This window comes from Meles meles, chromosome 1, assembly GCF_922984935.1.
Source record: "Meles meles chromosome 1, mMelMel3.1 paternal haplotype, whole genome shotgun sequence".
Taxonomy (NCBI): domain Eukaryota; kingdom Metazoa; phylum Chordata; class Mammalia; order Carnivora; family Mustelidae; genus Meles; species Meles meles.
The window spans coordinates 1329001-1396881 of record NC_060066.1 but is presented as its reverse complement, the minus strand read 5'-3'; the positions used below and the strand labels follow the sequence as shown (position 1 = coordinate 1396881).

Sequence of the window (67881 nt, the reverse complement as noted above, 5' to 3'; positions counted from 1 at the left end):
TCGATCCCAGGACTCCGGGATCAAGACCTGAGCCAAAGGCAGACACTCAACTGACTGAGCCCCCCAGGCACCCCCCATACTAGCCTTTTATTCTAAGGACTCATCTTCCCAATTTCATGTCACACGCAGGCGTTGCAAGCTAATCGGAAAGTGGGGGCCTACCTGAGGCTGTGAGCTGCAGAGCTTCGGACTCTATCTGTCCCCCACACCCAGCATCAGGAATGCGAAGAAGGAAGGGACTTGGACTCGGAGAAATGCCATCTCCGTTCAGGATGCTCAGGGTTCTGCCAGCCACTCACCTCCCCCAAGGGCCAGCCCTTCACTTTGCATCAGGACAAATGTCACCTGGACCCAGATGGGTCAAGGTTCAAAGGAGATCAACGCTTTGTCTGTACTGTCATTTGCAAATATCTTCTCCCATTCCGTGGGTTGCCTCTTTGCTTTGTTGACTGTTTCCTTTGCTGTGCAGAAGCTTTTGATCTTGATGAAGTCCCAAAAGTTCATTCTCGCTTTTGTTTCCTTTGCCTTTGGAGACATATCTTGAAAGAAGTTGCTGTGGCTGATATCGAAGAGGTTACTGCCTATGTTCTCCTCTAGGGTTCTGATGGATTCCTGTCTCACGTTGAGGTCTTTTATCCATTTCGAGTTTATCTTTGTGTTACGGTGTAAGAGAATGGTCGTATTTCATTGTTATACATATCGCTGTCCAATTTTCCCAGCACCATTGATTGAAGAGACTGTCTTTTTTCCACTGTATCTTTTTTCCTGCTTTGTCAAAGATTATTTGACCATAGAGTTGAGGGTCCTTATCTGGGCTCTCTACCCTGTTCCACTGGTCTATGTGTCTGTTTTTATGCCAGTACCACGCTGTCTTGGTGATCACAGCTTTGTAGTAAAGCTTGAAATCGGGTAACGTGATGCTGCCAGTTTTGTTTTTGTTTTTCAACATTTCCTTAGCAATTCGGGGTCTCTTCTGATTCCATACAAATTTTAGGATTCTTTGCTCCAGCTCTTTGAAAAATACCGGTGGATTTTTGATCGGAATGGCATTAAAAGTATATCCAGGATCTATAAAGAAGTTCTCAAACTCAACACACACAAAACAGGTAACCATATCAAAAAATGGGCAGAAGACATGAACAGACACTTCTCCAATAAAGACATACAAATGGCTATCAGACACATGAAAAAGTGCTCATCATCACTAGCCATCAGGGAGATTCAAATTAAAACAACATTGAGATACCACCTGACACCAGTTAGAATGGCCAAAATTAGCAAGACAGGAAACAGCATGTGTTGGAGAGGATGTGGAGAAAGGGGAACCCTCTTACACTGTTGGTGGGAATGCAAGTTAGTGCAGCCACTTTGGAGAACAGTGTGGAGATTCCTCAAGAAATTAAGACTAGAGCTTCCCTATGACCCTGCAATTGCACTGCTGGGTATTTACCCCAAACATACAGATGTAGTGAAAAGATGGGCCATCTGTACCCCAATGTTTATTGCAGCAATGGCTACGGTCGCCAAACTGTGGAAAGAACCAAGATGCCCTTCAACGGAAGAATGGATAAGGAAGATGTGGTCCATATACACAATGGAGTATTATGCCTCCATCAGAAAGGATGAATACCCAACTTTTGTAGCAACATGGATGGGACTGGAGGAGACTATGCTGAGTGAAATAAGTCAAGCAGAGAGAGTCAATTACCATATGGTTTCACTTATTTGTGGAACATAAGAAATAACACGGAGAACATGGGGAGATGGAGAGGAGAGGGAGATGAGGGAAATTGGAAGGGGAGGTGAACCATGAGAGACTATGGACTCTGAAAAACAACCTGAGGGTTTTGAAGGGACGGGGGTGGGAGGGTGGGGGAGCCAGGTGGTGGGTATCATGGAGGGCACGTGTTGCATGGAGCACTGGGTATGGTGCAAAAACAAGGAATTCTGTTATGCTGAAGAGAAATTTTTAAAAAAAAGTAATACTGGATATTTACTCCCAAAGATACAGATGTAGGAAAAGAAGGGCCATCTGTACACCAACGTTCATAACAGCAATGGCCACAATTGCCCAACTGTGGAAATAGCCAAGATGTTCTTCAACAGATGAATGGATAAAGAAGATATGGTCCATATATACGATGGAATATTATGCCTCCATCAGAAAGGATGAATACCCAACTTTTGTATCAACATGGACAGGACTGGAGGAGATTATGCTGAGAGAAACAAGTCAAGCAGAGATGAACTATGAGAGACTCTGACTCTGAAAAACAATCTGAGGGTTTTGGAGGGGTGGGGGTGGGAGGTTGGGTGAGCCTGGTGGTGGGTAATAGGGAGGGCACGGATTTCATGGAGCACTGGGTGTGGTGCATAAACAATGAATTCTGGAACACTGAAAAGAAATTTTTAAAAAGTAAAAATTGTTTAAAAAAGGAAAAAAAAAAATCAAAGGAGAGCATGCAACTTCAGAGAGACTGCTCCTGCTGTGGAAGAGACTTCCTGGGTAGCAAAGTTTCCAGGATAGAAAAGCTCAATCTTGGGGCTTCCAGGGGCTCAGTCAGTGAAGCATCTGTCTTCGGCTCAGGTCATGTTCCCAGGGCCCTAGGATCGAGCCCTGTGTCAGGCTCCCTGCTCCATGGCGAGCCTTCTTCTCCCTCTCCCACTCTCCCTGCTTGTGTTCCCTCTTTCCCTATGTCTTTCTGTCAAATAAATAAATAAAATCATTAAAAAGAAAGAAAGGAAATATTGATATTACACACAAGAAAAATTAAAAGCATATAGAAAGCTGAGAAAAACGCACAACAGGAGATTTTTATCTTTAATACATGAGCAGTGTTAAAATTGTCATGCAGGCAAATCACAGGAAGGAGGGGCCAGTGATTCCCAAGCAAATGGACGGACGTGATCCCTCAGCCTCCCTGGCAATAAAAATTTCAAACAAGGAAGCCCTGTCTCACCCAGTCCATGCCTTCCACTGTTCTATTTGATTTTTGATCATAAAACCCAGTGTTATGCAGAGTTAGGAATGAGCACTGAGGAAAATGGCACACGGCTGGGGATTCTTCTAGAAGGCAGTAGGCTCATCTGTGCCCAAAGCTTTAGACCGTCCCCAGCCTCTGACCTAGTCATCCCAATTGAAGAAAAGTCTTGAAAATCAATAAACAAAAATGTAATGTGCTTTTATGACTATATTATTCATATCAGGAAAGGCACGAGCAAATCGATTCAAAGGAGAGGAACCAGGCGAAGAGAAGAGAGCGATTTTTCAGAGGGTTAAGAGACTGACAGGGACTGTAGGCCTGGGCCGGAAATGCTAGGGGAGGCCATGGGGGCCTCAGCCCAGGAGCCCCGGGAAGGGCAACAGTGGCCAGCTCCCCAGGCCATACCCTGGACAGCGGCAAGGACCCAGCACAGACACACACGAGTGTTTTGTAATGTCTCACATCTGTGTCCATTCTCAATTGGAATCTGAAGTATAGAGGTGCCAGGCCCAGTGATGGGGCAGGCCAGGAACTGGGGCGGGGAGGTGTGGCCCAGAGACGGGGAACACCATGCCTGAGGTTGCACAGCATGTCAGCCTCACAATGAGAACGGGCTCCAGACTCCTAACACTGTGTCTCCTGGGTATTCCTGAGGCTGGCCCCTCTGCTAGCTACCAAGGTGGGCTCCAGGACACGGGGACCAGCCGCCCCCCTGCTGCTGCAGCTCCGCCCCCCCTGCTTCTGCCCCTCGCCACACCGTCGCAGAGAGCTGTGCTACGACGGGAGGACTTGGAGAAAACCAGACTCCCTTGGAACACAGGGCAGCGGTTTTAATGGCTACCCTTTCCCGGCCTGGGGAACCCGGGACCCACGGGACAGAGGGTTGTTGATTGAAACCTGCAGAATGCCCTCATCACCCCTTTGAGCAAAGCTGCCAGCGGCCTGCCTGGACCCTTTCAGATTACTCTGCCATTCTGTGGGGACGCACAGGAAAAGGTAAGTGAAGTCATGTCTCCTCATGTCCCCAGGATCAGGGCTCAGTGTGTGACCAGGGTCAGGACTCAGGTGTGAGCAGGGTCAGGGCTCAGTGTGTGTCCAGGGGTCAGGGCCCAGCATGTGACCGGGATCAAGTCTTAAACCCATTGCTCCATACTCCTTCCTTTACATGCAGCCCACAGCCTCCAGTCAATAGTCGTTAACAACCTATCTTACAACGTGAGCGCGCCTGTGCCACACGCTGTAGTGTTGCGCGTAGACCATCTCCTTCACTCATCCGAAGGACCTTGAGATGGACGCAACCATCTCAGTCCCATTTTGGAAAGAGAAGACTGAGACCAGGGCAGTTATAGCATTTTCCTGGCAAATGTGTGTACTTGGATTAAAAACGAGGTCTTTAGACACCTGGGTGCCACCGTCGGTGAAGCGTCTGCCTTCGGCTCAGGTCATGATCCCGGAGTCCTGGGATCGAGTCCCGTGTCTGGCTCCCTGCTCCTCCCGGAGTCTGCTTCTCCCTCTGCCTCTCTCCCCACTTGTTTTCTCAAGCTCTCTTGCTTTCATGCTCTCTGTCAAATAAATAAATAAAATCTTTTTTTTAAAAAAGGGAAGGAAGAAAAGAAAGAAAGAAAGAAACGAACCACGTTTTCTTGGGGCACTTGGCTGACTCAATCAGTGAAGCATGTGGCTTGATCTCAGGTTTGTAAGTTTGAGCCCCAAGCTGGGTGTTGAGATTGCTTAAAAATAAAATCCAAAAGGAAGGAAGGAAAGATGGAAATGTAAGGGCCTGTGCAGCCAGAGCAGCCCCACCCCGGTTGAACTGCCATTTCGTTGTAAAACTTAAATTGACTTTGCCCCCCCCCACCAGGTGAACTTACTTAAAAACAAGTCCGGGAAACCAGTCCCAGGTAACAAAGTCCACATACAAGGGTGGGTCAGGCCAGGTGGAGGTATTCAATCAGTGGGGCACACTGTCTCCCAGCTACCAAGGTGATGGACTAGTTACCATGGCTACTGTGGGGTGAATTGTCAATTAGCCACCTCTGTGTGGCCAGGCCCAACCACATGGCCTTTGCTCTATAAAAGTTAGTCTGGAAAGCAGGGAGGGGTCCTCCTCTGTAAGGGGCGACCCCGACTGGTCTATTTGACGGTCGGTCTGATTCCTGATGCTTGGCGTGAAATAAAGCTTTGCTTGACCTTCGCTTTGTATCAGTCTCGCTCCTTTAATCACGGACCCATTATTGGGGTACCCAATTTTGGGGGGAACCAACATTGGGGGCTTGTCCAGGATTAAACGACGAGAGCTGAGCCAGCATCGGAATTTCTTGGTCTGAAGCTGTCTGGTTGCGGAGCTCCAGGTAGGGCCCACCGGGGTGAAGCTGGACGCAGCCATGCTCCCCAGGGCTGGAGTGGATGCGGGGACGCCCCATCACTCTTCTGGTAGATCGTCTGGGGGTCTGAGTCCCCGCTAGGCGGTCATCTGGGTCTGTAGGGGACCAGGTAATCCCCCCCAGCGGGTGAGAGCCGCTGGGACTGGTCCTGGTCTGTGGCTCGTTTAGGCGAGCATCTGTAGGGGGCCGGGATCCCCCACCAGCGGCAGGCTCTGGATGAGGGCCCCTGGGTTTGCGGTTGCCTTTGTCTTGTCTTTTTGTTGTCTGTTGGGGCGTTTGTTGTGTTTGAAGGAATGGGACAGGCAGAGAGTAAGGGGACTCTGACTTTTGTCTCTCCGTTCCTCCTAATAGATGCGGGGCTTCTCCCTCACTCATTTCGTGTGTTTAGGGCTATAACTGGAGCCAACTGGGGTTAGTCTAACTCGAGACAGAGATTTTGAGGAATATTCCTAAGCAGCTGCCAAAACAAACTTTGTTTCGGGGACATTCCTTGCCCTCTCTGGCGGGACGGAGACTGCCTAGCACCTCCCCCTGCTGGCGGGAAAGCGCTGCGTCTGCACCTCAGCTCGGGGAGACACAGTTGGCGGTCCGAGACCACGCCCACTTCCCCACCCTGCCTTCTGACGCCGCAGCTGCAGAGCCCGCGGCCTGGCATGGGCCCACGGCAGTCTCCCACACTCTCTGGGAAGTACCAGCTTGCCAGGCCCGTCTCCCCCCACCCATGCAGGGCAGCCCGTGAGAGTCCCTGGCCCGTAGGTGCGCACATGGGCTCAGACAAGGAAGCCACTGTGATGCAGAGCCCGTGGGCGCCTCCAGGGGAGGACAGCACAAAGCCCTGGGGTGGGGGCTCTGAGCTGTGGGGGTCCTGGTATCCGGTGAGCCCCGCGGCGCCTCGCAGCGTTTCCAGGGACATCTGCCAGCCTGGTGGAAGGCCCCTTTCCGGGGGCTGCAAAAGCAGGAGAAGGTCCAGCGACGCATCTGGGTGACGCAGGAAAAGGCGGAGGGGTGTGGGCATGTGGGACGAGAAGCGGAGCTGGGCTGCTGGCTGCACTCGATGTGGGACCTCTGGCAGACCCCTTTCTGTGCCCTGGCTTCCCCCTCTGGGCAGCAAGGGACCCCTCCAGCAGGTCAGCTCCCAGCCCTCGGGATGGCAGCCGGGCTCCAGGTGTGGGGGAGAGAATGAAGGGGACCCATTGGCTCACCCAGCCAAGCCAGCAGGAGCACAGGCAGTGGCTGGACAGAGCAGGTGCAGGGCAAGAGGGCAAGTGGTGTGGGGCCTGGATCAGGCCAGCCTGTCCTCAGAGGGCGTCTGTCCAGCTGTGACTGGGGTGGGGCCCTTACAGCCCTCACTGTCTCCTGACTCTCTCCAACCCAGCAGCCCTCACCACCTGGGCTGCGGTCAAAGCAGGAAACCCTTCCCCCTGCCCCCCGAATGGCCCAGCTGTGCAGGCTTCCTCTTCCCGGTGGCCCTCCCACACATGCCCCGTCCCCCCCTTCACCCAACAGACATGCAGGGCGAGGTGCAGACAAGTGGGACCCCACTCATCCCTGGAGCGGGTTGCCTGCCAGCATCCACGACAAACGCCACAGACAGGACAGCTCAAGTGACAGAAGGCTGTTGTCTCATAGTCCCAGAGGCTGGAAGTCTGAGCTCCAGGCACGAGTGGGGCTGGTCCTCCTGGCCTGGAGATGACCCTCCCCTCCCCATGTCCTCCCTGGGTGTCTCTGTGTGCGCGTCTATGTCCTGCTCTCCCCTTCTCATCAGGACACCAGTCAACGTGGATCAGGACCCCCAGTGACCTCCTTTCTCCTAATCACTTCCACAAAGATCCATCTCCAGGCATGGTCGCCCTCCCAGGGGCTCCGACACGTGAGTTTTGTGGCACAGTTTATCCTGTGTCACAGCAGGGAGTAGACCCGGATCGCAACTGTTTGACGGCAGCTTTGTTGGCAGCGCCCCAAAAGTGGAGGCCACCCAGATGCCCCTCTCTGGGTAACGGACCCACCTCGGGAAGGGCGACACGGAAGAGCTAACTTGGGGTCTCCAGGATGTGACGCTGTGCGGAAAATGCTGTGCGACTGCATTGACACGACATGGTCCTGCATCCGCGTTCACAGCGGTGTCCTTCACAGTCGCCAAGACACGGAAGCAACCTAGGTGCCCCCCCACAGCCCGTGGGCGAGGGACTGCTGGCGAGTACGCGGTGGAATGCGACTCCTTGGGTAAGAAGGCGATCCTGCCGCCCGGAAGCATGATGGCCCTGCTGAGGTCAGTCAGAGAAAGACAAATGCTGCCAGAACTGGACGATCTCGCCTACACCCGGAATCCCACCTACACCCGGAATCCCACCTACACCCGGAATCCCACTACACCCGGGATCTCACCTACACCCGGAATCTCACCTACACCCGGAATCTCACCTACACCTGGAAACTAAACAAATAGGAAGAAAGCAGGAAAACCAAACTTGTAGAAAAAGAGATCAGATCTGGAGGCCTGGGTGGCTGTCTGCCAAGCCTCTGCCTTCTGCTGAGGTCACCTCCCCCTGACCCCTCCTGCTCGTGCACGCTCTCTCACTCATCCATGCGCGCTTGCTCTCCTGCTCTCTCTCTCTCAAATGAAATCTTTTTTAAAAAAATGTTTAAGAGAACTCAGATCTGTAGGGTGCCTGGGTGGCTCAGTGTGTTAAGCCTCTGCCTTTGGCTGGGGTCATGATCTCAGGGTCCTGGGATCAAATCCCGCATCGGGCTCTCTGCTCAGCGGGGAGCCTGTTTCCCCCTCTCTCTCTCTGCCTCTCTGCCTGCTTGTGATCTCTGTCTGTCAAATAAATAAATAAAATCTTTAAATATATATATATGTATATATAGAAATCAGATCTGTGGTTTCCGCGGTGGGGTGCGGGAGAGGGGAGGTGCGAGGGGCGTCCAAAGGGCCGATTTCCCCGGCGGAGAAGCAGGAGCTGAACTGTCGGATGGGCGGCGAGTGCTGCTAGGCTCCGCGCGAGCAGACAAGGGAGAGGATCCCGAGTTCTTGTGATGAGGAGAGGACATCTGTGTACCCGTCCTATAGCCTGTGGCCACCATCGATTCCCTGCAAACGTGACTTAGGTCAGCAGTCTGCATGTCCCCTGCATCTCCGGAGAATGGGCAGGAAAGCAAAAGGCCAGAAAGTGCACCAAGCATCATTCTCAAGGTGACCGGTTTGCAGGGCAGAGAGCGGTGGCTGAGCAACTGTGGAACCCAGCGACGGGGGAGGAGGGGGCTTCGGGGCGCGGGGCGCGGTGGGAGCGCAGGCGCGCTGGAGGGGTGGAGGCCTCCGGACGCACAGCGAGGAAGCCCAAGTTGCACATGCAGCAGCGTCACCCCCCCAGGCTGGGCCACTGCTGGGGGCCGAGGGCCCTCCCGCGGGCCTCCCGTGAGTGCATAGTTCTGTCCAAGTAAAAGTTAACACCCCCCCCAAAATCAGAGCTTTTTGTGTTCTATTGTTTCTTGTAACAGTTCTATTAGATTTTGATGCATAATTTGCCTCATTAACGTAAATTTTAATTTTTTGATATTGAACGTGTCAGTAAAACCCTTGCGCCGCCGCCGTGTTTTAAACTAGGTGGTTTCTGCTTAGGCTGCAGGCCACCAACGCCAAGGCCAGGGTGGGGGCGGGGAGCCGGGCCCTGAGGTCAGTGCCGGCCACCTGTTGGCTCAGAGCTGCTTCCTCCGGTTGTCAGCCCCTCCCCAAGGGCTCAGGGGGCTCCAAGGAGCCGCTTTCGTAAGGACACTCTTCCCCTTCCAGGCAGGCGACCCTCGCAGGTGTCAGCCAGGGTGAGGCTGCGAGGCAGGTTCGAAGGAGCATGACTTTATGGGGGCTGAGACCGCTGGTTCCCCTTTTCATCCTGACTAGCGTCACCAGATTTCCACCTGTCATTATTGTTTCCAAACACATCCTGTTTGGGGGGGACCGGTCCCCTGCAGGTGTGGCTTCCCTGCGGTTCAGTTCCACTCTGACCCCTGTTCCCCTTTCTTGTTTCTTCTGTTTGTCGGGGATTTCTTTGGCAGTTCATTCCATGACTTTTTGACGGACACTTACTTGCTTCATTAATATTGACTCTTCTCTTCTCTTTTCAAGATTTTAATTTATTTATTTGACAGAGATCACAAGTAGGCAGAGAGGCAGGCAGAAGGAGAGGGGGGAGCAGGCTCCCCTCCGAGCAGAGAGCCAGGTATGGAGCTTGATGTGGAGCTCGATCCCAGGACCCTGAGATCATGACCTGAGCCGAAGGCAGAGGCTTTAACCCACTGAGCCAGCCAGGCGTCCCAATTTTGACTCTTTTCTTGTTTTAGATGTAGGAAGGTAAGACCACACAGTTCTCTCCAGGTGTGGTCAGTGGTTTGCCTGTGAGCGGACACATCCCATATCTGAGATCACTTACTTAGCAAGCTGAGTCTCATTTTGATTTCTTCTGTGACCCATGAGGTATTTAATTAAAATTTTCTTTAGGGGTGCCTGGGTGGCTCAGTGGGTTAAGCCTCTGCCTTCGGCTCAGGTCATGATCTCAGGGTGCTGGGATTGAGTCCCGCATCGGGCTCTCTGCTCAGCAGGGAGCCTGCTTCCTCCTCTCTCTCCCTGCCTGTCTCTCTGCCTACTTGTGATCTCTGTCTGCCAAATAAATAAATAAAATCTTAAAAAAAATAAAAATAAAATAAAAATTTCTTTATTTCCAAATAGAGGGGAATTTTCTGTATTTGTGTTAATAGTTTACAGTATAATTGCATGGTGATTGGAGAAACTATTTTGCATGATTTCTGTTTTGTTTGTTGATAATATAATCATATAAGATTTATTATTTTTCTTTAAATGTCATGGCTCGCCATGTTCCACGGTTTTGCTTCAACCTTTACCTAGTCTTACAGTTCAGGCAGATCTCTAGGAACAGCATGTATTGGGTATTTTAAAACTATGCAAACTTTAATCCTTAATTGGAGCATTAAATCCATTCATATTTAATAAATTACAGAGATATACTTGGGTTTTAATCATATTACTATGATTTTTTAGGATCTATCCCCAATAGAACAATGTTCCTTTTTTCTCTTTCTTTCTTTGTCTCCTTTCTTTGTGATTCTGTGTATTTTTTGTCATTCCCATTCCTAGTTTGGAGGTGGAGATTCCCTTTGGAGGTGTGTAGTGCAGCCCTGGAGAGGGGACAGTCACCGGCTGGAGGGGCCTGCCCAAGGTGGTATCCAGGACACCTGCACCACTCCACCCCCAGGCTATGTGGCTGTGCGCAGCTCAGCCTTAAGCTCTGCCTTGTAACTTTCCATTCGCACTCGGTAAAATTGTCTCCCACAAGACACACTTAATTAATCGTACAAAATCAGTGTCTGTTTAGTTACCACATGTTTACCAGGATTTCCCTCATTCCTGGATCCTTCAATTCCAGGTGGTATCCTTTCCCTTCTGGCTGATGAACACTTCCTACACTTTCTTTTAGCGCAAGTCTGCGGAAAGAACTCTGAGTTTTGTTTCTCTGACAATCGATGGTTTTCTTTCAACTTTTTCTTGGTACCTTTGCTGCCCAGAGAACGCTGGGTTCTCATCTACTTTCTTCTGCTTCGTAGTTGCTGTCAAGAATTCAGGACTTAGGGGCGCCTGGGTGGCTCAGTGGGTTAAAGCCTCTGCCTTGGGCTCAGGTCATCCTCCAGGGGCCTGGGATGGAGCCCCACATCGGGCTCTGCTCTGAGGGGAGCCTGCTTCCCCCTCTCTCTCTCTGCCTGCCTCTCTGCCTGCTTGTGATCTCTGTCAAATAAATAAACAAAATCTTTAAAAAAAAAAATTCAGGGGTTATTCTCAGTGTCACTCCTTAGTCAGTTATCTTGTTCTCTAGCTCATTAAAAGATGGCAAGGACGGGAGAGAGGAGGCGCAGGGCCTGCCTGGCCTGGCCGTGGGCACCCCCGGAGGAGCACAGCGGCAGGAGGCCAGAGCTGGGGCAGGATCCCTCCACCTCCCAGGCCGGAGGTGCAGGTGGCGGGCCCAGCAGCCTGGGAGGGGCAGGCGAGGGACAGGAGCCTGACATGCCCATTTCCTCCCCAGAGAGAGACCCCCTCCGTGGGGGGATGCGGGAACCGGACCAGAACAAAGAGCCGACTTTGGCTACTGAGATGGGGCGGGGCGTCCCCGGGGCTCCTGCCGCTGAGATCAGGGAGTCTGGGCTCCTGGCCACCCTGTGCCTGGCCCTCCCTGCAGCCTGGCCAGGTGCCAGGGCACCCCGAGAGTCTGGGGCACGAGGCCTCAGCAGGCCTCCCTCAGCGGCCTCGCCCCTCCCCGCCCTACCTGCCTTCCCCAGGCGGCAGGAAATGGAAACTTAGAGCTCGGGGCTCCTCCTCCCACCGCTCAGCCCCTTCTCACCCACCCCGCCCCCCTCCCTCTGCGCCCTAGGCGGCCTGCACCCTCCCGCCCTCCAGCCTCCCCCCTCCCCAGGGAGGGGCAGAGGGAAGCCAGGGGCCCAGCGGTCTCTGAGCGCCGCTCCGCAAGGGCTTGACCCCAGAGCAGAGGCCGTGGGGCCCCGGTCCCGGCCAGCACTGCAGGCGGCGTCCAGCCCCGGCCGCAGGGGGCTTCTGAGAACGGGATCAGCATCGCCACCTCCGAGCGTAGGCGTGGGAAGGGCAGTGGCAGAGGAATGCCACCTGGGAGACAGCGGTGCGGGACGAAGCCTGCGGGACTGTGGGCAGGGGCAGAGCGCGGGGGCCACGGGGTCCTGCCACTGCCCCTGCTTGGGGATTTGACTGAAGGAGCTCGCTAAGGCCCAGATATAAGAAAGTCACTCCAGGTCACCTTCCCACCCGCAGGACCTTGCAGAGACTTGTTTAAACCTAAAGCCTGGGGGTGCCTGGGGGCCTTGGTCCTTAAGCATCTGCCTTTGGCTCAGGTCATGATCCCGGAGTCCTGGGATCGACCCCCACATCAGGCTCCCTGCTTGGTTGGGAGGCCTGCTTCTCCCACTCTCTCTCTCCCTGCTTGTGTTCCCTCTCTCACTGTCTCTCAGTCAAATAAACAAATGAAATCTTTAAAAATAAACAAATAAGTAAATAAATAAACCCGAAGCCCGATCTAGGGCTCACCACACTTACAATAGACACCGGCTGTGTAACTGAGTCCTCTAACGAAAACCGTCTTGTCCTCAACATATGGACCAATTCTACTCTCCGCATTCCCAGCCATTAAACTTCTGGTTCCTGCCTGTATGCTGACCTATCATCTTTTGAGCTTTTACAAGATGTGGAAATGTATTAAAACCCTGTAAAATGGCTTATTCTCTGGGGCACTAGACATAGTTTTGGGATATTGGTGAAGTTCAGGGCCCACGGCCCAAAAAAGGATTCTTGAGACGTCTTTGGTGCCAAAAGGTGGTTGTATTAAAGCCCGGGGACGGGACCGGGGGCAGGAGGAGCTGCACTGGGGTCCTGGGGAGGGGCCCATTATACACTTCCCACTTGGGAGGGGTAGGGAGAGTGCAGGCCTCCCAGGTATTTTGGGAACAAGGTTTCCAGGCCCCTGGGGCAGCTCTAGCGAGGAGAGAGTCATGCATTACTGTTCCGTGAAAACTCAGTCCTGCGACCTTTCGGATGTATCTCGGTGCGTGTGTGCTTGGGGCGATGATGGCCACCACGTATCTTGGGCCTGGGTTGGCGGGGTCAGGTGCCGACCGTCCTCTCTGCTCCTCACAGCCAGCAGGGAGAAGCCGAGGTGCCAGGGGCATCGAGGAGGGCCTCCTGCTTACCTGAGGCCCCCGGGGTGGCGCAGACACGGGAGGAGGAGGGCTGGAGAGGAAGCCAGGTGCCCCCGGAAGGCAGAGAACACGGTTTCTTGGTTCTACAGCTCCTCGGCTCAGACAGACAAACAGACACCCTGTTTGTCCCCCAGTGCGGACACCTGTGGTCCAGGTCAGGCTGGAGAAGACAGGAAAGTTCCCTGGCACAGAGGGAGTTTCGGCAGCTCCTTGGGAAGCCTCCTTAAAGTCCCCATCCCCGGGTCCGCGCCCCACAGCTGGCTCTAATGACAGCCAGCAAGCCCGGGAGACGCAGGAGACGCCCCCACAGCTGTCAGGAGCAGGGACAGTGAGAGTCCCCGTCCGCCTCCTCGGGACCACGGCCTGTGTGTCCTCCAGCAACCTGGATCCTGTCGCGCCGAGGCCTGTTTAGATCATTATCCTCCTCCAGGCCGGGAGGGCATTTGCTGTCCTGGCTCCTGACCCAACCTGCGCGGCAAGAGGCCCCTTACGTCGGGGTCCTGATGCAGAGCCCGCAGGCTGGCCCGAGAGCACCTCCGTCCACGCGCCCTGCTTCCTGCGGAAGAGACCAGCAGACACACCCCACCGAGGCCACGCGGGGCTACAGGAGCTCAGTCCTTTCCTCAGCTTCGCAATCCACATTGTTTCCGGCGGTTAGAAGGCTCGGCGAGGGGGAGTCCTCGGGAACTGGAGGAGAGAGAGAGAGAAGGTCCATCGCGGAGAATCCCACCCCCCCCCGACTCCCAGGTGGCGTCCCACACGGGATACGTCCGAGGTTCCTGGCATCAAAGGGACGCCACGTGTCCCTCCAAGGAGGTCGCTCTGATCACCGCTCTGCCATAAAGTCCCCGGGGGAGCGATGCCAGCGTCCCCCCGTGTCCCCACTGCGTCCTAGGCTAGTAGGGCCTGAAATACCATGCCCTGGAGGTCGAGCCGTGAAGGTCGCCTCTTACCCCACCTTGCCTTGAAGACCCCACCGTTGTTAGCCCATGGAAAACTCTAGAAAAGTTTTACAAGGGGAAAGGACCCAGTATTGTAGTTTAAGTAGTTAGAGGACCTTGACGGAAAACAGTAAAGATAGAAACCCGTCACGCTCTGAGTGACATTCCCACACGTGTGGTCTTTACAGCCGGCGTCCCTAGGAAGCCATCCCCGGTTGGGTTTTAGTTCAGTCGGGTGCTGGGTTCCGCCGGCTCCCAGTGCAGGTCCCGCGGCCAGAAGTGGCCAGACCAGGGGCATAGGTAGGATCTTATTAGACCGATGAGGAGGGAACCACATGGGAGAGTTAAGACGGGCAGCCAGGCTGGTCTCTCGGGTGGCTGTCCCGTGCCCGCCACAGATGACTTTGTCGAAGGACAGGAACAAAGAGAGGGCATCAAGTTTCTGGGTCTTATTACCTTCAGGCCCGGGGACTGACGTCCGGTGAAACGGCCGGGTTTCTCCTTCCGTCCGGGTAGAGCAGCCGCGGGCTGGACGATCGTAGCCTGAGCGGTCGACATGAAAGTGTTCCAGTAAGATGGTACTCCTCAAAAAGCCCCTGAAATGATAGTATGGAGATGAGAGAAAGTACTCACCAGACCCACGCCGAGGCTGAGTCCAGGTGAAAAAAACCGAAGCCCCACACCGAGCGCCAAATGTAGTTTTGGAATGTCTGTAAGGAGCCCATGGCCCAAGATAGAATTTTTGAGACGTCTTTGGTCCAGAAAGGTGGCTTTATTAAAGCACAGAGACAGGAGCTGAGGGCAGATGGAGTCGCCCCGGGGTCATGAGTAGTGACCCATCATATACTTTCAAGTTGGGAGGGGGCAGGGACAGCCTCCCGGGTGTTCTGGAACAAGGTTTCCAGGACGCTGAGGGGCTCCGTTGTTAGCAGAAGCTCACTTGTTACTTATTACTGTTCCATAAAAACTCAGTCACAGACCCTTCAGATGCATATCGAGGGTCATATGCTTGGGGGGTGATGGCCAACATGGGTCTTGGGGTTTAGAGATAAAGGAGTTTTTCTAAAAGAATTTTTATATGTTAAAATAGACTTACGGGTCCCGGCAGTGGGGCCCGAATGGCTTCTTGCCCTTAGCAAAATGGCAACATTGAGGCCGCTGAGCTCCTAGAGGAAGGTCACCTTGCCTCATTCAAGGACTTGTCAGTGGGCTCTAGGAAATCAGGATATCTAACAAATTTTCTTTGCCTTTGTTTCCCCCATCACACTTTCTTCCCTGTGTACAGCACATCCCCCAGCCGCTGTCCTGACTCGGGCTCGGATACAACGCCCTCCTCAGAGATGCCTAGAGATGCCTCGGACAAGGACCTAAAGGTTTCTTTATTTGGTGTCGTGAGGCTCCCCGTGTTCTGCAGCTGAAGTATGAGTTCCTGACTCTGACCCTGGAGGCCTGTAGCCCTCCCTGCCTTTCAGGACAGCTTCCCCTCCACAGATGACCCCAGCCAGGGTGCGGGGGTTTCACCTCCCCTGAGGCTGTGCACAGCTGGGGGGCAGGACAGGACGGGCCCTCCCCCACCTGCCCGTGCTCATCCCTGGGGAGGGGGCTCAGTCCCTTGGATGGAGTGAAAGACCCCAAACCAGGCTGGAAACCAGGAGGACTCAGAACTGTGACCTTCACACACATCCCCACACTGCCTCCGTCCACAGAGCCAGTGACTCTGATCTCAGGGTTGTGAGTTCAAGCCCCACACTGGGCGTGGAGATTACATAAAAACAAAAATCTTTTTCTTAAAACAGTGTAAACTCCAGAGGGAAACAAGCCTGCACGGCCTCACCATCACAGACAAGTGTGTGTGTGTGCACACACTCTCCACACCGAGTAGGGCTCGGAGACAACCGCCCACCATCAGTGGGAACGACGCTCACACGGTTTAACAGGCACAAAATAGTCCATTGTCTGTGCAGCCGAGAATTCTCCCAGCGAGGAAGCCACTGTTAGAAACCACTAAGTTTCTCGGTGGTTCTCGGAGATACCCTGTCGGTTCTGCCCTCCGAGCTGCTGGGACAGACCTCTGCTCCGCACAGTCACCTCGGCGAGACCCAGGCCTGCAGCCCACTTCCCCCCACCTCACCCCCTCGGATGTTTCTAGAACACTCCAGGCACATTGCGCACTAACTGCTCTTTCCTTTTCTGTCTTTGCTCAAATAGCCCTTTCTCCAGCTTGAAATTCCAAAATAAGTTTAAAATTGCTACTCCCCCCCACTCCATGCCCTGGACCCTGGCTGCAGGGCCGCTGCTCCTCGCTGTCCCTCCTGTCCAGCCCCCCTGACATCGAGCAAGTTCCTTCTTACTGAGCTTCATAATCCAAGTTTCATTAAGGCAAAGAAATCCCTTTTCTCGCTGATGGACTGCAAGTCGCTGGCCCAGCCTGTTGGGCACAGGCGCTGACTGAACAAGGACCGCACGAGGGGTCGCGGCGCTGGCCTGCGGACGGTCACCTCCCCGGATTGCAGTGACTGGGGCCGCGGAGAGGGAGATGTTTCTAGCTTCCTTGATTTGTTGCCACATCCCTTACATTCTCCCTACTGAGCCCAGAAGAGACGCTCTCTCCTCCTCCCCGGGCATTTTAGTTAGAAGTCCCTGGAGGACAGAGAGCCCTGCCTCGGCTTCATCCCCCACCCCCACCCTGCACACGGGGGGTCTCGTGGAAGGCCTGCCGGCTGGCTCTTCCCTGATCTCTGGGGTGTCTTTCTGCCGCGCAGCCCCTCCTCTCTGCCCGCAGCAAGAGGCCTGCCAACAAGCTGGTGCCAGGTTTGGGGCTGAGGATGGAGAAGCCACCTGTTGGGTTTGGGGCAATGCCCCCCCCCCGCCACAGGACAGCGAGCAGCCCTTTGGGGCTTCTGCCTAGGCTCCCCTGCGAGTGCACACAGACACGGTCACGGGACCACATCCCGCGGCGCTCACCTGCGGGGGCCTGGAGCTCGTGGCCGCACAGTGGACAGTGCAGGCGTCCCCGGGGTCCGCAGCACCGGGGCCTCACAGTCTCCCACTCTCTGAGCCCGAGTTAACCCTGCCCTACAGGGCTTCCCGATGGCCATTGCCCTGGGCTGTTAGGCTCAGGAACAAGCAGAGGGAGGGACCCCAGTGAGTCAAGAGCCCAGACCTAATCATTCTTGCTCAGTTAGTGAAACCCCTGTCTTCTATCCGGGGGTCCTCAGGATACACACCTGTCTCGGATAGGGATCCCATTCTCTGCCTTGAGGGTCCCCAGATGGGGGGGAGCTGGTGTGAGGGTAGTGTTCAACCGGCGGAAATGCCCGCGGTGGGGTAGAAGGACGCCCGCAGGGCCTGGCGGGCCGGCGGAGGGGCAGCATCAGACAACCATACCGGGACTGGCTCCACTCGATAGGAACGTGCTCTGTCGCAGTTCCGGAGGCTGGAAATTCAAAACCAAGGTCGGCAGGGCCGAGCCCCCGGCGCCTGCAGGGAAGATGCGCACACCGCCTCCCCTGCTTCCAGTGCTGGCCCGCGGTCCCTGCCCCTGTGGGCACTTGGCCCTCCTCTCCCTGCACGCCTGACGTCTAAGAAGGACTCCCGTTGACACAGGAGTCTCCCTACTCCAGCCAATTACGTCTGCAATGACCCTGCTTCCAAAGAAGGTCAAATTCACTGGGGGTTAGGACTCGGACATATCTCTTGGGGGACACAGTTCAACCCAGATCGGGGGAGATGGGAGACTGGCGGCGGGCAGGGGGACTGAGCTGCTGTGGGCAATGGGGCCCACGGGAAAGGGGCAGCTGGGAGGCAGCCAGGCTGTCGGATCCCGTACAGATGCTGGTGTGACCCCGTGGTCCCCATGAGCACAGAAGTGCCACAGGTGTCCAAGCATGAGTGACAGCGTCAGCACGTGTCTCCTGGCTCTGGGCACTGAGAGAGTCTGGGGCAGTGACCCCCAGCAGCGGTAAGCACGTCCACGGCCGAGAAAGGCTCTCCACCAGGAAGAACTGGGGCTCCGGGGAGAAACAGCCGCTCCAGGGCTGGATCCCGGAGAGAACAGGATGAGCCTGGAATATTCCTTACGCCAGAAAGCCAAGATGTGCCTCTGCCCGCTGGGGACACAGCAGAGCACAGAGGTCAGTTCTGAGGGCTCCGAGTACCAAGTCTGGGATAGTGTGAGCCTGAAAGAGGGTCTCCACCTACCAAACCAAGTGGACACCTACTTGAATAAAGCAAGGCAGGCCGAGAGGAGGAAGCTTGCCTCGGGCTCCTTGAGTTCTGGAGCAGAGACAGCTCCGAGGGCGAGCGCCTGCCCTGGGCACTGTGGGCACATCACCACTGCCCACGCTGGTGGCCTCGGCTGGGAGATGACGGAGCAGAGTCGGCCGGGAAGGTCCTGAGGGTTCCTCCAGTTTGTGGAGCACAGGGTGGGTGTTTGAGCTCTCCTCCCACCCCCTTCCCCGTCCCCTCTGCCCACGGATGCGGCGACACTTTGCCATCTGAACATTTCAGAGCGGGTGCGTTTCCCGTGCACCCTCCCAAACCAGCCCCTCCTCCCGCGCCTCTCCCGCGCATGCCAAGGCCCCCCCAGCACCTCCCAGGACAGCTGCAGGGCGAGCTACCTGTATGGTCTCGGCTAAAAGGTGCCGGGTGCGCCAGGAGACTGACGAGTGAGCGGGGCCACTGGGACATGGCACAGCCGCCCCACAGGCCGCTCTAACCACCCGGTGCCACCAGAACCACTCCCTCCCCCAGACTAACAACCAGAAGTGTCTCCAGATGTGGCCAAATGCCCCCCTGGCGGGGAAAACTGCTCCTCGCTGGGACCTACTGGTCCCCCTGACGGACGGTGTCACTCTGCCCAGCTCCCATCACTTGCCGTGGGTGGAGGCCGGCAGGCGGTCAGTGTCCCTCCTGGCCCCACTTCCTCTGGTCACCCTGGCAGGTCATCCCCTCACGTCCTCACAAGAAGGCCCAGTGCGGCCGACAAGCCCGAGAGATAGGGCAGGTGCCTTACGACAGAGTTAGTGCCCTCCCCGTCCTTCCCTTTTATCATTAGTGATCGGCTTCGTTTCTTCCTGGGCCGCTTGGAAGTCAAACTTCCCCACAGGTCCCTACGTGCGGGAAAAACACCGTCTAGCCGGGCTCCATCCACACGCCGGGCGTCCCCTGGGGCTCTGGAGGGCATCCCTGTGGGTCAGGGGACTCCCGACCCAAAGGGCAGGAGGGACACCGTTCAGCCTGCGCCCGGGACCGACTCTTTAGAGCACAGGAACTTGGCGCCGGTCTAACCGGGTTGAAATGCGGTCCTTGCGGTTCAGGCTGCTCCCTCCCTGCAGGGTCCGGCTGGGACTCCCCCTTGCTGTCTCCTCCCTGTTCCTGGTTTCTGCAGACTCCCAGGGCCACGCGGCCCACCACCACGGTGCCAGCTCTGTCCCCTTCCTCCCGTTGGCAAGATTTTACCAAGGATAATTTGGACCTCTGGAGACCTCTTTAGGACACTGAAGACCTCCCCAGACTGGTTCTTCCCGGACCTCTCTGTCCCCAAACTTTACCACCGCCGGCTCCCCGCCTGTCCTTGAGTGTCCTTCAAACCCCAACCTCGTCTCTCCCTCCCTTCCACTCCTCCCTCAGCCCCTGCGGCCATTCAAACCCCAGGCTGCCTGCCACCTCTAGGGGCTCTCAGGGACGCAGGGACCCTACCAGCAAACCCCTTAAGCCGGGAGGCTCATTGGAAACCCTGTTTCATCCACTCAGAGGAGGTCGGCCCTCAGCACCCCAACCGAAACGTTGTCCGCAGCCCCCGTAAGACTGCACATCGGGCCGGAGAAAATCTTGAGGTCTCTTCCACCAGCCTGGTGGGAAGCATTCTCCCTCACGTGAGGCGGGGGATCTCCAGTTGTCTCATCTGCAGAAACACAATTCAGATACAAATAGAAAGCCCGGCAAAGAGGAGAGCCAACTCTTTCGTGTAAACCAGAGAATTGTGTCTCGCTGGGCTTCTGCCTGACTTGTGGCTAGAATTTCGGATAGAGCCGCACCGCGACCCTTTGCACCTTGTCGATAAAATGACATTCTCCTGCCTCCGGGTGAGGTCAGCAAATTCAGTTATAAAATCCCATGGACAAAACTCTTCTGTTCTAATTTGCTTCCACCGAAACAAACTATCCCCAACTCTCTTGTCAATAGAGAAATTAACCAAGTACCGTTCACGTTTACGTGATTTGGGCAAATCTTCGGTAAATAAGACTAGTTTAATATTGTGAGTCTCATCAAATCGGCTGGTCTCCTGATCTGTCAGCCTTCGTCTCACACGAGCCCACGTCTTCACTCGGCTTGAGTTCGGGCCTCACATAAGCTGCTGTTGCGCCCCCGGGATGGCTCAGATCCTAAAAACTATAAACTCAGCCAAAGAACAAGTGTGTAAGGGCAGAGATCTCGGGACAATGAGCCGCCCGGCACCCATTACTACACGAACACCAAATGCAGCAGAAAAACGAGAAAAAACCAACAATGATGTGTTTAAAAAATTTGTTTCTGCTTCTGTGGCTTGTGAGGCACACTTTTTGGGGAGAATGCACAGAGGACAGGGCGCACTTATGGGACTGGGGACCGGGGGCCAGGAGTGGAAGAGAGACAGAGAGGTCTCTGCTGTACAGCTGGGGAGGGCCCCACAGCCTCCGAGAGACCCCGAAGGTGAAGCCAGAAACAGAGAGCGCCCAGCTTCCTCCTGGAATTTCCCCGAAGCCACTGCTGGTCGGCTAGGTGAGACCCCGTCCTGGCCTGGGACGCAGGATCCCCCCTGGGATCTGATAGCTACTCGGGAAAGGGTGGAGACAAGAGTGTCCAGCCCCAACTTCCTCCTGACGGGCACAGGAGGTCGGGGGCCGACTTCTCGCCGACCGACGGGGCCTGACGCCGGCGGGTGAGTGAGGCAGGAGGGAACGGGGCTGGCGAGGGCTCAGCCATGGAGGGCCAGGGTCTGGGGAGGGGAGGCAGCAGCCTGAGCCCGAGCCTGCCCCCGTCCCCCAGCAGGAGCCCGCGCACATCTTGTCACCTCCAGGAGCCATGAGAGGCCTTCTCCTCGTCCTGCCGGCCGTCCTGCTGTGCTGGGAGCGCGGTGAGCAGCGGGGCACCGGGCCGGGGTCCGTGCTGCTGGGCATGGCTGGCCATCCCCGGTGCGAGGCCGTGTGTGCGCGTGGGAGGGGTCCGCCCGCCAGCCCCCAGAGGGTGGGAAGGGGCCGCGGTTCCGGCCGGAAGCGGTCTGACGGCTCCCTCCCTGCCCTTGCTGGCCAGCCGGGAGCCTGCAGTGCTACACCTGCGTTGATGTGGAGAAGAGCGGTCACTGCCCGCCCCTCCAGTGTCTGATGCAGGGCGTCTGCTACAGCACCAACATGACCTTGACCCTGGACAGTGGTGAGTCCCCAGGGCCCCGCGGGTGGGGCAGGTCAGGGAGCTCTGCTCTGATGCTTCAGCCCCTCGGAGGAGTGTGGGCTTGCCAGGGCCACTCTCCTGCCTGCCTCAACGTCCCCATCCGCATGGAGAGGGGCCAGCCTCCAGAGGCCTCCTCGGGGATGGGGCGGGATGGGACTCCAGCGGTGGGACGGAGGACCCAGTGCTCCCCGGGAGCGGGTGACCAGGGACGAGTCGAGGAGGCTGAGAGGGGCAGGGGGCATCTCACACCAGGCTCCTCCCTCCTTGCCCACAGGAAAGCAGGTGAAATACCAACAGAAGGGGTGCGCCCCCTCCTGCCACGAAGCTTCCAAGATAATGCAACAGCTCTCGGAGATGATCGGCCAGGGTGCCCTGGACGGCGCAGGCCTGCAGAGCCTATCTAGGTTTGAATCGCAGGGTCTGATGTGCTGTGAAAAGGACCTGTGCAATGGGGGGCCGGGACACCTCGGCCCTGGCGGGGTGCTCCTGCTCGGCCTTGGGCCCGTCTTGCTCTGGGCCCTGCTGTGACCAACCCTGACTCTCCGGCACAGAAAACGGGGCCTCGTTCTGAACAGAGTCTCACGCAGCGGCCACGCCCATGCACGCACAGGCGCACACACGCACAGACCCTGCAAACCTCCGCCACCCCTGCCCAGCCCCCCTGCCCAGCCCCCCTGGCCGGCCCTAGGCTCAGGCCCCAATGCCCTGCTATGCCCACAAGCCCGTCCAATTTTGCAAACACCATCAACCAACTAGTGGCTCCAGATGCAGAGACGGCCACGCCCTGCCCGGAGGGGCCTCTAGGAGAGCGAAGCCTGCAGCCCTGTCCAGAGTCCTGGACCCGCGCCAGGAGAAAATAAACCTTTCCGCATCCTCCTGTTCTCTGCTGGTCCTTCGGCCCCCCTAGGGGTGGGTGGGGGGTCTCGAGGCCTGCCTAGGAGGGAGACTGCTCTGCCGCATGGTTTTCCCTCAGCGGGGCTAGGGCCCGTGACCCCAGGAATGGGAGCGGTTCCGGAGCACAGCTGGGGGTGGTCCCCACTCACCCCATGAAGCATTTCCTCCAATGCACGTGACCCACCCAGTCCCGCCCTGGGGGGGCCTCCACGGGAGCATCTGCCCAGGGCCTTCTCTGGCGGCCCACGCGCTGGTGGGGCTTCAGCCGAGGCAGGTGGTGGTGGTGGGGGCAGGGGGCTCTCAGCGGGTCCCTTTCCTCTTTCACACATTCCTCCCCTCTGAGCACCTGCCCCCAAGGGTGACCCTGAAGCTCAGACCCCTCCCCCAGCCCACAGGACTCTGCTCCTGGGGGATGGAGAGCCCCAACCCTCATCTTCCCCCAGGTCCCCCGAGTTGCCTCTTCCAGGAAGAGAAGCCCCTCGCCCCCTGCCCGGTCCAGCAAACCCTGAGTGTCTCTGGGAAGTCCCGGGATTGCCAGGGTCAGGTCTGCGGGCCCTCCCTTCACGACCAGGGAAACTGAGGCACGGGGCGCTAACGCCAGACTCGGCCAAAGACAAGGAACCAGAAGTGTCGCCCTGCCCACATGCGCCCTCTGCGCCTCCACAGAGTGAACCAAGAGACAATGGCGTGCCCCCTCCCCCAGGCTGGGGGTGCTGGAGGAAATACAGGGACTGGGGAAGGGGACACCAGCCCCACAGGGACAGGTCCCGAGACCCTCTGAGGTCTGGAAATCCAAAGCCTCTTCCCCATCACCCCTCCTCCCAGCATCTCCCAACTCACCCTCCCTCCACGGCCACAACCCACACACCCTGACTCTACACCCCCCGAGCGACCAACCGACAGTGCCGTGCAGTGGGGGAGGGCTCCAGAGTGAGGGTGCATTGTGGGGGGACCGGGGTGTTTTGTGGGCAGGGGGGTTTGAAGAACCACGTCCACTGGGCCATCCTGCACCTGCTGACCTCACCCTGCACCCCCCAGTGACCTTGGGCAAGGGCCCACGTCCTCTAGCCTGCTCCAGTGAAGGAACCCCGTGCTGACCAGGGCCCTCTATGTGGCCGGCACAGGCCCAGGGGACACAGCTGGGTCCTGTCCCGCCGCAGCAGCGTAGACAGTAGCCAGAGCCACTGGCCGGCACGCTCACCATGGCACCGTCTCCTCGGGCTTCTTCGTTCATCCATCCCCGTAAACGGTGCCCATTCCTGAAGGCAACCGGTCTTTCCTTCTTGATCACTGTATCCTGATAACAGGCAAACTTTTTTCACTGTTAACATCCTTAAATGTATTAGCGAGTTACCTAAAAATATTTCCTGTTAAGGGGTGCCTGGGTGGCTCAGTGGGTTAAAGCCTCTGCCTTCGGCTCAGGTCATGATCCCAGGGTCCTGGGATCGAGCCCCACATCGGGCTCTCTGCTCCGCGGGGAGCCTGCTTCCTCCTCTCTCTCTGCCTGCCTCTCTGCCTAGTTGTGATTTCTCTCTGTCAAATAAATAAAATATTTAAAAAAAGTATTTCCTGTTAATATATGAAGAACTTTTCTCATGTTTTTTCTTAAAATTGCCATGTTCTCCATTTTCAATTTGCGTTTGGATCCATCGGAAATGTGTTCTCCCTGACACCCCAGCCCTGACCGCACAGGCTCTGGGGCAGAGCTCATCCTTCTCTGATCTGCTGCCCGGACACCGCCCCCACCACACCCTATGAGGCCACGGGAGGTGGGGAATTGGGGGGGGGAATGGCCAGCGACGCCCTACTCTTCTCTCTCACTGAGCTAAAAGTGTTTCAGTTTTTCATTCGGAAATAGGTTCACACTCACAAAGAAGTTTCCAAAACCGCAGAGTTCCTCTATTCCCTTCAGTCCGCTACACCCGATATTAACTTCTTACATAACCAGGGTCAGAAACAGGAAATCGCAGTGATTCTAACTCACAGATCCACACTGCAGACCTGGGCCCCACAGCACCCACGGGGCTTTGCCCAGTCCTGGGAGGGCTACCTGCCAGCGGTCCTCCCCGGGGCTGCTCCGGCCAGCGCCCATGGCAGACCGCTAGGCTTTTCCCTCCCCCTCGTTCTAAGATCATAATTAACCCTGACTATTCCTGCTCTGGACAGTCCGTGCTTCCTAAGGTTCAGCTCACTGTCTGGGACTGGAAATGCCCGGGGAGCCTCCAGGTGCCACCAGAAGTGAGGTCCCAGGTCTGACCCCATTGTCCCCACCCCACTCTGAGGGAGGCCCGTGGGCATGGGCTCGGAGAACAGTAACCTCCAAAAGCTGGTTGACTTGAATCAAAGTGGGTCTTTCTGTCTGTGTGGGTTCAGCGTCCGTCCTGTCCAGTCCTACTGCGCAGTTAGGGACACGTGCCCCTTGGGCACTCCCCTTTCTGTGCAATGGGTGGGCGGCCTCACTTCCCCCCCGGCCCAGCTTCTGGTCATACTTGTCAAGATGCGCCCCCCCTCCCCGCGGGCAAGGTGTCCAGGCGGCGGGGTGCACGTGTCTCTGCGGTGAGTGTGCGTGCTCTGTGTCATGTGTGTTCAGGGAAGAGACACAATGCGGGCAGGGCCGCATGGCTGGGCTTCAGGGCAGAACGAGGTCCTGGTGGCCCTCCGTTGTCCTGTTCCTGTAGGGCCTGGCCCAGCCTGAGCAGCAGAGGGAAGGTGAGGGGCACCGAGACAGGAGGCTCCTTTGGCCCAGAAGGCGGCAGGTCAAGGCACTGGGCACCCTGCGTGGGGAGGGGTCGGCCCCAACGCACCCAGAACCGGAGACTGAAGACCTCCCCAGCCTCCTCAGCCCCCCCACCGCAGACAGGAGACGGAGGAGGCTTCCTAGTGAGGAGATAAAATCTCTGTCACAAGAGCCTGGAAACAATGGTGCTCAAGGTCTTGGGGCCTGGCCAGAGCCTACCCTTCCTGAATGAGCTGCCTGGCATTTCAAAGCTGGAGGTGGGCCCGGAGGGGTGGGGGTGGGGCAGATTTGTGAAGCACCCCCCCCCCCAACTCTGGGACCTTCCTCCTGAAGCTCCTGGCCGTCTTACTGGTAGCGCCTCCCTGGGGGAAGAACAACGTTAACGTAGCAGTGGCAAGAGCTCTGGTCGCAGCGCTCTTCCACACGTGGAACCTTCTGAAACCTCCCTTGTCCTTACCTCTCTCCACTCCCACCCTGCACAGCCCAGGGGCAGCGGCTCCTGCCCCCGTCCCATCCCTGGGCTTTAATAAAACCACCCTTTTGCACCAAAGAATTGCACTCAAGAATTCTTTCTTGGTCCTGGGCTCCAGACCTCACCCACCGATGCTCCCCTCCCTTCCCAAATGACATCAGAATGCCTCCCCACCTAGGGGCGTCCAGAGCCCTGCGGGAGCACTGACCAGTGTCTACTCAGAGAGGGACAGACAGCTGGAGGGTCAGCTCGGGCCTAGAGCCGTCCTGGTCTGGGGCAGGTGGGGGGGGGGCTCTGGAGGGGTGGAGTGAGGAAGACAAAGGCAGAGGAATCCTGGGAGGAGGGGGACGCCAGACGGGCTGGGGCTGGGACTCGGAGGGCGGGCAACAAAGCCCCGTGGACCGCATGCGTGGGGAGCGGGTGAACAGCAGGCACCTGGGGACGCCGGTAGACTCAGACCAGAGGACACAGGCCATCTGCGGACTCCCCGCGGTCCCTGCAGGGAGTGGCACGCCTCCCCCACCCACCCTGGTGCAGCAAGGCACCCGCCTCCGCCTTCCTTCTTGGAGCACGTGCTGGAGAGATCTGGTCCTGGCGAATCCCGCGCGGCCCCTTGAAGAAGCGTTTCTGTCTCTTGAACAGGTGACCCGGCTGCCAGTGGCTCTCCCGGGCCCAGCTGTCTGTGGATACCCGGACCAGGGCTGCCCCTGCCGTGCAAGAGGCTGCTGGGTGGCCCTCGCTCCCCCTGCTCTGTCGGGCGATGCTCTGGGGAGCGGTTTTCTGGGTCGGCCCAAGATTTCGGTTTTATGTTTCTCAACATGGCAGTTCACGGTCGGGCGCGAGTGAGTGTGCCCAAAGGCCTTCGTCACCGCACGATGACCACTAACTTCAGTTCCTGGGGGTCCTGCTCCTCCAAACTTGGTGGCACCTGGGCACACCCAGTTCCCAGCTGGGCTGTCGGGGCTGAGCTTGGAGGCCCCTTTCTGGGGCAGGTTGGTCCCTTCAGCCCCCTGTGCGGCTGCCGTGCAGCCCAAGGTCCCCCTAACTTCCCCCACGGCCCAGGTGCTGGCTGGGTGCTGTCCTGCCCTCAGGGGTGATGTGGTTTTTGGAATATAGGTGAGGTTCGGTGGGGTGGGGTCCGGAGCCCAGGGCTGAGAAAGAATTCTTGGGAGGTCTTTGATGCAAAATGCTGGTCTTCTTAAAGCCCAGGGGCAGGACCGTGGGCAGAAGGAGCTGCAGTCCCAGGGTTTGGGAGGGGAGATCTGATTCTGTACTTGGGGCTTGTGGGTGGGGAAAAAGGGAGATTTTCCAAAGAGCCTTCATATGCTAAAGAGGGCTCCCAGGATACCCCAGGCCTTGCCATTGTCAAGTTAAAGTTGCTTTTCCTTCCAGCGAGGCGTTAACTGGAAGAGAGATGGCAGCTTCCCGGAGGCCGGTCTCACAGGTCGCACCCAGGAGTGCGGGAGGGAGAGGCTGCTGGGAGTCCGCTGGAGCTCGGTCCTCACCCGGCCTTCTGCTCCCCCATCCATACCTCTGCTGGTACCCGGGCTTGGGAGGGCTGAGGCAGGCTCCGGGCTCTCACTCGCACTGTGCAGGACACGGCGGGGGGACATCCCCAGGGGTGGGCCACGCCTGCAAAGACACCCCACATCAGGCTCTGGGGATCAGTGAGGCCACCCCCATTTCCTGGGATGGGGGAGGGGGTAGCTGCTGGTCCCACGGCTGCAACCAAGTTCATCCGCATTTAACATTCCATTTCTTTTGCAAACATGATGGTTTCCTTATTCAAGTAACTATTTTCGGTGAGAAAGTCCTAATAAGCTCTCTGAAAAATAAATGTCAGTAACTAGGGGTTTTGGTGGTGCCTTCCAGAATGGTGGTGGCTTCTTATTTGATTTTCTTATAAAATGGGGTGACCGAGTGGCTCAGTTGGTTAAGAGTCTGCCTTGGGCTCTGGAGTCCTGGGATCCAGCCCCTCGATGGGCTCCCTGCTCAGTAGGGAGCCTGCTTCTCCCTCTCCCTTTGCCCCTCCCTCTGCTTGTGTGCTCGCTCCCTCTCAAATACTTTTTTCAAAAGATTCATTTATTTAACACAGAAAGAAAGGTCACAAGCAGGCAGAGAGGCAGGCAGAGCAGCAGGCAGAGGGAGAAGCAGGCTCCCAGCGAGCAGGGAGCCCGATGCGGGGCTCGATCCCAAGACCCCAGGATCATGACTCGAGCCGAAGGCAGACGCTTCACCCACTGAGCCACCCAGGTGCCCCTCAAATAATTTTTTAAAGATTTTATTTATTTGACAGAGAGAGAGCAGCAGACGGAGAGGAAGAAGCAGGCTCCCTGTGGACATGGGGCTCCATCCCAGGACCCCGGGTTCGGGATCATTGTTGGGTCCATGGTCAAAGGAGCGAGACTGATACAAAGCGAAGGTCAAACAAAGCTTTATTTCGTGCCAAGCATCAAGAATCAAACTGACGGGCCAGGGCCATCTCTTGCAAAGAGGCGACCACCCTCTGCCTTACAGACGAGCTTTTAAGGGCAAAGGCCATGTGGTCGGGCCTGGCCACACACAGGTGGCCAGTGAGATTGTAACACAGAGAAAACTGCACAGTCCCGCTGGGTCACACATAAGTGACCAACTGAGTTACAATTTACCCTATAGTAGCTATTTGAGCTAGCCTATCACCTTGGTCAGAATGGGTGCCCAAAAGGCACCCAAAGGCCCGGGCCCACACTCCTCGGTAGCTGGGGAGACAGTCTGCGCCCACTGATCGGGTGGAGACATCCACCCGGCCTGACCCTCCCTTGTATTTGGGCTTTGTTACCTGGGACTAGTTTCCGGGATTTGTTTTAAGTAAGTCCCCTGGGGGAAGGGGGGGGTGGGCAGGGACAGTTTAAGTTTTACTGTATAAACAACAAAGTCGTTATTTAACCGGATGGCATCCCTCTGGCTAAATAGGCCCTTACGTCATGATCTGAGCAGAAGGCAGATGCTTAACTGACTGAGCCACTCGGGCGCCTTCAAATAAATAAAATCTTGAAAAACAACAGAATGAAGCAAGACAGAACTGCATAGAACAGGAAACAGAGTGTCCCCCACGCAGTGGGGATTTACGCATACTGGTCATGACGAAAAGCATCTTTTCTACAGTGCATCTGGGATAAAATACAGAGAAGCGGCTCAGTAAGGCTTGAGCCTCCCGGGGGGGTGGGAGAGGCCCGTGACCCCCCAGGAAGGGGCAGGACTGTGGCTGAGCCTCACCCCAGCCTGAGTCCTACCCTCAGGCCCACAGAGAATTCTCCTGGGGCCCAGGCTGAGGCCTGGCTCTGGGGGTGTTGGGGAGCTCAGGGGAAACCCCCTCACCGGACCCAAAGTCGTGAGGTGTGGGAAGCGCTGGAAGATCCTCTAGGCGCCCAGTCGTTAGAGGTTGTGAGGACAAAGTCACTCTCAAATGCTTCCCATCATCCGCTTCCCGTCGCGGCGTCCCGGAGAGCGTGTGTGATGGTGTCTAGGGCAGCAGCACTGCTCTGCTGAGCTCCCAGGATCCGGCCCGGGGCCTCCCAGCTCCGGTTGAGCGACCCCCAGTGCCCGGCTCCTCCCCCAGGCCGCCCTCCGGTCAGGTCCTCCCTGCATGGGGGGATGGGGGGGGCCTGAAGGGTCCACCTCACCCTGCGCCCTGCTCCCTCCTCCTCCTCCTTCACAGACTCCCTAGCCTCTCTCTCTTGAACCTGACTCTCCCCTGGGGTCCGCTTCCAGGGCACCCAGACTGACACCTCTCTCCCCCTCCCCTCCTGTCCTTCCCCACCCCCCCCTTCCCTGCTCTTCCAGGCAAGGAGGAGTCAGGCGGCCTGAGGGGCTGAGGGCAAGGGTGGCAGCAGGGTGTAGGGAGCCATCAGGGACCTGGGACCTGGGACTGAGCGTGGGAGGAGTGGGGCAGAGGGGGCACGTCTGGGTGTGCAGGAACGTGCCCTCTCATGGAGGAGCTGTACTCTGTCCTCACCGCCTCGGGTCTGGGCTCCGGGGACAGCCATGCTCACCGTCTTTCCCATCTGTTATGCCCAGAGGTGAGTTGTCTGTGTTTCCTAGTAGAAATTTTACAAATAAGCTGGTCTGCAAAAGATAGCCGCTCCGCTGGCTGGCTGGGTGCGGGAACCATGGAGGGCCACCGTGTAGGATGGACCTCAGGAGAGCCGGCTCAGACAAGCACAGGTGCGGGGGGTGTCCCTGCCCCAAGGAAGCCTCTGCTAATGGGCAACCCACTGGTGGTGATGAGGGAGGAGGCTGGCTGGGGACAAGCAACAGCTGGCACCTTGCACCCCCTCTCCACCCGCTCCCCTCGGTAATAAGTGTGACAGTCCTCAGGCACCCCTGACTGCCCTAAAAGAAAAGCAAATAGTGAACTTGGAGAGATCACAATCCTGCAAGACAGGAGTCTCCCTCAGTTTACAGATGTCCTAGTGATTTACAGCAAAGAAGCTATCTTCTCAATAGCCCAGTTTCCAGACACAAATAACTCAGTTCCTCAAGCCCTCACATCACCCTCCCCTCCATAAAAACTGAAGGAGGCTGAGGCAGAAGGAAATGGAAATAAAGTTAAATTTCTTCGAAACCCAAATCTCACTAACAAGGACACTTGATAGGAGGAATGTGAAACTTTATCCCTAAACCTCCAAGATAGTGTTGAGAATCATTCCCAAGCATATGGCCCACGGATATACATCAAAAGGGTCTCAGGAGATTTTTACTAGTAATAAATAACCTTTCTCCCAACAAGAGCTAGCCCCTCAATGTCCTGGAGACCTTGCTTCCAAAAGTCCTTGGAGACTTACATCATCCCTAATCCCCTTTGTCCTCACCTACCCAACTCCTGTGTATATAATCAGCCACTCCTCAAGATAGCGGGGCAGCAGCTCTTTCTGCCCACGGGTCCTATCCCCGCGCTTTAATAAACCACCATTTTGCACCAAAGATGTCTCAAGAATTCTTTCTTGGTCATCGGCTCCGGACCTCACCCCACCAAACCTCACCTAGGTTCTAGAACTTCATCAGTGGGTCTGAGGATTTTCAGAATCAGGTTGAAGTCAAAGACTAGAGTGATGCACGTCCAGCCTCCACCCATCTGGGCTCCCAGGGCCATAGATGGCCGGTTTCTACGCCTCGGTTGGGGTGGCAAAGGGCCAGAGCTGGCCTATGCTGATGACTCTGCTGGAGAAACTCAGAGTCTCACTCACGCTCCCACCTGGCTGGGCCCCACACTCCCACCAGGCAGAGCCTCAGGGAGGGTTCCCAGGGTCCTGGGGCCAGCAGCCTGCTAGGATCCAGGTCCCACGCCCCAGCAAGAGAACAGCCAGTGCACCCTGAGGAGGTCTCTTCCTCACCCCCCGGGACACCCTGCAGAGCCCAAAGCAGATTTGCTTGTGAGAGGAGAGGACCCCCGTGCCTCAAGTGTGGGAGATGGGCCGGGCCAGCCTGAAGGTCCTGTCCAGGGCCAGGGCAGGGACGGCAGGGAAAGGATGAAGCCGGCCTGTCCCGGGGCCATTTAAGTGAATCCACAGCGTGTTCGGGAGAGTGGAGACCCAGCTGGCCCAGACTGAGCACAGCCTCGGGGTGGACTGGCCCCAGCCTCATGGCCTGCAGCAGGGGCATGCTCAGTCTAGGGAGACCGAAGGGAAACGGAGCGCTCAGGGATGAGGGAAGGGTCCTGCGGAGGAAGACAGAAGGGCAGGAGCTGTGCTGGAGGAGGTCCCTGTGAGCTGGGGAGTGGAGGGGGGCTGTCCAGGGAACAAAGGCTCATGCACCTGTCCAGGGTCCTGCCGGGTTCACATCTAGTGGGGAGGATGGGCGGGGACAAGTGTGAATTGGCTGGAGAGGAGGCGGCGTGGGGGTGTGGGAGGACCCACGCTTATGGCCTCCTGTGAGCCCAGCTCCCAGCCAGCACCAGGGACAGGGACAGAGTCTGGCCCTAAGGCTCGAGGGAGGGGGGTCTCCCAAGGCCACCCCAGGTGTGGAGGAGGTCCGAGGCTTTTTAGAATCATGTTGAGACACAACCCCACTGGAGGGCTGAGAGCTTGGTGGGAGTGGGGTCTGGGTGATCATGACCTAGCTGAGACCCCCGCAGGACCTTCTGCCAAATGGGTGGTGGCGTCTTTTCCAGGCGCACTCATCCGTGGACATGGCTGTAAGGGACAGGCCTGCGCTCCGTGTCTCCATCAACCAACAGCAAAGTTCAGCCTCCCGGCACCCAACCCCAGGTGCGAGAGCCCGAGCGTTCTAGAACTGCGGAGCACCGTCATGTAGGTCAGGGGTCTTCACGTGCTCTGCAGCAAGTTCCGTGACGGATCCCGACGGGTCATCTCAGAGCCCAGGTCTGCTGACCTAGAGTCCCACTGGCTGTCACGGAGCTCCGCATGGCCAGGCACCAGGCCCTCTGAGCAGGTTCTCGGGTTGTGTCTGTAGGAAGCCTGAGGTCTTGCACGTAAAAGGGCCTGGAGGACGCTGGCCCCAGCACCCTCCCTGCAGCTCCCCCTCCCACAGCCCCTCTCCCACAGCTCCCCCTGCCCTAGCTCTCCTTCCCGCAGATCAACCCTCCCATGCCATCCTTGCAAACATCACCCTTTTTTCTAGCTTCTAAATTCTAAGTGTAGTGGGGGGTGTCTTGTTTTTTGTTTTTTTTTTAGCATCTAAATTGTAAGCGTGTGTGTGTGTGTGTTTAACTTCTAAATTCTAAGTGGCTTTCTATCCCACAACACCAGCTCTCAGCTGTGTTCGCATGCAAATGTACTCGTCTGATGATTCACTGGGCATCGAATCTTGCCTGGTGGCGTGTTCTGTGTCAAGGAGAAGGGCCAGGTACTTCCAGGGCAGAAGGGAAGGGATCTCTCTGAATGGGCGCTCGAGCGGAGAAGCGAGGGTGCAGGCCGAGGAGGTCTGGAGTGGACCTCCTGCTCTAGGATTGGGGGCAGCTGTGCAAAGGGCCTGAGGCAGGAGCCTTGACAGGGTGAGCTGAGCCTGTGGCTGGAGCCAATGCTTTGAAACCCCAGTAGCACTTCAGGCTGTTCTCTGGGAGAAGCGGGGCCAGCCAGAGGGGGGCACAGTAAGGCTCCACTCGGAGACGGGGAGCTGTGCCCAGAGAGGTAAGGCGGGCATACCGCGCCCCACAGTGTGGCCTCACCGGCAGCTCTCCTTGCACACCGAGCCCCCCCTGCCCGATGACGCCTTGCCTCCCATCCGGCTAGAGCCCGAGCGAGAGTGGCTCGGGCTTCCTGGCCTGGGAGAGTCAGAGCAGCAGGAGAGGAGGGCCGGGGGTCTGCACACTTCCCCACAGGACCCCTGAGCAGAGACCTGCAGTGGGAGCCTCGGAGGAGGGGGGCAGCTCCAGCCGCAGCTCCAGCTCCACTCACAGAAGCTGCAGGCGCTGATGCGTCCAGAGCCCAGGCTGTGCCTCCCTCTTCGGGTGAGAACGCAGAATGCGAGCCAAGGACGACTGCCTACCTGCACCTCGTGGCCCCAGTCTCCAGCCTCAGCACCCGCGCCGGGCTCCTCTCACTGGCTCCTCCAGCCCCTGGATCCCCTTTCTGCAGACGGTGAGGGCAGTGGGCACCTGTCTCTCCCAGTTCCGGACGAGCCAGACAGTGCACACCCCTGGGTCCACACCCCAGACAGAACTGGGAGGCATGCAGCGGCAATTGTGTACCCCCAAACTCCAGCTGCTTCTGCCAAGGGAAATTTCCCCAGAGAGCATGAGCAGGGAAGAACATTCTGGGCCCCAGGGCTGGGGGCGGGGGGGGCAGTGGCTGGCCCAGGAAATCAGCAGGGGGTCTACAAAGCCCAAAGACTTCAGCAAGCCCAAGAAAGAGAAGGAGAAGCAGAAGCAGCGGCGTCCACAGACACAAGCCCACCAGACGGACACGCACCTGCCATTCCAGCACACGCGAAGGAGGCTCCCAGAGTTCAGGGTTGAAGGAGGGAGCCTGAGTGGGTCCACCGTGGTGGGCAGACGTTAGAAAGGAGGCCCCCAGGTGGGAACATGTGTGACCGGTAACTCCTGGATATGCCGAGCCCCTGGATGTGGGGCCTCCTTCAGGAGGAACGGGTCCGAGGCCATGACCCTCTATCCTAGCCACAACACCCACCCTCTCCGACTCACCTGGCCGGACCTGCCTAGAATCCTTTCCGTATCACGAAACACCTCACAGAAACGAACTCGAGACCCGGTCATTGTACTTCCAGGAATCTGTGGAGGTGAAGGTTCTCAGAAGGACCCCACAGACTCCATCACCAGGCACTGTCCCAGCTCCTGGCTTGGCCATATATGTTCAGATGCATTTTCAAAGGACGTCTGAGTCTCATTGTGATTTGGTTGTTCAGAATCACAGAGCTCTCCAGATCCCAGGGTCCTGTCTCGCACGGGGCAAAGCCCACATATGCTTTCCGTCACAAATATTTGCTGAGCCCCGACCACGAGCCGGCGGTGGTCTGGGCGCTGGGCACTGCCCTCGAGGGCTGACCTGCTGGGCGGAATCAACAAGCAAGGAGCCCACACAGAAAGTGACGGGCACTGCCAAGATAAAACATATGTCTCCTACGGGGACCCAAATTCATCTTACCTCCGGAGGTAAGATCCAGAGCAGGTAATCAAGGGCTATGGCTTACTGCATGTCCCTGGGGATAGCAGGCCCATCACCCTTAGAAGTGTGGAACCCCAGATACCACTGCGCTTTGGCTGGGGACCTCTTGGGACACGTGCTGACCCCCCAGGGAGAGAGCCCGTAAAGCCTTCCCAAGTTGAGCCATCCCACATCATGGGGACATTACAGAGAACCATGCAATGTCTGACCTTGATCCCCAACTGGTGAAGACACACACCCACTCACACACACCGACCACACACTCACACTCTTACGTGCACACTCACACACCGACCACACACTCACTTCCCTGCACACTCACATGGCCCCTCACATACCCCTAGACCTTTCCCACGCAACCGGGGTGTTGCAAGGGCCCCTCTCCCATGCAGCCCCCCCACCCCGCCATTCTGCCTCAGCTCCCTCCCCTCACCTGTCCTCCCCAACAGGAGGAGGAGGAGGAGGAAGAGGAGGAAGAGGCTTCTTCTTCTGATGCCTCTCACCACCCTCGCGGCAAGTGCCATCCAGAAAGGCAGAGAGAAAAAGGTCAGGTGCGCGGCCCTTCCCAGGACGGGCGGTGTGAAACTCTGAGGTGTTCGTCCAAAACAAGCGGGCGGCTGGGACGAGCTGCCGTCGCCGCAGGAGGAGGGGACCCGGCAAACGAGGCCGGGGAGGAAGGGCCCAGCATCCCCAGCCGCCCCGGCCGCAGGCAGCCTCCCAGCCTGGCCAATGAGAAGCAGGATGCAAGGGCGTGGAGTCCTGCCAGGCCGCGCTGCCCCGCCAGAGCCCGGCCTCCCTGCCCAGAGTCGGTGGTGTGGGTCCAGCCAGGGAACACCTACTGAGACCGCGCCCAGAGGCTGTGCCGCGGTAGAAGGGTGCTGCTGCCTCTATCCCAGCGGGCCTCTCGGCTCTGCGCTGGGAGGGTCCCATCAGGCGGGCTTTGTGAACCGACCCCCCGGCCGCACAGCGAGCTGGGGCCCGGGAGCATCCTGGCCGAGGGCGTTGGCCCAAGTCGGGCAGCCGCAGAAGAGGCAGCCCCTGCGCCCCGAGCAGAAGGGAATCCGGAAGCAGCAAAGAGGGCTGTCCGGCCGGGGTGCCCTCTGCGGCCTTCCTCCCCCACCCCCGCCGCGGGAGGGCTAAGGGCTCACCCCCGAGGACCCCGGGGGCCCGGGGCGAGGGAGCGGCGTGCTGGAGGCTAGCTCCCCGCCTCCTCCCCGCCCGCAGCCGGCCCGGGAGTCTGAAACGCTCCCTCCGAGCTGGGAGCCAAGGACGCGAGCCCTCCCGGGGCGCGGCCGGCGAAGGTGGCCCCGTCCCCGCCCGCACACGCCCGCCACGCGTCGCCGGGCTGCCCCGCCATGACGCGCGCCCCGCGTGGGGACGAGAAGGACCATCCGGACGGGCCAGCGACACCTCCCTGGGGCTGGGCTCCGGGCCCGTCGTGGGGACCTGCCAGCCCCGCCCGGGCCGGGGAAGTCCGACCCCGCCCCGTCCCCACTCCCCGGAATGCCGGCCGCACGCCCGCCCGCGGGAGCCCCGAGCCCGCGCCTGCTCCTGCTCCCCCAGCGCGTGGGAGCGCCAGCTCTGCGCCGCCCGCCCCTGCGCCCCCAGCTCGCCCTGCGCCCCGGGCCCGCGGGAGCCCCGACTCCGCCCCTGCTCCCCCCGCCCGCCGGGGCCCCGACTCCGCCCCTGCTCCCTCCGCCCGCGCGAGCGCCGACTCCGCCTGTCGTCCCCCGCCCGCCGTGGCTGCCGCGAGTCCGGGGCTGTCGTGCGCTTGGGCGCCAGGCTTGGGGAAGCTCGGCGAGGCCGTGGATCTGCGTCTGCCCCGCGTAAGTCGGCGGGGTCCGGACCGGGGAGGGGGAGCGGGGACGACCCCCTTGGCGCCGGGCAGGGCGGAGAGAAGCGGCGAGGGGGTGCCGGGAGCGACGCGGGGGTGTCTGGAGGAGGCTGGGAGGCCGGGCTTACGGGTGGGCCCGGCGCACGGGGGCTGAGCCTCCGCTCCCATCCCCCCAGCCCTTCCGGATAGTGCCCAAGATCGGGGCAGGTGCCCTCCCTGGCTGGGTGACCCAGAGCCGCGCGGGTAGGGGGGCCGTCACCGGACTCTAGGTTCCCCTTCACCTCTCCCGTGGGCACTGGCGAGGGGCAGCATTGCTGACTCGGGAAGGGGGCTGGGATCTTGGCGGCCCGCAGGATGGGAAGAATTAAGGGCCCTTCCCGGTGGACCGACCACCCTGGGGACTGGAGCCTACCCCGGCAAGGGGTGAAAGCCAGTTTGCCAAAGATTATGCAAGCGTGTGAGGTGCCTAGGAACGTGGCCCCCAAAGCCCCCGCTCCCTGACCCCCCTGAGCCACCTTCGATCTTCCAGGACAAGGACAGCTCCTACCTCTGTAGTGGCCCCCAGTCCCTGCAAGCCTGGCTTTGTCAGAAATCAGCCCTGTGAGCCTGGGGGAGGAGTGGGCAGTCCGGATCCCAAATGGCACTGTCCTCGAGGCCCCCTGGTGCCCCTCAGGGCTTCCATTGCCTGACCCTGCTCTTGTCCATCCACTCCAGCCAGTGGCTCGACTCAGCCCGGTGGGGCCTGTTTGGTTGCATGCCTGGCCGGGGACAGTGGGGACACCAGATGTGACTGGTGGCTGTGCATTCCAGAGCTTCCTGGAGAACAGCTCAGAGCTTCTCCAGGCCCAAACCTCACATTATAGGAGAGGAAGCTGGGGCTCCTTTCTCCCACGCTGCCCACATCTGGAGATGGGCTCAGCCCTGTTCTCGGGCATCCGCAGCTCCTGTCCCAGACCCCAGGACGTTAACCCCGGGCCCAGAACCGGGCGGGGAAGCCTGTTCTCTCCCTGGCATTCCTCTCCCCAGTGCCTGGGACCCAGCTCCCCGGGCCCAGAATGCCCTTCTGCCGCCCATGGCTGTCCCCCGGGGAAGGCACCAGACTGCTCCTCCCACACCTTGCCTCCTGCAGAACATGGAACCAGAGCCCCAGCTGCCCCCGCCCCCCGCCCCAGCTTCCTCCACCAACTGCCACTGGTCTCTGCCTGGGAGGGGGTCCCAGTGGAGGGCACCAGGCAGCCTCCATAGACAGATCTCGCCAGCCGAACCTCGCCCAACCTATTTTTCAGGCAGGAAATGGGGAAATAGCAGATTTTGCAGGCTCGCTGTCGTCAGCGCTGAATCATATAGAGCGGGAAGCGCCCCTTGCCCCCGCAACACCGAAGCTGCTGGAGGCGGGTGCCCAGCGCCCAGCCGGCCCCTGAGTCCTCACAGCAGGGATGGAAAGTTCTGGATGTGGGCTGGCTAATATTCCTGGTCGCCATCCCCCCCACGCCCAGCATCACCACCGGCAAGGTCCAGTCTCTTGGACTTCCTTTCTGTGTGGTCCTGAGGTCTGTCGTGATTCCCCATCCGGCCCCAGCAGCAAGCCCCGTGGGCTGGGGGAGGGTCTCAGGGCCGAGTGTGCGCTGAGCGAGGGGTGGGCGGGAACGCTGCGGGAGGACCCTCCATGTGCCGGCTGTGTGGCTGCCGTAAGACAGCCCCCCCACCCCCGCTATCCAATGGAGGGCAGCGTGGCTCCCAGGGCCCTCCCAGGGGGCAGCTGGGTCCCCCACCGAGCTGTTGTCTAAGCAGGACCCGTATCTTTGGCTTTGTGAGAGCCCAGACCGGACACCCATCTCCTCCGGAATGAAGGTCTTCCTACCCGTGCTGCTGGCTGCCCTGCTGGGTGTGGAGCGAGGTGAGATGCCTCCCGGGGCCCGGGCCTGCCTTTGGGTGAGCCCTGCTTTCCTCTTGGACTCTCCTTCTGCCTTCTCTCCCAAGCGGTGCCCAGCAGCGCCCAGGGGACCTTCAGGCCCGTTCCCACGTGACCTGTTCCGGACGGCCCCTCGGCCCTCTGCCCCAGCAGAGCCGGTCACTCCTCCTCGCTGCGCCCCTGGAGGCCCCGGTTCTGCCCCTGACACGCTCCCCACTGTGCATTTGGACCCGGGGCCTGGGTCTGGAGTGTGATGATTGCTCGATTAACATCCGCCAAGGATTGGGGGTCGCGGACTGGCAGGGGACACGGGGGGACGCCGCCGGAAGGCGCCCCAGGGCCCGAGACAGGCATCACCTGCTGCGCCCCCTTCCTCCGCAGCCTGCTCCCTGGTGTGCTTCTCGTGCACGAACCAGAACAGTAACTTCTACTGCCTGAAGCCGACCGTGTGCTCGGACTCCGACAACTACTGCGTCACGGTGTCCGCCTCTGCCGGCCTCGGTGAGCGCCGCCTCTGCCCGTCGCCCGGCCCCCGCCCCCCGCGCCGGCCCTCACCGCCTTGTCTTCCTGCGCAGGGAAACTGGTGGACTTCGGCCATACCCTGAACAAGGGCTGCTCCCCGATCTGCCCCAGCCCCAGCGTGAACCTCGGCGTGGCGTCCATCGGCACCTACTGCTGCCGGAGCTTCCTGTGTAACGTCAGCGGGGCCGGCCGGGGGCTGCGCGCCAGCGCCGCGGTGCTGGGCCTCGGGCTCCTGCTCGGCCTGCTGCCCGCCCTGCAGCGGCTCGGGCCCTGACCACGCCGCCCGGCAGCCGGCCCGGACTGCCCCGGCTCAGGAAGGAAGGCCCGGCCCCTCCGAGACCCCCCAAACCATACGGAAGCCTCTTCCTCCGACCCCTCGCCCGGCTCGATCCCAGCCCCCGCCGCCCTCGGTGCCCACGGTCAGGCCTGCCCCTCGCGCCCCCCGATCCCAGGCGCCCGCGGCCCTCACTCCCCAGGCGGCCGCGTGACCTTCCTCAGGGAACCTGGGAAGGGCTGAGGGCCGGAGGCCGAGGGTCCCGGAGTCAGGACTGAGGCCTGGGGACACACTGGGAGGGGCACGTCTGTCCCCAGCTGGGCTGGGAGCTGTGCTTTGGGCCGCTGCTTCCGGGAAGGCCTGTGGTCACTCTCCGAGGGCGGCGGCGTCGCGGGGGACCGCCTAGCTCAGCGGCGACGGGGCCTGGGTGCGCCCTGGGCATGCGCGCGGGTGTGCGGCCGAGTCAGAGGTGGCGGGGGAGGGGGTCAGGAGTCCAACGGTAGCCGCGGCGCACCCGACCCCAACAACGAAGCTGCTTTTCTCTGGCCCTTCTGCAGCCACAGTCACTCACTTTAAGGCTGGCCTTTTGGAAGAAGATGGGGTTTCAGTGCATCGGGTTTAGGCCGGTGGACCCAGGCATCGCCCCTCCCCCCCAGCTCCAGCTGCGGCCCCCACCCTCTCCGTCCACGTCCACGTCCACCCTGGATTCTGCCTGCTGCCCTGGTGCCGCAAATAAACACATGTTCTCCACCTTTTGCTCTGGCCGCGACTGCCTGTGGCCGGGACTGCAGTCTGGGGGACCCCCTCCCTGCAGGGGCCTCAGTGGGGGGACCCCCACGGCCCCACCCGGAGGCCCACATGGGGAGAAGGGGCTCCCCTGAGTCCGCAGCTCTCTGCCCTCCAGGCCTAGAAGGGAACCTCCACTCTTGGCCACGTGGGAAGTTCATCATGGGGTAGGACAGGGCAGGACAGGAAGCAGGGAGGGAGGTCAGTCTGCTTCTGGGAGGAAGGCAGCCCCCTCCAGAGGCAGGAGTGGGTCCGTGGAGTGGGGAGAAGGAGCCTACAGCAGCAGGCACGCGGTGGGGCCAGCGTCTGGCTCCCCGGGACTCCACAATGGGATGCCGGGCCCGTCGGGTCCCAGCAGACACAGGCAAACCTGGCTGGGCAGGCGGGGGCCCGGGAGCGGGGGAGCAGGACACTGCCCTGTGCCCACTTCCTCTCTGCCAGCCACGTTGTGTCTGTGGTGACCAGGGAAGCCGTCCCTGCCGGCAAGGCTCTGTGTTCCCAGCCCACGGCTCCTTTGACGGGGCTGGGGTGCATCGGGGCACTCCTGGAAAGGGGGGGAAGTCGGTGTCTACTTGATGCCAGCGGGCGTGGTCTGAGGACCCAGAGGGGGCCCCAGAAGACAAGCTGAGAGTGTCCGTGGCTTCATGCAGCCTGAAATCAGAAGGGAGCTGGGAGGAAGTGAGGGAAGGGCTTCCTGCCCAACATGAGGGACAGAGCGGAGCAGACTGAGTGCCTGCGGCACCGGCGCCCTTGGGGTGAGCTCCCTACTGGAAAGGGGTCCGGGCTCCTGCTCCTTCAGGAGTCCAGGGTGGAGTCCGTGGGCGGCGAGGGTCAGGTGAACGATGGGAGTTGGGCCGTGACTCGCTGGGGCTGGCGTGTTGGCGCCAGGGTCGGCCCAGGTTTCGCAGAGGCTTGCGTCCTGGAATGTGCTTGGGATCCTGTACTCTGAAGTGCTCCCAGGTGTTTGGGGCCTAGGAGGAACTCAGAATGATTAACTGCCTCCCCCTTGGAGTGGAAAACAAGCTTCTCTGGGCCCCTTCGGAGCAAGAGAACCGCAGAGCAGGAGTCGCTGTGACCCGCTAGAGCGGGACGGAGACTCTGGGAAACGCGGTCCCTTGGGCTTCCCAGCCTCACACCCGCCCGGCGCGCAGGTTGACCCTGGGTGCCCCAAGTGGTGTGCCTGTGCCCAGTGGCCTAAGAACACTGTCCAGCAGGGTGGGACAGTGGTCAGTGTGGGGCTCAGGGTCATGGCCCGTCTCCGGGGAATCTCGGCTCCAGCATGGGCAAGGAAGCTCGGAAATGTGGGTTTTCATGGTCATGGCCATCACGGGGGACACCCCACCAACACACACAGCCAGGTGATGATGCAGGGATTGCATCCGTGGAGGGGACAGTCCCCAAATAAGGGGGGCAGGAGGGATCTGCCCCGGTAAGGCGACAAGAGGAAGGAGACCCCAGCCTGACCAGTGCCTTGGGGGAAGGATTGGGAAGCACCTTGGAGTGTTGGGTCCCCCCAAAAATGGGTCCCCCAATAATGGGTCCGTGATTAAAGGAGCGAGACTGACACAAAGCGAAGGTCAAGCAAAGCTTTATTTCACGGCAGGCGTCGAGAACCAGACCGACCGTCAAACAGACCCGTCGGGACCTCCCTTACAGAGGACCACCCCTCCCTGCTTTTACAGAGCAAAGGCCCTGTGGTCGGGCCTGGCCACACACAGGCGGCTAATTGAATGGCAATTCACCCCGCAGTAGCCATGGAAACTAGCCCCTCACCTTGGTAACCAGGGAGACAGTGTGCCCCCCTGATCGGGTGTCTCCACCTGGCCTGACCCACCCTTGTACATGGACATTGTTTCCTAGGACTGGTTTCCGGGACTTGTTTTTAAGTAAGTTCCCCTGGGTGGGGGGGGGGTGATGTCAATTTAAGCTTTGCAACAAAGTGGCGGTTCAACCGGGGTGGGGCCGCTGTGGCTGCACAGGCCCTTACAGGAGCAGCCTGACTGAGACTGCGTGGGCAGGGACGGTGCGACGCCCCTGCAGGGGTCAGACTGGCATTAAAAACAGAAGAAGGGGCGCCGGGCTGGGTCCCCGGAGGGGCCACTCTTGATCTCCGAGTTGGAAGTTCAAGCCCCACGTCGGGTATAGAGATCACTTTAAAAATACAAAATATTTAAAAAAGAAAAGGAATTCCAGGAACTAGACATCAGAACGTCCCACAGGTACACGCAGGCAGCTGTGGTCGCGGGCGATGGTGCTCCGCGGGGCCCCGAGTCCCCGGGTAGAGGGCACTCGCGGTGTTGTTCACTCAGCATTGGGCACGCGACGGCGCTGGCGTGGCTCTGAGCTGCGAGGTGCCCCGCGGGCGGTGGCGAGGTGGCAGGACCCCGTGGCCCCCGCGCTCTGCCCCTGCCACAGTCCCACAGGCTTCGTCCCGCACCGCTGTCTCCCAGGTGGCGTTCCTCTGCCACCGCCCTTCCCACGCCTACGCTCGGAGGTGGCGATGCTGATCCCGTTCTCAGAAGCCCCCTGCGGCCGGGGCTGGACGCCGCCTGCAGTGCTGGCCGGGACCGGGGCCCCACGGCCTCTGCTCTGGGGTCAAGCCCTTGCGGAGCTGCGCTCAGAGACCGCTGGGCCCCTGGCTTCCCTCTGCCCCTCCCTGGGGAGGGGGGAGGCTGGAGGGCGGGAGGGTGCAGGCCGCCTAGGGCGCAGAGGGAGGGGGGCGGGGTGGGTGAGAAGGGGCTGAGCGGTGGGAGGAGGAGCCCCGAGCTCTAAGTTTCCATTTCCTGCCGCCTGGGGAAGGCAGGTAGGGCGGGGAGGGGCGAGGCCGCTGAGGGAGGCCTGCTGAGGCCTCGTGCCCCAGACTCTCGGGGTGCCCTGGCACCTGGCCAGGCTGCAGGGAGGGGCAGGCACAGGGTGGCCAGGAGCCCAGACTCCCTGATCTCAGCGGCAGGAGCCCCGGGGACGCCCCGCCCCATCTCAGTAGCCAAAGTCGGCTCTTTGTTCTGGTCTGTTCCCGCATCCCCCCACGGAGGGGGTCTCTCTCTGGGGAGGAAATGGGCATGTCAGGCTCCTGTCCCTCGCCTGCCCCTCCCAGGCTGCTGGGCCCGCCACCTGCACCTCCGGCCTGGGAGGTGGAGGGATCCTGCCCCAGCTCTGGCCTCCTGCCGCTGTGCTCCTCCGGGGGTGCCCACGGCCAGGCCAGGCAGGCCCTGCGCCTCCTCTCTCCCGTCCTTGCCATCTGCCACATCGCCCTGCTCCTGCTCTCCCGTGATGTCCAAGGTCCCCAGCCTGCTCGCCCACGGGCCGCGGCGGGACAGAGGAGATCTGGTAAGTGGGAAGAACAGAGCTGGAGACAGAACGAAACAAACCAAGGGATGACAAGGCAGCTCCGGCCAGGGCTCCGGCCTCCAGAGACCTGACCAGTGCCCGCAGCCGGCCCGGGACGGTCGCTCTGAGGGTCTGTGTCCGCAGGCCCCAGCCGTGAGGCTGTTGCTCGGCTGTGCTCCGGCCTCTGGGGACGTCTCTTGTGGAAAGAGCCTGCCTTGTGTCCCCATGGGGGATCTTCTCGAACTTGCCGTTTATCCTCACCCGGGGCCCCAGACTGTCACCTTGTGAGTGTCTCTGGAGTCCCCTTGGAGGTGAAGTGGGAAGACGGGGATCTCTGAGGAGAAGGCACGAGAAATGGATTCGGGAGGACAGGGGTGCAGGGAGAGAGGAGGGGCAAGCTGGGGGTCGGGGCGGGCAGTGTGGGGGCAGCAGACACACACCCACGAGGGGTTCTAAGGCTGGGGGAGGGGCCCTGGGAGCCCAGCAGATTCTAAGAGGAGAAGATCGAAGTGGGGTGTCGATGCCACGGCCCCCCGCAGGGTCTCCTGGGACAGTCGCATCACTCGTGGGCACCTACAGCAAATGCCCCTCTGGCCGCCTTTCCAGCCTGGCCAGTAGACAGCAGGCGTCCCTGTCCCTGGGGCTGGAGGGGGCGCCGCGTGGCTTCCCTAAGTCCTGTCCACCCCTCTCCACAGAGCACCGTCGGCCGCATTCTGCCGATTTCTCTGCCATCTGTTCTCTGCCGGGAATTTGGCCAAACCTGCCTTTGCCCGACTCTCATTCGGGGAGGGACTCAGTCTGACACCCTTTGTCCCCCCGCCCCGCGCAGAAGATAACCTGACCCCCCTCTCTTCCGAGAGTTCTCTGGGGACCAGAGCAGAGCAGGACCCTGCAGGAGAGCGACACGCCACCTCCCGCAGCAGGCCTGCGTCTCCGGGCGGGACTGAAAGGAGCGGACCCAGGGCCTCCGCGGGTGAGGGAAACAAAGGCCAAAGAAAACTGGCGTTTCCTCACTACCTGCAGCCCACGGACTGACAAGTCCTGGAATGAGGCAGAGTGACCTTCCTGTAGGGGCTCAGCGGCCTCTGTGCTGACACTTCGCTAAGGGCAACAAGCCATTCTGGCCCGACCCCCAGGATCCCGTAAGTCCACTTCAACATATAAAACTTCCTCTGGAAACTTCCTTTATCTCTAAATCCCAAGATACATGGTGGCCATCATCGCCCCAAGCACACACGCACCGAGATACATCCGAAAGGTCGCAGGACTGAGTTTTCACGGAACAGTAATGCATGACTCTCTCCTCGCTAGAGCTGCCCCAGGGGCCTGGAAACCTTGTTCCCAAAATACCTGGGAGGCCTGCACTCTCCCTACCCCTCCCAAGTGGGAAGTGTATAATGGGCCCCTCCCCAGGACCCCAGTGCAGCTCCTCCTGCCCCCGGTCCCGTCCCCAGGCTTTAATAAAACGACCTTTTGGCACCAAAGACATCTCAAGAATTCTTTCTTGACTGTTCACTCCTAAACCCCAACATTTCCTACACAATTGGGTGCGTAGCATGGCGTGTCGGCCTTTTCACCTGGACGCTGAGCCTTGCCGCACCCTTGACGACTCTTTCTTTCCCTTTATTCCCATTTCAGGGCCTTTGAAAGGAATACGATCTTTTTTTTCTTTAATAAATCTTTTGTTTAAGATTTTATTTATTTATTTGACAGAGAGTGGGAGAGAGCTTGAGAGAGCGCACAAGTCGGGGAGGGGCAGAGGGAGAGGGAGAAGCGGGCTCCCCGCTGAGCCAGGAGCCTAATGCCGGGCTCCATCCCAGCATCATGACCTGAGCCGAAGGCAGACGCTTAACAACTGAGCCCCCCAGGTGCCCCCAGGAGTACCGTCTTACTGGAACACTTTCATGTCGACCGCTCAGGCTACGATCGTCCAGCCCGCGGCTGCTCTACCCGGACGGAAGGAGAAACCCGGCCGTTTCACTGGACGTCAGTCCCCGGGCCTGAATGGTAATAAGACCCAGAAACTTGATGCCCTCTCTTTGTTCCTGTCCTTCGACAAAGTCATCTGTGGCGGGCACGGGACAGCCACCCGAGCGACCAGCCTGGCTGCCCATCTTAACTCTCCCATGTGAGGTTCCCTCCTCATCGGTCTAATATGATCCTACCTATGCCCCTGGTCTGGCCACTTCTGGCCACGGGACCTGCACTGGGAGCCGGCGGAACCCAGCACCCGACTGAACTAAAACCCAACCGGGGATGGCTTCCTAGGGACGCCGGCTGTAAAGACCACACGTGTGGGAATGTCACTCAGAGCGTGACGGGTTTCTATCTTTACTGTTTTCCGTCAAGGTCCTCTAACTACTTAAACTACAATACTGGGTCCTTTCCCCTTGTAAAACTTTTCTAGAGTTTTCCATGGGCTAACAACGGTGGGGTCTTCAAGGCAAGGTGGGGTAAGAGGCGACCTTCACGGCTCGACCTCCAGGGCATGGTATTTCAGGCCCTACTAGCCTAGGACGCAGTGGGGACACGGGGGGACGCTGGCATCGCTCCCCCGGGGACTTTATGGCAGAGCGGTGATCAGAGCGACCTCCTTGGAGGGACACGTGGCGTCCCTTTGATGCCAGGAACCTCGGACGTATCCCGTGTGGGACGCCACCTGGGAGTCGGGGGGGGGGGTGGGATTCTCCGCGATGGACCTTCTCTCTCTCTCTCCTCCAGTTCCCGAGGACTCCCCCTCGCCGAGCCTTCTAACCGCCGGAAACAATGTGGATTGCGAAGCTGAGGAAAGGACTGAGCTCCTGTAGCCCCGCGCGGCCTCGGTGGGGTGTGTCTGCTGGTCTCTTCCGCAGGAAGCAGGGCGCGTGGACGGAGGTGCTCTCGGGCCAGCCTGCGGGCTCTGCATCAGGACCCCGACGTAAGGGGCCTCTTGCCGCGCAGGTTGGGTCAGGAGCCAGGACAGCAAATGCCCTCCCGGCCTGGAGGAGGATAATGATCTAAACAGGCCTCGGCGCGACAGGATCCAGGTTGCTGGAGGACACACAGGCCGCAGTTCTGGAGGAGGCGGACGGGGACTCCCACTGTCCCTCCTCCTGACAGCTGTGGGGGCGTCTCCTGCGTCTCCCGGGCTTGCTGGCTGTCATTAGAGCCAGCTGTGGGGCGCGGACCCGGGGATGGGGACTTTAAGGAGGCTTCCCAAGGAGCTGCCGAAACTCCCTCTGTGCCAGGGAACTTTCCTGTCTTCTCCAGCCTGACCTGGACCACAGGTGTCCGTGCTGGGGGACAAACAGGGTGTCTGTTTGTCTGTCTGAGCCGAGGAGCTGTAGAACCAAGAAACCGTGTTCTCTGCCTTCCGGGGGCACCTGGCCTCCTCTCCAGCCCTCCTCCTCCCGTGTCTGCGCCACCCAGGGGACCTCCTGCTTACCTGGCTTCCAGGCCCTCCTCGATGCCCCCGGCACCTGGGCTTCTCCCTGCTGGCTGTGAGGAGCAGAGAGGACGGTCGGCACCTGACCCCGCCCACTCCGGGTTCCCCGCCAGGGTCCCAGGTAAAAACCACAGAGGGGAACAAACCGATTGGCTTTTAAGTGGGTGTTTTAATCTGATTGACCCTCCCGCACCCGTCACGCAATCAGGTTTTTGTCCACGTGCTCGTCCAACTGCAGGTACTTGTCCACGTGGGAAGGGCGGTAGGCTCCTCCCCAGACGCTGTTCAATAGCATCGGGTTCCAGAGGTCGGTGGTCCCCATGCCCTAAAGAATTCCGGCCAGCCCGGAGCCCCCAGATCAAGCTCCTTGTTTAGCTGTCCCACCGCTGTACAGCTGACACCTGCCCCCTCCCCCTGGGCCTGGTCGAGACACCCGAGGCCATTCCCTTCCTTCTGTCACATACGAGTTGTAAGTCTCCCCCATAGGAAGACTTTGTATGGGTCCCTGGGTAAGCTGAGGAAAGCTTAGAACACCAGGATGGGGTCCTTTTCATTTTATGTTTTTTAAGATTTTATTTATTTATATGACAAACAGAGATCACAAGTAGGCAGAGAGGCAGGCAGAAAGAGAGCAGGCTCCCCACTGAGCAGAGAGCCCAATGCGGGGCTCGATCCCAGGACCCCGGGATCATGACCTGAGCCGAAGGCAGAGGCTTTAACCCACTGAACCACCCAGGTGCCCCTCCTTTTCATTTAAAGGTAGTTTTCCTCTTGGGACAGAGGGTCCTTGTCTCTGCCTGCCTTTCTTCTGGCTGCCCTTCATCAGTGTTCCACCAAGGCTTGCCCAAGGTCAGATAAGCTCTTGATCTCTGTTGCAACTTATTAGCAAAAAAAAAAAAAATGAAATAAGGGCGCCTGGGTGGCTCAGTAGTTTAAGCGTCTCCTTCGGCTCAGGTCATGATCTCAGGGTCCTGGGATCGAGCCCCACATCAGGCTCTGTGCTCAGCGGGGAGCCTGCTCTCCCCCCCCCCACCGTCTGCCTGCCTCTCTGCCTACTTGTGATCTCTCGCTGTGTGTCAAATAAATAAATAAAATCTTTTTTTGAAAGATGACTTAAAATCATGGTTAATTTTGTCTGTCTCAAGGTTTTCAAGGGTACTAAGAGAGCTTTCAAAGTCTGTCATAACCCGAAACTTAACGTTTTGCTTGATGATAAATTGGGATTGAAATCATTGGACATCTAGGTCTTTTCCAAATAGGAGGGAGTGCAACTGAACACAGCTTTGCACTTTTGACTTCTTATTGCAAAGAAACTAAGGATATTTGGGTCTGTTGGAAACGTGCTTTGTGCTTAATAGAGTCATACAACTGCCATCTGCAGAACTCTGGAGTGACAGTTCACAACTGCTTACTGCTTAGTTTCACTGGAGACTAAGAGTTAAAATCCTGCTACATGTCATTAAAACCAGTGGGAATAAGGGAAGAAACTCAGTATGTGTAAGTATGTGTATCTGAGGAAAGGGAACACATTTTTGTTGAAGGAAAACTGGTGGAGGGTTTGTGAAGGGAAGTCTTCGGAAAGGAATTTCACGTGTGGTCAGGATGGGCCAAGGTCGAAATGAGCGGATTCGAAAATACGCTAGTGTGAGACTGACATTCTGTTTTCTCTCTGTTCAAAAGACACAGTTTTCTGGGATTGCGGGTCTGCTCTTGGCCGGAAAATATAAACAGCTGTTTTCTCTTTCTTTGCCAGAAAAACCGGTCTCTACGGTTTGTGTTTATCAGGCGTTTAATGACCCGTACCCCTGCTTAGGCACGTGCTTTAACTTCCTAAGGTTTTACCAAACTTCCCTGAGATTTAAAATTGTGAACAACGTCTCTTTGACTAATTAGGCTTGTTTGTATGGTGTGTGTTCTGGTGCAAGGTCGTCACTGAACCGTCGGAAACATGGCTGGTCTCGAACGTTTGCTCTTCCAAACCTTTCTCTTGCGATGTCTGTGACTTACAGAAACATGGTAAGGTACACATTTGTGAACACATTGAAGCATTTAACTTTTCTCTCTGCTTGAACCCCCTGAAGCTCAAAAGGTCTCAGTAAGTGTCCTTTCTTCTCGGGCAATCGTGGTATTTGCATGAGTTCCGTAAGGATCTGTTCTCCTTGTAACAGGGTTCATAGGAAACACTGATGATTTTACCAAGGCTTTGAAATGTCACATTTGAGAGAGACGTGCACAGACTCAGATGTGACCAGACAGCTTTAAGGAGCCAAGGTTGACTTTATGAAACCTGGAGCCATAAAGCCCCTTGGAACTGTTGGCCTGATACCTTGCATACAGAGTCCCCAGCAGCCTCACCAGGTGAGTCAAGAATGTCACTTCCCGGCAGGTGCAGGACCCTCGGGCTGTCCTGGGGACCGGGCGGAGAGGAATCCACCTCATCTATAGGTACGGCAGGCATGTCTGACGGCAAGTACTTGGCTTGGCTCCCAGCCTGGAGAGGCTACTGAAAGTTCAACCCAGAGATTCCTTATAAAGTTCCAGCAAAGCAGATTCTAAAAGATCTGTATGATCACTCACTGTTCTTGCTGAGCTTACGGAAATATTCAGGCCAAGTGTGTTAAAACTGAACTTGTTTCACAAACGGTTTAGTCTTAACTTGACTACCTCTGGAAATAACAGTGATTTTAGTGAGAAAAACTGCGTTTCGATAACACACTTTTGCAGATGTTAAATCGTAGTTCTGATTGTCTTTGAGCGTTTGCTGTTTGCCTGAGCTAGCCAGCTTGAGAACCTTCAAAGAAATTACCCCAAGAGCTCATGTATGGACAATCTTGCTTGTTACTCTGTGGGGACAATAATGAGACCCCGTGGGCACAGGATTATTGAGCAACTAGAAAACAGGATTGGTTCCCCAACAAGCGTATAAGTCAGCGATCACCGTGACCAGTCCTGTGTGGCTGGGATGACAAAATCGCTCCTTAGGAGCACAGCGGACCCCACGCCACGGGGTTAGCCATGGGCTCGCGCGGATGGCGGACGGCCCCACGTTCCCTAGGATTGTACTGGATGGTGCCCTGGGGCTGCCCTTATCCCGAGACAAGTCGCACCACACTTGCCAGTGATTCCTGCTAACTAGGGTCGTGTGAAGGCCCCACCTCGGACAAAGAAGGCTTCTTGGTGCCACATTTATCCTAGAAGTTACCGCTGTTGATGTAAAATCACGAGTGGAGGCTTTAGGCAATCATGCAGGAACGGCCTGGAACTAAGCGTGAATGCAGTCACCACAAATGCGGAAGGTGGCTTCCCGAACCAAAGGGCCCTTGAAACCCCGACTGCAGCCCAAGGAGGCCCAGAAGCAGGTGACCGGCTCCATATAGGACCCGAAGCGGCTCTAACCTGTGGCTGCGCCTTCCCCCTGGGCTGGATAGGCCACTGGACTCTGGGTTTTGCCCGGATGCGCGCACCCACTGTTAAAACCATGACCAGCCCAGCCAACCTTCCGAACTGAAAACGAGGGTACACGTTCTGGGTTTCAGGGGTCCGACCGCCTGGCATCCATCTTTGCTCCTTCTTTGGGCCTGGGGGGTGTTGTTTGGCACAGGGAAGCTCTTAATAAGAGCATGCTCCAAGCCCCAAATGACACCCCAAATCACATTTCTCTACTAAATACTGAAATAGCACAAACGCGTGAACCAGTTTTACAAAGCAGAAAGGCGGTAGAACATTTAACTGCTGCACAAGGTGGAACGCGCACTTCACAGAAACAAGATGCGACTCACGCTCCAGAGGCGCTCAGCTCCCCCTGCGTCTCGAACAGACAGGAATACTCCGTGGGCGTTCGGGAGACCCTGTCTTTCCTTCAACGACTGGTTAAACTCCTGGACTGGACAGGATTTTTGTCAACCTTCCAAGGACTCTGGGGGCGCCTGGGTGGCTGGATCAGTTGAGCATCCATCCGCCTTTGGCTCCGGTCGGGAGTCCCGGGATGGAGTCCCTGGTCGGGCTCCCTGCTCAGCGTGGGGTCTGCTTCTCCCTCCCACCTTCCCGCTGCTTGTGCTCGCTCTGTCTCTCTCTCTCTCTCAAGTAGATAAATAAAATCCTAAAAATTAAAAAAAAAAGACTCTTATTTGGGTTCTTTTTCTTTTTGCCACTCTAACCATGCTTCGTGTCTTCTCCCACATCCCTCCGCCTGGTGCCGACGCTTTCGCTGCCGCGGTGCTTCCCGCTTCCGGCCGGCGGTGCTTCCCGCTCGGGGACCCGCACGTGTCATCTCTCCTGATTCAGCGCCTCTGCCTCTCCCTGCTGCTCCAGCTACGGACGCCCCAGTGACAGCGCTGAGCCCAGCAGGGACATCTCTCCGCCCCTCGTCAGCAGGGAGACCTTACGGAAGATGAGAGCTTCCGTCACCAACTTCCAGGTTGAAGGGTCAGACGGTTTGGGGTGGGGGGGGTGACAGGGGAAACAAAAGCAGAAGAAAAATTAAATTTCCTTTCTCCCTACAGCCCACTGACAAGTCCTCGGAACAGGCACAGCGACCTTCCTCTAGGGGCTCAGCTGCCTCGATGCTGACACTTCGCTAAAGGCAAGAGGCAATCCTAGCCCAACCCCCAGGGTCCCGTAAGTCCACTTCAACATATAAAACTTCCTCTAGAAACTTCCCCCAGGCCCAAGATACGTGGTGGCCATCATCACCCCAAGCACACATGCACCGAGATACATCGGAAAGGTCGCAGGACTGAGTTTTCACGGAACAGTAATGCATGACTCTCTCCTCGCTAGAGCTGCCCCAGGGGCCTGGAAACCTTGTTCCCAAAATACCTGGGAGGCCTGCACTCTCCCTACCCCTCCCAAGTGGGAAGTGTATAATGGGCCCCTCCCCAGGACCCCAGTGCAGCTCCTCCTGCCCCCCGTCCCGTCCCCGGGCTTTAATACAACCACCTTTTGGCACCAAAGACATTTCAAGAATTCTTTCTTGGCCGTGGGCTTTGAAAGCGAACATCTTTTTTTTTTTTTTTTTTAAGATTTTATTTATTTATTTGACGGAGAGAGAGATCACAAGCAGGCAGAGAGGCAGGCAGAGAGAGAGGAGGAAGCAGGCTCCCTGTGGAGCAGAGAGCCCGACGCGGGACTCGATCCCAGGACCCTGAGATCATGACCCGAGCCGAAGGCAGCGGCTCAATCCACTGAGCCACCCAGGCGCCCCTGAAAGCGAACATCTTTCGTGCATCAGCAGGCTGAGTCACAAACTAGGTACCAGCTCGCCTCCCCGGCACAGTGTGTCAGAGCTTCCTGCATTAACCGCTAGAGGAGACCGAGCTTGGGGACCTGTCTCCCTGTGTCCTTACCGACAGCAAGTGACAGACCTTTTGCTCAAACCAAGAGTCTTGGGCCGACGCACCCCCCTAAGGGGCAGAGCCCTTGTCCTCGGGGACAGGAGGGGTGCTCTCGCCCGAGTAGGAGTCTGCAGGACCCCCTGTGCCCTTCCTTGCTTTGGACAGAGGGTCCTGAGTTCACCAACATAAAGGCACCCCCTTTGTGCTCGTGCTTTGGGGAGCCCCTCAGTAGACTACAACGAACACTGTTCTTTGAGAACAGTGTCTCTCTGCCCTCCTGGCACCAGGAACCCAGGGCAGGAACAGGAAGGAAGCCGCCATCCTCAAGACCCCTCCTGGGGATGCTCGTGGCTCCATGGGTGGAGCGTCGGACTCTCGGTTTCTGCTCTGGTCCTGATCTCCGGGTTGTGGGATCGAGCCCCGAGTTGGGCTCCGCGCTGAGTGGGGGGTCTGTTTGGGATTCCATCTCCCTCCCCATGCTTTTACTCCTCACTCTCTCTCTCAAAAACAAAAAACAAACCCCACAACACCCATTCTTAGAGGGGCTGGGGCAGGGCAGGGATGAGATCAAGCAATCCCAAAGCTCTCCCATGGAGTTCAAATGCCTTTTTCTTAATGAAACGTTTACTCGGTTCCTGGAGAACGGTGTCCCTCCAAGTGCGCACCCGCCCACTCTCCCGCTGCTACTCCTGGCTTGCATGACTTAGACCCTTCATGGGAGCCTGCTCTGCGTTGTTCTCTCCGCGTTTTGTCCCCGCAGGTTCCCTGGGCTGCCCGCGCCCGCCTCTGCCTCCTTGCGTACTGTCTTCTGCACTTGCGGTCACCCACGGGAGTTCGTCAGAGATTTTATTTTTCAGTTCCAGAGTAGAGTGGTTAACATTACGTGTCCCCTTCGCTGGGCCACAGCACCCTCGTATGTGGGTGTTTCTGGGAGGGTGTTTGTAGATAAGATGAACATTCCAGTGGGTGAAATTCGAGTAAAGCAGGTTGCCCTCCATCGTGTGGGTGGGCCTCGTCCAGTCAGTTGAAGATCTGGATGGCACAGAAGACTGACACCCCCGGCCCCCGCCCCGCAAGAAAGAGGCAGTTCAGCATCAAACAGCCTCTGGACTTCACTTGCCATGTTGGCTCTTCCCAGCCCCTCCGCTACCAGACCACCCTGATGACTCTGAACTTGCCGGCTCCCCTAACCATATAAGCCGGCTCAGTCCACGAGATCTTGTCCTGTATACAGAAACATTCTCTTGTTCTGTTTCTCTTGAGAATCCTGACCATCACATGGAATATCCATTTGATTTGTTCTCTGGAGCCCCGTTCTGCCGGAACGCCCGTCTTTAAATCTGTTTGTCTTTTCCTCTACTTTATGGAACACAGTGTCGTTGCTCTTTTAAAACCCTCTTGTGCTAACTCCCTTCCATGGACCCTCTGTTGGTCTGTGTGTGTGGCTTTCCCCCTATTGTGATTAGTCGCCGTCCCCTTCCTCTCGAGATCCTTGGAGGTTTATTGTGCGCTGGGTATTGTAGAAGTAAGAACCACAGAAGCTACACCCCCGGGACGGGGGCCCCACACCCTCCTTAGCCAGATCGGCGGGTACCAAGTACCAAGCACATACAGCTTCGTGGGGTCTGGACTGCAGGCTGAGAAAGGCGCATGGAAACTCCCATGTGTCCCTTTCCCCAGCCTCTGGCTGAGACTGGCCTGTCTCCTTGGCCCTGGAGCACGTGGGAGACGCCGTTCTGCCACTCACTGGGTCCTTAGGCTCTGCCTGTAAGCCTCCCGCTCCCATGTTCTGAAGCAGCGTCCCAGTCTGACAGCTCTCCTGGGGCAAGTTCAGACGCGCACTGGAGCCCGCCTCTTCCTCTGCGGGCATTTGCTGCCTAAGAACCAGGAGACTGTGGGAATGTCACCTTCCTGGCAGCTGTCCCTTCTAGGGCGTGTGTCCCGCATCCACAGCTCTGCATGCGTTCTGGGTGGGAGATGCGTGCGCAGCTTTGCCAATCTCTAACTGGTGGTAAGGTCGTCACCGGTTTCCCTTGCCCAGAGCCGAGTCTGTGGGGTCACACACGTCCCTTGGTGCCTGCGGGTGCCACATGGCCACGGGAAGGGACAGGCCACTGCACCAGCCCACCTGGGAGGGATTCGGACCTCTGGTTCCCTGCTCACTCAGCCCTTGCTCCCGCCACAACTCTCCAGCATATTTTAAACACAGCGATGGCGAGATCTGTCTGGCTTTCTCTCCCCGGTCCAGTGAAGTATTTGACCACACGGTCCGCGTCAACCTCCCGAATCCTCTCCTCGTGGGGGCCCCTCGGATGGCTGCGGAATTGCGTGCTCGCTCTGCATCCGGGTCCATCGGACGGCCTTCCGAGATGCTGTTTTTACTACTTATTCTCCAGGGTTCCCAGGTACACTATCGTATCAGCTACAAACAGAGCTGGTCTTACTTCTTTCCATTCTTTTTTTTTTTTTTTAAGATTTCTTTATTTATTTGGGAGGCAGAGAGAGAGTACGGTTTTGAGGGGGACGAAGCAGAGGCAGAAGGAGACAGAGAATCTCAAGCAGGCTCCACGGCCAGCATGGAGCCAGACACGGGCTGGATCTCATGACCCCAGGATCATGACCTGAGCCGAAATCAAGAGTCCCAGCCTGAACCACAGGAGCCCGCCAGGTGCCCCTTCTTCCTGTTCTGATGCCCGTCCTGCTCTCTGCTGCTCTCTGCGCACTCCTGCTGAGAACGTCCCGTTCACGTGTGCTTCGTGATGGGGACACTGCCGCTGTCCTTCTAATGGAAGATGATGACTTCGGGAGCTTGGCTTTTTCTTGAATATTTTGAATCAAGAAAGGTTATTCGACTTATCAGAGTATATGCTAAGTCCTAGACTTGCTCCTATGATATTTATCTTCATGTCTATTAATAGGAGGAACTATGTTGACAAGTTCCCTAGTACTTAACCGTCATCGAACTCCCGGGATACACCGGCTTCGGCACACTGTGTTACTGTCTTAATGCGCAGCTGGATACTGTTTGTCCATATTTTTTCAAGGTTTTTGCTCTGGTCTAAGAGATGTTAGTCCGTGATTTTCTTTCTTTTTCCAATTTTTTCTGTTGCCTCTTCTTCTTTTCAATGAAACCGAAATTTGGGCTTTTAAAACCTTCTACAGCACCGGTACTTGGAGGAGCCCTTGATGGCCCAAGGAAATACTCGCTTCGACCTTTATTTTCTGGAGTTTTTCTTGTCATCATTTCTGCTTCGATGGCTGACAAGTCCGGCCTCAAGCCGCGTTTTTCTTACAAGTGTTTGGGGGCCCAGGTCCTAAGGACTATTTCTGGGTCCTCGACGCCGCTACGCCCACTGAGCTGCGGTCCCCTGGGGCCCAGGCCGCGTCCGGAACCGCGTGGCTCCCGGGCTGCCCCGACCCCCACCCCCGCTGCCCTCCGCCCCCCCATCCCCCACACCCCGCCCCTGTGCCGCTCCCCTGCCCCCGCCCCCGCTCGCACCTGTGCCGCTCCCCTGCCCCCCCCCGCTCGCACCTGTGCCGCTCCCCCGCCCCCGCCCCCGCTCGCACCTGTGCCGCTCCCCCGCCCCCGCCCCGCTCGCACCTGTGCCGCTCCCCCGCCCCCGCCCCCGCTCGCACCTGTGCCGCTCCCCCGCCCCCGCCCCTCTCGCACCTGTGCCGCTCCCCCGCCCCCGCCCCGCTCGCACCTGTGCCGCGCCCCCGCCCCCGCCCCCGCTCGCACCCGCGCTGCCGCCTCCCTCCCCTTCCCTCCCCGCAGGCGGGTCTCCGAGCGGCTCGTCGCCTCCGGCTCTTCCTCCCCCGTCCGTCGTCCCTTCCGTCGCCCGCTCGAGCCCTCGGGTCCGGACGTCGCTCCGCGCGTGGCTCGCCCGCGGCTGCGGACCTGCCCTGCGGCCGCTGGTCTCCCCGCACGTCCCCGCGCGGGCTCGGCGCACGGTCTGCGAGCGGGGCTGCCCCTGCCGGCGGCGCGGGGACGTGCGCGCTGTCGCCGCGGTCGCGCCCTCGCTCGGTGGGAGGGTCCCCCCCCCCAAGCCGGGGCGTCCGGGACTTTCCCTCCTACTTCCCTCTTCCCATTTGCACCAGCCCGCAGGGGTCCGCGCCCCGGGAAGGGCCGCGTGTGACGGCCTCGCGCCCCGGTCGCCTGCGGCTGGTCCCGCGCCACCAGCTCTAAGTCCAGACCCTCCCCTTCTGGGACTGGCTTTTGTCTGGCTCCTCCTTCCCCGCTTCCGCCCCGCTGCCCCCAGGTGCCCAGCTCCGGCCGGCCCGCCAGACCGCGTCTGTCCCCCGCAGGGACACCGCGGCATCGCCATCTCCCCGGGCCGAGGTCACGGCAGAGGTGGGGTCTGTTGCTTCCGTTGACCTGCGTCCCCTCTCTTGCTAGGAAGTAGCCCGAGGTGCCCTGGGAAACCCAGAATTCGGGGTGGGGGGTAGTGCCAGCGTCTGAATCCCCTGGTAGCACCTAGACGACAACGGGGTTCTACAGTCTGGTTTTACAGCCCGCGACCTTTTTACATCCGCGCGTTGATTCGGGTCGTTGCTCTGCCCCTCGCACTGCACTTTCCAAATTGGAACCGGGCGTCCATCGGTGGCGGCTCAAACCTTACGGGCATGATCTCATGAGCTTTGTCAAGCCCATGCAATCCCGTAACCACCACCACAGTCAACACACGGAACCCGTCCTCACGCCCAAACAGGTCCCCGGAGATGGGGTTTTGGAACAAGGTGAGGTTGGGGTGGGGTCCAGAGCCCACAGAGTAAGACTCATGGGAACGCGGGCATCCAGGTCCGGCCGCCCTCCGCTTCCATTCCTCTGGGATAAAGTTCACGTGCTGAGACTAGGTTTCACTTTCTAAGAAACTGCCAACCATTTTCCAAACAGCTGCTCTGGCCAGTGTGGGTTTCCAGCTCCCTCCGGAGACGCTGGCGCTGAGCGCTGCTTGTGTGTGACCCTGGTCCTTCTGTCCCCCACACACAGGTACCGCAGCATCTCCTTGTGGTTTCCGTGTACATTTTCCTAAGGGCTGAAGACACCCAACTTCTTGTCCTGAGCTCTTTGTCCTTGAACTTCTTCTCTGGTGAAGGATGGATTCAGACCTTCTGCCCATTTACTGTAGGGTTGGTTTCTTATTATTTATTCGTACGCACTATTTTAATATACACAAATATTTACTCCTGGCTTTGGATTTCAATTTTATTTCTTTAAAGTGTCTTTTGAAAAGCAGAAGTTTTTAATTCTGATGAAGTGTAACTTGCGTTTTTCCTGTTATAGATCATGCTGTTTGTGTCCTAAGAAACCCTTATCTCACCAAAGTCATACAAATGATCTCCTGGGCTTGTTTCTAGAAGCGTAAGCTCTTGTGTTTACATGTTAGACCTGCCCCACCAAAAAATGACACCCAGGGCATGAGGAACCATGTGTATGGTTAGAGATATGGGTTACTTTTGTCATATGAAAGTCTAATTATTCCAGCACCACTCACTGGAAAGACAATCCTTTCCCCATTGAATTACCTTAATGACTTTATAAAAATCAGCCGACAGTGCACGTGTGGGTTTATTTCTATTCCACTGATGCATGTGTCCGTCCTGATGCCTGAAACAAAACTGTCCTTTTTCTCTTTCTTGTTTTATTTAAAATATTTTTAACGTTTTCTTTCTTCATTTTTTAAAGTTTTTTAATTCAGTTAATTAACATATTATTGGTTTCAGAGGTACAAGTCAGTGATTCATCCAGTTTTTAAATTTATTTTTTAAAATTTAAATTCAATTAATTAACATATAATGTATTATTGGAAAACTGTCTTAATTACCGGAGTCTTACATTCAGGCTTAAAACCAGGCAACGTCCTATCTCCAGATTTGTTCTTCCTTTTCAAAAGTGTTCTGGCTGCTTAGCTACTTTGCATTTTCATGTACATTTTTTATTCAGACGGAGGTTGCGTGGATACTGGTCTGGGAAGGCCTGGAGCCTCAGGAAGGCCAAGTCTTCTGATCTGTGAACAAAACATCTTCTCTAGGGGCGCCCAGGGGGCTCAGTCAGTGAAGCGTCTGCCTTCAGCTCAGGTCATGGTCATGGTCAGGATCGCATGGGGCTCTCTACTCGGCAGGGAGTCTGCGTCCCTCTGCCTCTCCCCCTGTTTGCGCATGCTCTCTCACTGACAAATAAAGTCTTTAAAAAATAAGCTTTTAAAAAATAGTCTTCTTTAATTTCTTTTAACATAGTTTGTTGATTTTATTGCTAAGTACATCGTGTTTTGATGATGTCCTGAATGACGTTGATTTTTACAATATTTTGCCATTGATTTTGTAAAGAGAGAGAGGGGGGAGAAAGTGTGCGGCGGGGCTGGGGGGGTGCGGAAGCAGAGGGAGCGGGAGAGAGAATCGTAAGCAGGCTCCACGCTTGGCCCAGAGCCTGACACAGGGCTCGATCCCACACCCTGAGATCATGACCTGAGCTGAAATCAAGAGCCGGTAACTCAACCAACTGAGGCACCCGGGCGCCCCTTTTGTAATTTAATTTAAAAAATTTTTATTGAGACAATTGTAGATTCACTTGAGTCTTAAGAAAGAACAGCGTGGTCTGTGTACACTTTACCCAGCGTCTGCTAATGGTTACGTTTGCAAAACGAGATAAAATATCACAAGCAAGACGCGGACATCGCTACAACCCACCAGCCGCTCGCCCTACGGTCTCCCTTGTGTGTGACTGTTTAGACCTATGACCTTGTCACCAGGCCGGGTCCCTGCGTCCCCCGTGGTCAAGATAGTGCAGTTCCCCACCAGCACAAACACCTGCCCCTTGACCCCTCCTCCCTGCCTCTCACTCCCCCCTCCCCAACCTCTGCCTCGGAGAATCAGCTCAGCTCGGGGGAGTCTGTCATTTCTGACTTTAGGGAAGTGGAGTTGTGCGCGGCGGGTCTTGTCCGTGTCAGCTTCTCTCTCAGCTCACCGCCCGCAGAGTCATCCAAGTCCTGCCTCTCCGCAGTTGGTTCAAACTTTCGGTTGCCACGCGGGGCTGCAGGGGCGGCCGGGCCACGGTTTAACTGCGCACCCGCGGCGGGACGTCCGGTCGCTCCAGCTCCGGCTCACAAGTGCCCAGCCATGCACTTGCCGGCTCACGGGGTGACTTCCTCTCTGGTTTTACGAGAGACTTCCAAACCAGTTCCCTAGTGGCTGTACCGCTCCCATTCCCTCTAGCGAGGTGCGAGTGGGCCAGGGGATCCCCAGACATTCCAAGCAGACGGGGGTGCACGACGTGCCCGGAGCCCTGAAGCATCACCCGGCCCAGCTGTCGGCTCAGCGGAGCTGGTCAAAGCCAGAGCCGCAGTGGACGGAGCGGTACCACCTTCCCTCCTCTGGACACTGCGAGCAAAAGCCTAAATCTGGGACAAGGTGCCAACCGCCCTGCCCGGTATTCCTCTGGGGGACAGTCTCTCTGATGAAGCTTCGGGGGGTTTTGAGGACCCAGGGATCAGAGAGAGGGGAGCGCTGGGGTGGGGAAGCACGGGGTCGTGGTGAGGCGCCGTCCCGTTCCCCCTCGCCCTCCTGCGAGGAAGCCAGAGGGCACCCGGGCTGGGTGCGGGAATGAATGAACGTAAGCGTAGACCCACGGGGCTGCAGTGCACACAGGCTGAGCCCCACGAGGCCCGCGCTCGGAGCCCCTGTAACTGCCTGTGGTCGGGCTCAACGCACATGTGGGGTTTGAACCAGGAGCCCAACCGCTCAGCGGCCCGCCTTGCTCTCCAAGGACCCAAGTGCGAATCCCAGGCTGCCCCATCGAGGACCCGAGTGGGCGGACTTGAGGTGCTAGGATGGTCACCAGCACGGAGGCTGAGGTGGCAGTGGGCCAAGGCCACAAGAACCCAAGGACCCGCAGGGTAAGATGTGACTGTGAGTCCCAGCAGTCTCCAAGCCAGGAGGACACGCCTCACAGCACAGACGGTATCCGACTCTTGTCTGGAAGTTTTACCCGGTGGCAGCCCAGCACACCACAGCCCCAGGCGGCACCCCGGAGCTCACCGGGAGCCTCACTGGGCTGGGGCAGCATCTCAGTGGTCAGGGCACGTGGAAGAATCACAATCCCAGGGGTGCCTGGGTGGCTCCGTCGTTAAGCCTCTGCCTTCGGCTGTGGTCAAGATCCCAGGATCCTAGGATTAAGCCCAGCATCGGGCTCCCTGTTTGGTAGGAAACCTGCTTCTCCCTCTCCCACTCCCCCTGCTTGTGTTCCTACTCTCGCTGTCTCTCTCTCTGTCAGATAAATAAATAAAATCTTTAAAAAGAAAGAAAGAAAGAACCACGACCCCATGTGGCACCCAGATCCCCCTGGGGACAGTCTGTGATGTCAGGACCTCCGTGAGGAGGACAGGGCTTCCCACGCAGCCTTCTGTCCTGGGGTCTCCCATCCAGCTCGGTGGGTTCTGTGCAGCCCTAGGCCTCTGGGGTACTTCGGGGTGGTCAGCTGTAAACAGTTGCTTGTCATGATATCAGGTCCCCCCTACGGGGCTGGGCGGCATCGGGAGGGTTTCTGTGCACAATGGCCAGGAGCTGAGGCTCCGTGTGCCATGCCGGCTGTGACCCAAGGATCACACGACCCACTCATGGTCACTTGGAAATACAGCACCCAGAAGATTCTATCTTCGTTTTTGCTTTGTTTTGTTTTGTTTAGGGAGCGGAGAAAGCTTTCTGGGGAACTGAGAAGGCGAACCTCCCCCTTGGCCCACACCTCCCCAGACCCAGGATCTCTGTGTCGGCTTTTGTCATCTGTGTGTCCCGTTGGGTAATCAAAACTTTACACTAAAGAAAAATAATAATTCCCCATTTTCACCTAGATCTTTAGACCGGCAGGATTGGAAAAGAGGGGCACAGAAGCCTTATTACAGAAAGACACTTGAGCTGCTTAGTACAAGGTCCCAAATTGGTTCACTAGTTTAAAATGGGTCTCCTGGGGGCGCCTGGGTGGCTCAGTGGGTTAGAGCCTCAGGTCATGATCCCAGGGTCTTGGGATCGAGCCCGCATCGGGTTCTCTGCTCAGCGGGGAGCCTGCTTCTCCCTCTCTCTGCCTGCCTCTCTGCCTACTTGTGATCTCTGTCTGTCAAATAAATAAATAAAATCTTTTAAAAATATAAAAAAATAAAATAAAATGGGTCTCCTGAAGGGCTTGGTGGCAGGCTTGGTGGCTGGTCCATTGGTCTTCAGACGGTGCGAAGCCCTCAGGGGCCCCGAGTGCCCACGGCGGCATCAGGCGCTGCAACGCAGCATACACGCCTGAGCGCGGATCTGACAGGAAGCCCCTCTCAGGGACCTGGTGCCCTGTCCCTCCTGGTGACCTAGGGACATGGGCCTCCCGCCAGCTCTTGATTTCTGAAAGCCAAGACATCTGGGCCACGGGGCCCTCTCCCGTTCCTCCCCCCACTTGTGATCTCTGTCAAATAAATAAATAAATAAATAAATAAATAAATAAAATCTTAAAACAAACAAACAAACCGTGAATTTTGTTTCTTTAAGCTGGCTCGGGTAAGAACAGGTCCTGGGGAGCCCAGCCCGTGGAGAGCACAGTTCGGGTCAAAGGCTCCGGAAGACAAGGGCAGCCAGCCAGGACCAAGGGGCCTGGGAAGATGAGCTGGGGGGGGGCAAGGTCTGGGGCTGTGCGGCCGATGGGGAGGGTCACCCTCCACACTGGGGCTTCCCTAAGCGGGCGCATTTTGATGAGAGTCAGCGGGGAGGACACCTGTGGGAGACACTCCGGCCTGAGCTGAGGACTTGGGACCCCTAAGCCGCAGGCCCAGCTCGGCGCGGAGCACACGTCAGTGACACAGAGGGAGAGCCTGTCCTGCCGCTCCGGCTCTCTCAGGCTCCAGAAACTCTGCAGGGCCCCGGGGCTTCCCAGTCCCCAGCCCTGGGGTGGGGGGCGGTGGAAGAGGTCCCAGACACAGCAGCCCTGCAGGCCTCGGTGGCCTCGGGCTAGAGGCTGCTCCTCCCCTCGCTGCCTCCAGACCAGTGCTCACAGCACTCTGCAAAGAACGGGAAGATTGAAGATTTGGAGCCGTGATGTGATCACCCTCCCCCCGACCCCCCCCCCCCGACTCTCCTCCACTCCTGGGCTCTGGCTCTGGGCCTGGCTCTCGGCATTCCCCCTGGAGGACGGTGTCCGAGGCCGCTGTCCGAGTCTGCTGTCCAGCGTCCAGCAGCCCCGCTCCCCCGTCCCCCCCCACCCCAGCCTCCCTCTCTCTCCTCCACTTCCGACCACTGAGGGCCCCGGAGGCAGGGACCCAGCCTGTGCACAGCGCTGCGGTGAGAACAGGTCCTGAGTAGGAAGCCAGGAGACGCTGGGGAGCCCACCCCAGGCAGGGCCCCTGGGGAGATGCGGCTCGCCCTCCTTCTGCTCAGTGTTGGAGGTGGCCGGTGGCTAAGGCCACCGTCCTCAGGGACCCCAGGAAGCCCTCCCCAGGGCAGGAGCTGCCTAAGAGGGCCTGGCAGGTCCTGATGGGCCCTCCCCAGGCAACCCTCCTCCAAAGGCCAGCGACCTGCAGCGCGGCAGAGGTAGAGGGCAGGAAGGGTGTGCTGGGCTGGCAGTGTCTGGGGAGAACCAGGATCTGCAGGCTGCTGGGAAGGTGGGGCCCAGGGGAGAGGAGAGAACCTGCCCCAGGGGCATGGGTGGGGGGCCCCGGGGACATGAGTGGGGGGCCCTGGGGACATAGGTGGAGGGCCCCAGGGGCATGGGTGGGGGCCCCGGGAATACCTCCTTCTCTGCCCCCACCCCCCAGGCTGAGGCTCCGGCGCCATGGGGCAGCTGCTTCCAGTCCTGTGGGCTTTGCTGGCGTCCGCAGAGCTTGCTGGCAGCAAGGGAGAGCCAGGTAGGGGCGGCCCGGGGGGCACGGGGGATGCAGGCCGTGTGGGTAGCCCTCTCCACCGCGGCCCCCTGGCTGCCCACAGGTGTGAACCTGAGCTGTTACCAGTGTTTCAAAGCGGCCGGCCCGGCGCAGTGCAGGCCCACCGCGTGCCTCCCCACCGACCAGGTGTGCCTGTCCAATGCCGTGGTGTTCCTCAGCAGCAAGGCCGGTAAGTCCGGCGGTGGCCCAGGAGGGCCCTGGGCTGGGTCCTGACCCCCACGGGTCGCTCCCCTAACACGGGGCTCCGGAGGGGCGCGCACGCGCGATGCGAGTGGTTCTCCTCCTTCGGAAGCGCTAGTCCCTAAATGCTGCTGCCCAAGCAGCTGCCCGCGGGCCCGAGTGTAACCGGACGCACAGGGAGTGCCTGGCGCCCAGACCGCTGAGCGGCCAGCGGAGGGCTCGGCAGGCGAGGCGCCGGCCCGGTACACCTGGCTGCCCGCCGCTGCCCTCCACGCCTCACCGCCGCCTGGCCGCTGCGGGGCGTAGGCCGTGAGATTTGGCTTGATGGGCCCGCCTGAGAGCAGATTCTGCAGTGGAACGGGAGCTCATCCCCCAGAGAAATGTCACAGAGCCCGCCGCGGGGAGCACTCTCCTGCGAAACTGTGGAAGTGTCCAGCGAGAACTGGATGTGCAGAGACCCATCTGTCCTGAGAAAGGGCAGTCAGGGCCGCGGAGGGTGGCCAGAGGGTTCGGGCCCCTGCGCACCTGCCCACACCCACACAGCCGCCCCCCTCCCTGGCTTCGAGGCCTCCGGGCCTGGCTGGGACCTGCTCGCCGAGTCCATTCCACGGTGAAGCTCAGCAGGTGTCCTGTCTCCTGGTCTTCCGGTCACGACGCCAGAAAGTCCCTGTGGCCCCGTCGGGCTTCCCCGCGATGAGCCGCCCGGTGTCCGTGCGCCTGCGCCCCACAGGCCCGTTTGGCGGACTCGCTGGGCCGGCGGCGGGACCCTGGGGACCGCTGGGGACCGCTGCCTGGGCCGCCCACTCAGGCTAGGGCTGCTCCACCTTTCATCTCAGGAGGGAGTTTAACCCTGAGGGCTGCCGGCCGCTGGCCCCTCCACTCTCCTCTCCTCCTGCCACCTGCAGCCCCTGCCGGCCTGGCTTTTCAGCACTGCCTGCGCGTGTGGGAACCTACCCCCGGGGTTGGCCTTTCCCTTAGCAGTTTCCCTGCCCTGGGACCTGCCCAGGGACCCTGCGTCGGGTTTTGCGGTCTGAGGGCGCAGAGGGAGGGCACATATTGGTGGCCCGCTCTCCAGGGACCTCCTGGCCTGCGCCCTGACCTCTGCCCCCAGATCTCCACCCCGAGCACTGGAGGCTCACGGTGGGGGAGGAGGAGGAGGAGGAAGCCGGCGTCTTGACTGCCTTCAGGTTCCCCAAACCCAGCAGCTCCCAGCGGTCCAGGAGCTTCCGTGATACAGTGTGACATGACCCACAGCCCGCCACTCGGTGTAATTCAACAGGACGAGACGGGACAACACCCAGACCACCGGGCCACAACGGGATAGCCTGTGGGAGAGGGTCTCCTACAATCTGGGTTGTTTTGAGTGTTTCCCTTTCTTGCGATGTTCCCTTCGGAGGTTTCGCCACATCTCTAAGTGAGCAGCGGGAGGACGAGGCTGAGCCCGGGACTGAGCAAGAGGGGACAGCCACGTCCAGTCCCTTGCCCACCCTGCTCTACCCCACATGCCCAAGACTTGCAGGCTTCTGGGTGGGCCAGGGTGGTCTGGGCTGTGTGTGGCTCCAGGGAAAAGCCCCCACCAGGGCCAGCAGTCCTGAACCCTGATTTTGTTGGGACCTTGAAGGTGACCGTGGGCAACAGGGTCCCCACTGCCCTTGCGGGGCCTGGGGTGCTCTGACTCTCAGGTTAAGTTCTGGCTTTTGCCGCTCATGTGGAAAGCACCCCCTCCCCCACCTTCAGGCCTCTTCCTGCGGCCTGGCGGCCACCTGCCCCCTCCTCTCTTTTGCAGAATCAAAGGTGACCCTTTCTATCAGCAAGCGTTGTGCCCCCAGGTGTCCCAACACCAACACGAACTACGAGTGGACCGTGGGACCCAGGATACTGGGCAGGATCATACGGCGGTGTTGTTCTGGAAATCTCTGCAACAGGGCACCCGCCTTACGAGAGGGTCCCTGGGCCCTTCTAAGGGGGGTCCTGCTAGAAGCCGGCCTCCTCTGGGTCCTGCTGCGGGCACCTTCCTCTGGGCCTGGCAGACCTGCCCACCGTACCCCCCGAGCCCTCACCTCAGCCCCGCCCCCATCCTTTTCAAGACACTGGGTGTCCTGAAAGGTGGTGGGAAGGACGTCACGGCCTCCGTCCCAGGCCTGGCCGCTTCTCCCGTCTCGGCCGGGGCCCTTTGTTCGGACAGTCCGGAGAAGGGAGCTCAGCTTCCCAGGAGGGGGTAATGTCTCGCGGGGTAAGTTTGCTCCCCCCGAACACACTGCTCAGGGCCCCGTCGGGGGCGGGAAGAGCCTAGGTGAGCCCGAGGGCAGCTGCCGCCAGGACCCTGGCTCAGACCTGGCCAGCCCCCCTCCGCCATAGAGTGGGTGCCCACCTGTGCATGGAGACCACGACCGCCGCTCACGGAGACAATAAACTCACTGCCTGACCGTTCCGTGTTCCTGCTCTTTCAGCCGTTTCTGCCCGCCAGGCCTAGACCACATCCCTCCAGCCCACATGGTCCCATACAGACCTGTGTGGTCGCCCGTCGTGCATGACAGGAGCGGCCAGGTCTGGGCAGAACCATCCAGCGGGGCCAGCCGAGTGTGGGGATGGCCCCTGGGTTCTGGGTCTAGCAGTGTGTAAGCAGGAGACCAGAAGGCCAGTAAGCCACTGCGTGCACGTGGGGGAGACCCTGGAGGGTGGGGGTCTGGGGCGTGTGGGCGGTGCCCACGTACGGTGCTGCGAGGCAGGGACGCTGGGAAGGGACGGCGGGACAGAGGGGCTGTGTTTGGTGGGCAGCTGGGTCGGAGAGGGCGAGGGCTGATGGGAGGCTACAGGAGCCCGGACAGCCCCCTGCCTGGCCAGGCGGAGGGTCGCCCAGGTGAGGGCCCCGGTGAGGAACAGGCTGGCACAGGTAGAACCGGCGACAAGCTCAGGACTGTCCAGGCTGAGCTGGGGCCCCCCGGCGCCCCCCACCGGGGACGTCCTCGAGGATGGGGCTGAGAGCAGAGCCCTCGCGTGGGGAACAAGGACGGAGAGGAGAGTCTGCGGCGGGAGCGGCATCAACAGGCAGCAGGTCCCCCGACACGCAGGGGAGGGCTGCTCCCCCCTCCCAGCTCCTCAGGCTCCCCTGACCCCCCCCTCCACACACCTCCACCCTCCATGCACTCCCGACTCCTCCCCACGCCCCATCTTCACACATCTCCCCTGCCCTGGGTGCTCACCCCTCCCCACCAGGCTCTGCACTATCCAGGCTCGAGGTCCTTGCACCTGTTGTCCTCTCCAACCACTAGTCATTTCCCGCATGGACTCAGGTGCACCTGCCTCTTGGTGCCCCGGGGCCTTGGCAATTTCAGAACAGCCCTGGGCCTTGGCTCACCCCTGGAGGCCACGGGAGTCGAGCTGAGACCTCAGACGAGATGCCCAGGGTTCCCAGCCTGGAGCAGGACGTTCTCTGTGCTTGTGAATTTTCACGCTGGATTTAACCCTCACCTCACAGCCTGGGCTGTCCAGGCAGGCCTGTCGCCATCTGTTGTCTGAATCTCCCCTCTCAGGGACCCTGGCCTGATGGGGCATCAGGAGTCTCTGGTTCCCTGAGCTTTGGGCCAGCCGGAAAGCCGGTACAGAGGGGAAATTACGGCTGGTGCAAAGGGCTGGGGGTCTCCCCTCAGAGTTGCATTTACCTGGGAAGTTCGTGCGTGAGATCTGGGTCGGGGGCGGCCGTGCCCTGTGTCCCCATGGACCCCCACTCCAGCCACTCTCTGCGTCCCTCTTCATGAAGGTGAGTGTCTTTGGAACTGGGGGCTCTGGTCCTTCCTCGGGACAGGAGACCAAGGATGGCAAGCCCTCGGGGCAGCCTCTCAGCTAGAAATCAGAACCTTTGCTGAATAAATGGGCACATGAGTCCCTAAAGAATGAGTGAGGGGAAATGACCAAGAGTGGCGGCAAATGCTTAGCGAGGCTAGAAGCTGGGGCTCGGGGCCGGCAGCCGGGGCACCAGAGTCATGGAGTGGGCGACCTGTCCATCTGCAGAGCCCCCGCGGCCTGCCCAGCCGCTCCGCTTCCCAAGTCCCCAAATGCCGATGAGTGCCCCCCCCCCCCGCCCACAAGCAACACGGGACGACGGTAGGCTGACATGAAGCCCGTGCACCCTGTAGTCATGGCTCTACTCACTCATTAGTCCCAAGGAGCTCTGTTGTTGACTTTGGAGACTGGGGTCTCTTTCGCACTCACTGCTGGAAAACTCAGATCCTGACGCGGACCGCCAGCTTCATGGTGATGCCCAAATTTGCCAGCACCATCTCCAATCCGGGTCGGGCCCTGCCTCCCCTCTCTCCCACCCCACCTCCTTCTGATTCTGCTATTTCGCATCTTAACTCTGACTGTGAAATGGATTCGGTGACTCAGTGTCTGTAATTTCTCTCTTTCCTGACGCCGGTCCTTGGTGCTGTGTGCAGGGCACCAGCTGTGGGGGAGGAGGGGGTCCCTGCCCAGCGGCAGGTCTACACCGCACCGGCGGAGCTCGGGTCTCTCTGCCCAGATGTCCTGCATGAGGCCGGTGCTTTCAGGAGGGGCTCACTGGGCATCCCGAAGCCAGGGCCTGGAGTGTGGATCTAGAATGGAAAAGCGGCAGTGAGAGTGTCCCGGTGATGCTTCCACTCCTCGTAGCCTTGAAAGCAGATCCAAACACGGGGCGCTTGGTGGCTCAGTGGGTTAAAGCCTCTGCCTTCAGCCCAGGTCATGATCTCGGGGTCCTGGGATCGAGCCCCACATCGGGCTCTCTGCTCAGCAGGGAGCCTGCTTCCCCCCCCCCCCCGCCCTCTGCCTACCTCTCTGCCTGCCTCTCTGCATACTTGTGATCTCTGTCTGTCGAATAAATAAATAAAATATATTAAAAAAGAAAAAAAAAGTAGATCCAAACGCCCTTATCCTACGCCTGCCATGTCTGCAGTCTGTACTGTGAATTAGGTCCCATGCAAGAGAATGGACACGTTCACTGTCCCCTGCAGAGTCCCGTCCCTGGCCGAGCACCAGCCGTGTGGCCGCTGGCCCCGCTGAGCCTGGAACGCTGCACCCAGTGTCCTCGCTTCGTCCTTAGTGTCCAGATTTTATCATTTAACAATAAATTATCTCATGGGCCGTGTTCTCTGACCATAACCC

At 58.7% G+C, this 67881-nt stretch overlaps 2 protein-coding genes and 2 long non-coding RNA genes across 9 annotated transcripts; 3 read left to right on the top strand and 1 right to left on the bottom strand.

Annotated features, from left to right (window-relative positions):
- The first annotated feature begins 20950 nt into the window (after positions 1 to 20950).
- LOC123926268 (lymphocyte antigen 6H-like) lies at positions 20951 to 22398 on the top strand. 3 transcript variants are annotated; one of them, XM_045980059.1, is made up of 4 exons: positions 20951 to 21013; positions 21124 to 21208; positions 21385 to 21504; positions 21797 to 22398. In XM_045980059.1, the coding sequence occupies exons 2-4, from the start codon at positions 21157 to 21159 to the stop codon at positions 22048 to 22050; spliced, it is 426 nt and encodes a 141-aa protein (XP_045836015.1). In that variant the 5' UTR covers positions 20951 to 21013; positions 21124 to 21156; the 3' UTR covers positions 22051 to 22398. The 3 variants fall into 3 exon arrangements, with proteins under 3 accessions (XP_045836015.1, XP_045836016.1, XP_045836014.1); XM_045980060.1 differs by having other exon boundaries at positions 20976 to 21013; positions 21121 to 21208; XM_045980058.1 differs by lacking the exon at positions 20951 to 21013 and having other exon boundaries at positions 21030 to 21208.
- Positions 22399 to 29456: 7058 nt separating this feature from the next.
- Positions 29457 to 34856, bottom strand: LOC123926355. The gene is made up of 3 exons (XR_006815229.1): positions 34680 to 34856; positions 30647 to 33852; positions 29457 to 29701 (listed from the first exon to the last, which is right to left on the bottom strand). It is a non-coding gene; the product is annotated as an uncharacterized LOC123926355 (long non-coding RNA).
- A 103-nt stretch (positions 34857 to 34959) lies between these two features.
- On the top strand, positions 34960 to 39538 carry LY6E (lymphocyte antigen 6 family member E). 3 transcript variants are annotated; one of them, XM_045980042.1, is made up of 5 exons: positions 35988 to 36072; positions 37367 to 37630; positions 37872 to 37977; positions 38374 to 38493; positions 38568 to 39538. In XM_045980042.1, exons 2-5 carry the CDS (start codon positions 37517 to 37519, stop codon positions 38786 to 38788), a joined length of 561 nt encoding a protein of 186 aa, XP_045835998.1. In that variant the 5' UTR covers positions 35988 to 36072; positions 37367 to 37516; the 3' UTR covers positions 38789 to 39538. The 3 variants fall into 3 exon arrangements, 2 of the variants coding, with proteins under 2 accessions (XP_045835987.1, XP_045835998.1); XM_045980031.1 differs by lacking the exon at positions 37367 to 37630 and having other exon boundaries at positions 35925 to 36072; XR_006815169.1 differs by lacking the exons at positions 38374 to 38493; positions 38568 to 39538 and having other exon boundaries at positions 34960 to 36072; positions 37872 to 37971.
- A 3097-nt stretch (positions 39539 to 42635) lies between these two features.
- On the top strand, positions 42636 to 46821 carry LOC123926352. Of its 2 annotated transcripts, none has more exons than XR_006815227.1 (4): positions 42636 to 42901; positions 43925 to 44043; positions 44821 to 44908; positions 45623 to 46821. It is a non-coding gene; the product is annotated as an uncharacterized LOC123926352 (long non-coding RNA). The 2 variants fall into 2 exon arrangements; XR_006815226.1 differs by having other exon boundaries at positions 43597 to 44043.
- The last annotated feature ends 21060 nt before the right edge of the window (positions 46822 to 67881 follow it).

What these genes read in the sequence shown, in the direction of transcription:
- LOC123926268 (XM_045980059.1), top strand. Translation starts at nt 21,157, where the DNA reads ATGAGAGGCCTTCTCCTCGTCCTGCCGGCCGTCCTGCTGTGCTGGGAG. An exon ending in CCTGCTGTGCTGGGAGCGCG is followed by an intron (nt 21,209 to 21,384) that starts GTGAGCAGCGGG and finishes CTTGCTGGCCAG; the next exon opens with CCGGGAGCCTGCAGTGCTAC. An exon ending in GACCTTGACCCTGGACAGTG is followed by an intron (nt 21,505 to 21,796) that starts GTGAGTCCCCAG and finishes CCTTGCCCACAG; the next exon opens with GAAAGCAGGTGAAATACCAA.
- LY6E (XM_045980042.1), top strand. Translation starts at nt 37,517, where the DNA reads ATGGAAAGTTCTGGATGTGGGCTGGCTAATATTCCTGGTCGCCATCCC. An exon ending in CCTTTCTGTGTGGTCCTGAG is followed by an intron (nt 37,631 to 37,871) that starts GTCTGTCGTGAT and finishes TTGTCTAAGCAG; the next exon opens with GACCCGTATCTTTGGCTTTG. An exon ending in CCTGCTGGGTGTGGAGCGAG is followed by an intron (nt 37,978 to 38,373) that starts GTGAGATGCCTC and finishes CTTCCTCCGCAG; the next exon opens with CCTGCTCCCTGGTGTGCTTC.